Here is a 72,089-nt window from a genome sequence, read left to right on the forward strand (position 1 = left end):
CAAGTAATGCACCATCCCCAACGAGAACAAACACACCGCGCTCTCCTTCCAACCCATGTGCGCCGCCGCCTGTGCCCCCACCAGGTTCCCTATCACCGACATCTGGCTTGTCGGATTTGCCACCGTCGACAAGAACCTCTTCCCTTTTGTGAACCACTGCCCGTAGATCTTCACGTCAAGCATCACCACAGGGACGGCAAACAACCACCACAGCACCAGGTAAGGGACGGTTTTGGGTGCCATGAAGGGTGAGGATTCAAGAAGCAAGAGCCACGAGATCCATGGTGCGAAGAGATAATTAACCCCTACATGGTGCAAGAACTCGGCCTTTACCATCTTAAAGAAAAACAAGCACCTTAAGATGTAAAGAAGAGAGAGTAATATGAGAATAAAGAGAGCCAGAGACCAGAGTATGGGGAAAACGGTGGGGTGCAGCGCATGAAAGACGCGCCGCAGAGCATTGCTCTTGTCGTCGGTGGTTGGCACGGAGCTGAGTGTCTTCCATAGCAAGGCTTGGCCGCCAAGTGAGAGGCTTATCCTGAAATAACCTGCATGAAATTTTGTTAGCAAGGAATTCAGGGACATTAATAATGAGCTCTTTGCGATTGTTCTCATATTGGTACTTGGGTTTTGTTGGGTTGTGCTAGTTCTCTCTATCACAAGCTCAATCTCACATCTAGAACCTTGTTGTGCTGCCATGGCTTATTTTTAATTTTCAGCTGTACATATGGCTAGGGTTTTATAAGGGGAATGGTGCACAAGTGGAACTTTAAAAAATTACGAACAAGCGTCAAGATTTCAAAGAAATATAAAACAAATTCAACATCTAAGTACCAAGTCATTTTTGGTTGCTTTTGCATGTTGTATACTCTCCGCGCTACGTATTCAGTTTCCTCTATCATTTTATTGTGATTTTCTTCTCATATATCGTTTTCCGCCATTATACAATATCTACACCCCATTTCCTAGCTGTGCATCAAGTTGTAGTTATTGCTAGTTATTAATGTACGGTATATTTGCACCAATAATATTTAGAAAATAATAAAAAATAGTCTAAATAATTAAAAATTATTTTATTTAATATTTATTAATTATTATTAAAATAATTACGTCATTTTAGATGCAATAAATATATAATTACAGATAATAAAATTATATATATTATATTATATAAGATAATTTAGATATCATTTTTCTATTTATCATACTTGCACTTACTCCATATGTTATATACCGGTAAGTATGTTTGGAAAAAAATTAAGATTTAGATAAAGATTTGTCTAATAGTGAAAGCATTAAAATAATTTTTTTATAATCTGTATAATTAAATATCAACTCTAAAAATACTCTAAGTATTAAATATAATGACAAAATTAAATAATCAAGAATCAAAATTTTTATCACAAAAAAATTCTCTAAAAAAAGGGACAAAAATTTCACAGAACTTAGTCCGGTAAAATTTTTTACTATCAAAATAATGATTACACAATCAATCTTTTTAGTAACACTAAGACATCTCAATAATCAACAAAATATATCATTAAAGCTGATAGAATTAACATAAACTTTTCATAAAGTGAGTATCTCAAATTAGACAAAAAAAAAGATAATACAACTAGTAAGTTATATCCTAATGTTCATCTCTACACCAAAAATAACATACTATAATTTTATAAGAAATGGAATAAATTTACTAATTTAATATGATTAAAATGGCACTGTCCTTTTTTTCCCCAATTTTTTCTTCTCGTCGATCACACTGAAGCTCTCTCTCACTCTTTGTTTTTTTTTTTTTTCTTTTTCCTTTTGTGTGAGTTAATTCTCTCTCTCTCTGGTGTGGCTAACGCCAATTCTTCTCTTTTCTTTTATTTTATTTTTTTTTTGTTTTAAAGTGTGGGTCTCATTTGAGCTGGAACCCACCAACAAATCTTTTTCTTACAGACACAAGTAGGGATAGGCTGCTCCACCAAGTCTGCTTTCTCTTTGTAATAATCAAACTTCACTGCAAGTAAACTCTTAGTCATCATATCTAAATCATTATCATCAGTATGGATCTTTTCAAAACTTCATCTCAAGCGCTTGACGTATTTAATGATACCTCACCTCTATGAAGGTTGTAGAAGGCTTAGAGAAGGGGGGGTTGAATCTATAGTCTTCTTTTGCTTTAACGAAATAACCCTTTAAAACAAACTTTTAGTCTGAATCTGCTTGAACTCAGCAGCGAAAAATTTATGAGACAATTTCTTTTTGTCTCATGAATATCAAAAATTACAGAACAGAGAAGGAAAGAGAGAAGCTGACACCATCATGTATCCTGGTTCGGTTGCCTTGTGCAATGCAACCTACATCCAATCTTCACCACAACAGTGGTGGAATTTCCACTATAGTTAAAGTATTACATACACCAATTCCATAGGATTGACACAATCCTTTCCCTCTCAAGTTCTAACCTAACTTGACTTGGCTATGCTAATACCTAACTCTTCACTCTTAGTGCTAACCCAACTAAGAAAGGGGTACCTCTCAGGTACAAGATACAAGACAATGTAAACAACATAAAGAAATCTGAAATCACTCTAGGATTTTTTCTGAAGTGTATCACTCAGTCTTTTATCACTCATAGGCTTTTCTTGATTTCTCACGTTAAGCCTTTTACCACTCAAGAAATTACAGAACGATATACATTAAAAATAAAATTACAATCTGTAAAACATGAAAGAGATTGATGCTTCAACAACCTCTGTTGCTATAGGTTGAACCGGATTCACTTGACTCTAATTGAGATCTTCATCTTGGCGGAATACTTTTTTAACTTAGAAAGCACTGTTCAAAGTTCATGAACTTTTTACAAAGAAACTCTTCAAAACAAAACTCAAAAACCTGGTTCTCTCTCCTTGCTTTCAGAAGCATGAACAATTTTCTTTTGTATCTCCTTGCATGTTGCTGAGATGCTCTCTTCCAAGTCAACTCCTAGAGCTGTGTGCTTCATCAACTTACCCTTTCATATTCTTCCATTAATCCCTAAATTGTGAAACAGATCCCTTTTTCTTGACCGAATGCCTCAGAACAGCAAAGAAAAAATATTTTCAATGGTAAACCCAGATCTGAGCCCTTGATCTACTACTTTGTCCCTAAGAAACAATCTTGGCCTTTGATTCACAGCAGTGTTTACCAGAGATCACCTTTTCCATGTTTTCCAAATTGGATTGGCAGAGAGTCGGGGAAGAAGAGAAGAAAGTAAAATGCACGCAGAAGGAAATGAATTACCTTCAGCTTCTGACTTAGCTTGATATTGTTTGATGTGGGAGATTAGACCTCAACCTTTTTGCTTAACTCTTCTCTTTCTTTCTTCTTTAGTGAATGACTTAGGAACGAAGCTCTCTCTCACTCTTCTCTGAGTTCTGACCGAAATGAAAAAAGGGACGTTGGCTTTGGAAGTAGCAACTTGGAGGGATTAGCTTGAGAGAAATATCTTGGACTTGTATTTTGTTCACTTACCATTCAGCCCATTTGATTTCTTTGTTATTTTTTTTTGGGCTTTATTTGTAAGTGTTGCATACTATGGAAGCTTCTTATTTTTATTCCATTTATTTGGACTGCAACAACATTGAATTTTGGCCTGCAACACTTAAACAAAATGATCAAACTAATTGGATAATTAGCTCAATAAAATAATGTTTGTCATCATCAATTGAAATTAGTTAATTTCTTAACTTAACAATCTTCCCTTGATGACAAACATAACTGTAGCATTGTTTAGAAGGAATTGAATTTGGATCAAGTTAAGAAACTTCCCTTTGAGTGATGTCACTTACTTTTGTGTTGCTCCCCTTTTCCCTTTCAAGAGTTGCTCACCCTAGATTTATGCTCTTTTCTTCTTTCTTGTTTGCATATTCTCATAGGAAACACAATAATGGACTATATGCATTATGTTATCCTTGGATGAATCAATCAGCAAGGTGAACAAAAGTAAATAACAACAGTTTTCATGTGACAAAAGTGAACAAAAGGCAGCAGCAACATGAGACAAACACTACAAGATTTTTACTTATTTGAGAGAGTATTTTAGTGTAGGTTTCTAAAAACCTCCACAATACATTATATTTATGGCAATTTAGAAAACCTCCACTAATAATTAATTAAAATTAAATTTTGGAACAAGAGACACTGAGTTAGCTAAAACGCGATTCTTCTTTTTTTTTTTTTCTCTTTTTTTTCAAAACGAGAGATTGAGCTCAGAGAGAACCCTAAGTTTTCTACGCAATCTTCGCCATTGTTCCCGCTGCCATTTTCGCCGCCGGCACCATCACCACTGTCGTGTCCGTTGCGGTAGAGAGCTTCTAAATTTGAGAGCTTCTGGATCAGGGAGGTTGATGTTGGCCCAGATGGTAAGATCCGTTACGAGGATTTCATCGCCATAATGGTTGCTAAGTAAACTCCTCACATATCAGATCCTTGCAAATTCCATTCGCTCTGCTTTTGGATTTTTTTAAATGTGTTCTTTCTTTTTTCTCAGATATTTCCGTATTGCTGTTTTTTCTTCTTTTTTTATTTATTTATTTTTGGTCATGTTTGGTTTTTGTTTTGTGCCGTTTCCTTTAGTGGACGAACGAGTTAACCATGTTCTGCACATTTTGGTTTTTTGCCATATTAATGTCATTATGTAGCTAATAATGGATGGTTTTAGGGATTCAAAAGTTGCTTGGATTGAATATATGTGTATGGTGAGATCCGAAGCGGTCTTTATCTGCTTCTGCTATAATTATTTATTGGATAAATAGACTAAGGCCATGGTTGGGCAAATGTGTGTGTGTGTCAAACTTTTGTTCTAATATCGAGTGAAGTGGAATGAAGTATAAAGAATGGAAGAAAGGTGGTCCAATCTTACTAAGTAATAAATCCTGTATTTAATGTCTAAATTACTAAGTTTGGTGTAAGAAGGCACAAATCATTCTGTCCTGTGGCAAGCTTTATGGAGATGGTCTATAACTATAAGTAGCTTACACAATTCTTGTGATGTATAGTAAAAGGAAAGAGTCAAAGATATTCTTTGGACGCTGATAGGTCTGTGAGAAATTAATGTGAAGTTTTGAGCTTGTTTCATATGTCAGTGAGCCTATGATAGTTATTATTATTATTCCATCAAATGGTTGTGTCAGACTTAGACTGGAGTATTAAAATAAAATTTTTATGTGGAATTGTTAATGTGTAATCTCAATATTAGATTGTCTGTTACTTTCAAGGGAATGAAATGTTAGGGGCTGCTGAAGGGAGATTTCCTTTTAGCCAGGTGAATGAGGGGTAAAAACTCTACAACTATGCTGAAATGGGAGTTACGTCTCTCACTAAATGATGTTGGGTCATTGCTGCTTCGACATTATTAATCAAGTTAATGATAGTCCAATTTCATGTCATGCTTTGTGAATTATGGATGTTGCAAATCTATACGTTTTGTAGTTAAAAATTTCATTAAGTGTCTATGCATAGCCGAATTTTCTAGGTAGTAGTCTGTACTCTTATTACTGTCTTTGTCGTGATGAATTTCTATATCATACATTTCCCTAGCATTGGTTCGAGACTTTAGTATTCATTTACTAGAAACGAATGAACTTTGAATTATTGATGTCTTTCCTGTGCGCTGTTTATTTTCCTATAAATATCTCACTAGTGTTTATCAAGTATTTTGACCTTGCATTCCTTGTGTTTCTGTGTCTTCTTGTGGGCCTTTCTCTTATTACTGCTGTAAACACTGCCCTTTTCCCATCTACCAATTTGATTATTTGCTATGATCATGATTCTCTATCTTTCTTTCTAATTGTGAATTATAATTACTTGATTTTAACTATTTCCTTTGCTACCTGCTCTTATCAGCTGTCTCTTAACTAGAGTTTTGAGTTACTTCTATTTACTTATGGTTATTTGTTGTTAAGGCTGAGATTTACTCTAGATTTTGAAATGCTCTGTATATAGTTTATTCTTCAATAGCTGAAGTGGGGTTTGGATATTTTTTTAGTAACATGATGATGCGAAGCAGTGATATTAGCTACCATCTATGTACTTGAATTTATTGACAAAAGATAAAACTATCAGTGCTAAGTGTTGGAAGTTTTTGCAGATTAGAGGTTGAATGAGTAAAACAATTGAGATGTCCTGAAGGAAGATCCAGGTTTTGATAAAGCTCCTTGGCTTTCTTTAATGATTGTTGCAACAGATTTTGCAAAAAGGTTGTTGAACAAGGATTATCAAAAAATAATCAGCTATAATTGCTAAGGAGCTCTTAGAGGCTATCAGCCTATCAGGTATTCAACCTTTCATGCATTTTTTCCTAATATATGGTTTTTCCCCTGATTTGATAATCTTATTCTATTTGATATCTTGTCAAAAGGAAACAATAAACTTTTGAAAAGAACTGAAGAATAAGATGCCTGATATGCGTGATTTACTATATTCATGTGTGATTTGACTATTTTACTTAGCCTCACATACACTTAATTATTTGACCTTAATAATCTTTTCCAATAGTTAAACATTGATCATAAGGAACCAGGCTTTGGTTACTAACAATAATTTGATTTGGCACTTAGATTTTAAACCAGTTCAAACTGAAAGACCAGGAGAGTTAATTGCTTACTTGAATCTCAATTATTTGCTTATTATTACTTTCTTTCTTTATTTTTTCGTAATTAAAAAAAACATATAAAAAACTATATCGTATTAAAGCAAAAAACTTTAATAATTTTTTATTTTATTGATCCTCCACTTGTTTATTTTCATGTGTATAAAATCAGTATTTTTTTTAAATTTGTCAATATTATTAATATTTATATTTAAAAATACCAATACACCAAATTTATTTTTTATCAGGTTCTTTACTAATCAGAGAACTATCATTTCGTTTATTAAATAAAAATACCAATACACCAAATTATTAATTATTTGAGTTTAATTTGCAATGAAGGCTCGGTACTGCTATTTTCTCTTTATTAATTATTCTTTTTAATTTTTTTATTTTTATTTTACAAATTAAACTCACTCATGGATTTAATTTCTGGTTTTATTCGGCATTTGCTTGGGTTTCTTCTGTTTCTGGAATTAAAGTGGATACTGATTTTTCTCTCACCAGTTTCTTGTTATTGCTTTTGAACAAGCGCTTGTTGAGGTAAGATAATAATTATATCCTGTTTTGTTTTAACTATGTTAGAAGTCTATTATAACTTTGTAGTTTATTATGTTAGAAGTCCCATATATATTTAGTAGTACACATGTCTAGTAATTATTTTTCCCTACTTGAAGTTTAACTAGCAACAATGGATAAATCTTGGATTGCTAAGCCACGAAATGCAGATGAATATATAGTTGGTCTAGAAAACTTCTTGGATTTTGCATTTCAACATGGAGCAATTGAGAATAATAAGATAATATGTCCGTGTCCAAGTTGTGGGTTTCGCATATGGCATACTCGAAAAGATGTTAGAGATCATTTACTTTACAAACCATTCCCTAAGAATTATGTTGTATGGAACTTTCATGGCGAGAAAGAAGTAACCAAATTCTCAACAAGTGCACATGTCATGCGCGAGACATTGGCAACTGAACATCCCCTAGATAACATGGTAAATGATGCTTTCGGGATACATATGGATCAGGAGAGCGGTGAAGATTTAGGCACGGAAGATTTTGTAAACGATGAGCCAAGAGAAAATCATAGAGACTTTGATGAGTTTCTCAAGGAAGGCAATCAAAAGCTACAGGAAGGAAGCGACTTCACAAAGCTAGAATTCATAGTGAAATTGTATCATATTAAAGTCTTGCGTGGACTAAGTGACAAGGCCATTACCATGGTACTTGAGTTGGTGAGGGATGCTTTTAGTTGTGTGAATTTGCCTACGACTTTTAGTCAGGCAAAGAAACTAATTCAAAAACTAAGTCTTGACTATGTTAAGATAGATGCTTGCCCCAATGATTGTATGTTGTTCGAGGATGAAGACCCAAACAACATCCAACAAACATGCAGTCTTTGTGGTGCTTCTAGGTGGAATTCTAAGAAGAAGAAGAAGAAAAAGCAAGCTGCCAAGGTTTTGAGATACTTTCCGTTGAAACCAAGGTTGCAAAGATTGTTCATGTGTCGTAAAACTACAGAGCATATGTTATGGCATGCAATAGCGAAGGGAGAAAATGAAAAAATGGTGCATCCAAGGGATGGTGAGGCGTGGAAGACTTTTGATTTGACACACAGAGAGTTTGGATTGCAACCTAGAAATGTTCGCTTAGGACTTGCTAGTGATGATTTCAATCCTTATAGATCAATGAGTTCTACTCATAGCATTTGTCCTGTGTTTCTGATTCCATATAATCTTCCTCCTTGGATGTGTATGAAACACACTTCCTTTATCCTGTCAATGGTTATACCTGGCAAGCATAGCCCCGAAAATAATATAGACATATATCTTAAACCACTTGTCAGAGAGTTAAAAGAATTATGGGATGAGGGTATGGAAATTTATGATGCATCAGAACATAAAATGTTTAAGATTCATGCAGCTCTTATATGGACAGTTAGTGATTTTCCTAGCCTAAGCATGCTTTTCGGATGAAACACATATACTGGTTTGGCTTGCCCAACTTGTAATTTTGATGTAAAACCTTGTTATCTTAATCATAGCAGAAAATGGTGTTATATAGGTCATCGACGTTTTCTTGGTAGACAACATCGATTTAGATTAAGTAGAGTTCGTTTTGATGGACACATAGAAGAACGTGATCCCCCGACTATATTATCAGGATCCGAAATTCTGGCACAAGTAGAAAATATTGATGTTACATTCAGGAAGAAAGAAAAGTTTAACCAGAAAGGAAAAAGAGGTAGGTAAGCAACTATGTAGTGGAGAAAGAGAAGCATCTTTTTTGAACTTCCATATTGGAAAACCAACTTGTTGCGTCATAACCTTGACTTTATGCACATTGAGAAAAATGTATGCGATAATATTTTGTATACTTTGCTCAATGAGAAATCTAAAGCAAAAGATAATCTCAATGCCCGAAAAGATCTACAAGATATGGGAATAAGGCATGATCTTTGGCCAGATGATAATGGAAAATATCACCTTACTTTGTATTCACTAACATGAGATGCTAAAAAGGTATTTCTTGTAACTTTGAAGAATGTTAGAGTGCCCGATGGTTACTCAAGTAATATATCTCGATGTATTGATAAGGCACAACAAAAAATCATTGGACTTAAAAGTCATGACTGTCATATTTTGATTGAGCAGTTGCTTCCACTAGCAATCCGTAATGTGCTACCAAACCAAGTTACCTCAGTTTTGATAGAGTTCTGCTCATTTTTTAGAATTCTCTGTGGTAAGAGTCTAAGTCGTACAGAACTTGATAAGCTCTAAGATCGCATTGTGATTACTCTTTGCCATTTGGAAATGTTATTTCCTCCTTGCATTTATTTACTTTTCTTTCTTCTCAATTTTTCTTTTAGCTTAGTTATTTATGGTTTCTTTTTCATTCTTTTATCATGCATTTTTATGTTAGTGTTGGAGTTTTATTTGGGTATTACTTTATTATCATTGAGCTTGTGGAATATTATGAAGAGTGATTTGACAATTGAAATTTAATCTTGGCTCTCCTATACACTTGGATTCATTATTCTACTTCCTATTTTAACTTGCACACTAAGTGTTTGTGAAAAAGCTTTTATGGCATTTTGAATTCTATTTTGTTTTACTCTCATACTTTAATGCCTCTCTTTTTCACAACACTTGTAATCCACATATATTGAGATTATCATTCACAATTGTCATCATACACGTGCTCTTTAATTTGGTACATTTAATAATTGATGCTTGATTTTATACTTCTCATGCCTATTACTTGCATACTTTTTACCCTCTTGTATCTAATTATTATGAATTGCCTTTTTACTCTTAATTGATGTCTTAATACCTACATGTTGTAGCTACCATGTATTTAAGCTATTATATTTTCTTTGGCATCCACTATCACTTGGAATTTCTCCCTTCCGGCTTTTAATTATCTATATTTAACATTCTTCCTCTTTCTTTCTTCCTTAGGAATGGGTACCAAGAAAGGAAAAGAGAAGGCTATTGACAAGACACCAGCAAGGCAAGGAACCAAGAGAACTCCGGCTAAGGCACTTCCATCTACGAGCGTCAAGCCACCAACAAAGCGGGTGAAAAGGATCATTAAAGTTGATGAAGCAGAGAAAGCCTCTCCCGCATGGGACTCCACACAGTTCACTAACCGTTATTGCAAGCAGATGTTCCCCATCCTAACTGAGAGGAACTACAATAATGAATATCTACTCATTGTCCCAAACCATTTTGTTGATTTTGTGGAGCCCCGCATCGAGAAGAGACAGTGGGCATTTTTGAGGAGGCAGCCGCAAGGGCCAACCTATCTTGGGTAGTTGAATTCTACTCCAACTTCTACTCGCCTACTTTGCAGATTGTCTATGTTCATTAGCAGGAAGTCCCTGTCTCTGAGAGTGCCATACAGAGAGCACTGGATCTTCTACCTAGACCAGAGGGATTGGATGCATATCAAGAGGCCTCCCTTAAGCGCCAGATGTATCAGTTTGACTGGGATAGCGTCCTTGGGGTTATAACCCAACCCAGCAGCACCTGGATCTATGGGCAGCACCAGTCAAAACCTAAGAGCATCTCAACCCAATCACTTACCTTGGAGGCTCACGTGTGGGCACAGATTATGTCCCACTATATCTTTCTGAGCACTCACGAGTCTACCTTCACAACGGACATGGCTGTTCTCATCTGGTGCATCCTGACAGAGCAACCTCTTAACCTGCCCCGACACATCCGGCAGGCCATGGGAGACGTGCAGATAGCGGGTAACCTGCCTTTCCCCGTATTGGTTTCAGATTTAGTCTCTGCAGTAGGTGTTTCCTATAGGGCTGGAGACACAAAGGTCATGATCCCTAGGGCCGATCAGTATGTCCCGAATGGGAAGTACATCAAACCCCCTGTTCCCTCTGCGAGTCGGCTTCCAGGCCCATCTTTAGACACTCCTCCTTCTTCTACTCCACCATCATCCACACCGCAAGCACCATCCACCCATCACATGTTCCTTCAGATCCTTGAGAGGTTCGACCGGCAAGACCGGTGGATAGAACAATTGGAGCGCCGATACAACTATCTGAAGGAGCTCATTGTTGGTACTCACCCACCTCCGGAACCAAAGGACACCCCGAACTCCCCTTCACCTAGTAGCACAGGGAGCCATGGCGAGCCAGACAGCGGAGGCGATGCTTCTAGCCCTACCTTATTCCTTACTGATGGCATGGAGGACCGTGCCAAGCCTTAAGTGTAGGGAGGTCAGTCCCTGACTTTCGGAGGTAATTTCTCTCTCTTAACACCAACATTTAACTTTTTCTTTTGTTAGATAGGATAGATTGCATGGTAATAATTGCTTGGTTAAAATAATGAGTTTCTTTTCAAGACCCTATTTATAATATTTCACTAATTCAAATTAAAAAAATTGTGTTAAACTTGTTTGAAGATTGTAATTCGAAACATGAATTATAGCTAAGAACACACAACCTGTGAGATTTTGAGCTTAATTATATGGTTACATTATTTAACCACGACTTTTATTCGTGTGTGTTTTCTTCTCTATGATTACAATCTATAGTTTGTTCCATTCTATATGTCCATTATTAAGTGTATTTGCATGCATACATATGATTGAGGTCATCATTTGTTATTAGCTCACTTGTCCCAAATAGCCTACCACTTCAATTACCTTTGTTGCCACTTTGAGCCTTTTAATCCCCATTTGTTCTATATTTTACCACATCACTAGCCTTAAGCGGAAAAATAATTAATTACCCCATTTGAATATTTGATTAGCTTAAGATAGAGATTGTGTGTCAACTAAGTGTGGGGAATTGTGGGAACTCGGGATAATAAGAATGTGTTGTGTTTTATTGACAAAATTATTGGAAATTTGGGTGCATACTCATGTGAGACCAGAAAAATCATATGCATTGATATATTATGTTTGCTTTCTTGTTAAAAAAAATAATATGAATAAATAAATAAATAAATAGGGGACAAAATTACCCCCAACGTTAAGTTTAATAAAAGATCAATGCATATGTGGTGAAATTAAAGAAAATTTTGATACATGAGTATGTGAAATATACAAAAGTGAGATTATGGGTAGCTAGGAATAATTTCATATATATAGAGTGTGTGTATGTTAGGTGGGAACTTAGGTTAGTCAAAGATTCATATTATAGCTCACTTGACCTTACATATATCCTCACTCTTACCTTAGCCCCATTACAACCTTGACAAGACCTCATGATGTTTGCATGTGTACACTAAATATTTGTTCATTGGTTAGATGAAGAACAAAGTTTTAGAAAGCATGACTAAAGAAGAGTAGAGTGGATTAACCCTAGACACTTGAGCGATTAGAGTGCACATACACTTCCAGTGAGGGTTCAATGCTTGATTCTATATTCCCTGCTTTCATGAGCTATCTTCCTACAAGTTTACTTGTCTTTTATTGTATGATTTGAATTAGTAGAATCTGATTTATGTTTGTCTTGAAGAACTTGTTTACTTTTAACCAAGTAGATAGAAACATCTTGGCATATAGTTGCATTCACATACATAGGTTGCATTACATGAGTCTTACTTTCCCCCATTCATTCCTTTGTCTCCTTGAGCTTAGCATGAGGATATGCCAATGTTTAAGTGTGGGGAGATTGATAAACCACTATTTTATGGTTTATCTTGTGCTAAATTGAGTAGTTTTTATCAAGTCTTTGCATACTTATTCATACAAATTGCATGGTTTTACAAATCCTTCCCAATTTTGTTCTATAATTGAAAACTTGCTTCCTAAGCCTTTAAATTGTATATTTTTAATTTCCCTTTATACCATTCGATGCCGTGATCCGTGCATTAAGTGTTTTCAGGCTGTATAGGGCAGGAATGGCTTAAAGAATGGAGAGGAAGCTTGCAAAAATGGAAGGAACACAATAAATAAAGGAGATGACCAGCGAGGATTGACACGCATGCATGGCTCACGCGTGCGCGTGTTTCAGAGATTTTCACAGCGACGCGTGCGCGTACCTGACGCGTGCGTGTACCCGACATGTACGCGTGACATGCGAAGAAAACCATTGACGCGTACGCGTGACTGACACGTACGCGTGACGTGCGCCACGTGCAGAAAGTGTAGAAGATGCTGGGGTGATTTTGGGCTGATTTTGGACCCAGTTTTCGGCCCAGAAACACAGACTAGAGCCAGGGGACAAGCAGAGACTCAACAGACATTCACTTTAACACAGTTTTTAGATTTAGTTTTGAATCTTAGAGAGAAAATACGACTTCCTCTAGGGTTCTTCATATTCATAGATTTCTAGTTTGATGCTTTTGATTTGGATATTGAGAAGAGTTACTACCTCCGTTGAAGTTTCCATTATTCTAGTTTGTTTCCTTATTTCCTTACTCTTTTATCACCAATTTACCCTGTTCAGAATTACATATAGATATCTTTGATTTTGGAATTTATTAATACAAGAATTATTTTCACATTTAATTTCATTATTGGCTTGAGTATCATCTTTTCTTAATTTATTATTTCAAAATTAGCTTTTATTAATTTAATTTTAGTTACCATGTCTCTTCTCTTTTCCCTTTACATGTCTGCGAAATTGGCATCCATGTCAATGGAGTAGGCTTTTAACTTGACCTTGGAGTTGATTAATAGGAGATCCTTGAGTTGGAATACTCAAGTGTTAATTTGCAATTGGAAGTTGTTGGCTAACTCTCTAGTCACTAACGCTAATCCCTCCATAGGAGAGGATTAGGACTTGTGAATTAGAGTTGGCTCAATTACTTGACTTTTCTTTATTCGGTAAAGGTTAACTAAGCAAAAACAACAACCTCTTACTATTACACTTGGGAAAATTCAACAATGATAGAACTTCCGATTAATCTTCTCCTGGTCAAGGCTTCTTTATTTCAATTACACAAAATCTCTCGTTAATTTTCATTGCTTTAATTTATAATCATTTATTTTTCTGTTCTCCAACTCTAAAATTTCTTGAAAAATTCCTGACCAATAAAATAGCACTCTTTTGTCAACTCATTGGGAGACGACCTGGGAATTCTACTCCCAGTAATTTATTCTCAATTTGTGACAATTTTTTCTAAATTGATAAGCGGAGTTTTCGTCAGTTAAGAACTGTACTTGCAACGCTGTTCTTATTATAAATTCTTAATCGCAATTTTCCGCCCGTAAAAAAGATTCAAAAACTAGTTAAAAATCAAGTAAAATCTGATAAATTTTTTTATGAGTTTGCTTTGGTTTCTTAAAGAACACGAAATCCTCATGTTTTAATTATTTCATGGCCAAATTATAACTAAGAAAAGGTTTTGTGACTGAAAGTTAATTAAAAGAAAGTTTGAGGGTTAAAACGAAATTTTTAAAAGTTAAGTGGTTAAAGTAGAATTTTTGAAAAGTTTGGAGGTTAAAATAAATTTTTAAAAATTTTGAGAAACTAAATATTATTAACTGAATTTTAACTCTAAAATATTATAATATCTTAATATTTTATTTTTATTTAAATAATTAGCTTAATAATAAAAGATATAATATAACTAAAAGCGGTAAACAGACAAGTTTTTCTAAAAGCTTTAGAAAGACAATTTAAGCTTAGAATTGTATGACTGTCCCTTTCATAAAATATTTAGGAAAAGGCGAGAGAATAGTGCAAAGATAATATGAGATGTTGGAAGAAAGATATTAAAAAAATAGTTAAAAAGAGGAAAGCAAAACAATAAGAACTTTTTGAATATCTGTCTGCTGCCAGAGGTACAGTAGAGATATGGTGGTAAGCCCATCAAGAAAAGCTTCCAAAAGTAAAATTTTACATACTTCAGTTGGAGAACCAACTCTTGTAAGTACTTATAGAGATTATGTTTGGCATATTTTAGCGGAGAAGCAGTGCCTGTAAGACAGAGGTTCTTACAAAGGATATGCCACTGGAAGCCATATGTAAACCCCGAGTAATTAGTGAATGATTAGCTAATAAATTAATTATTAATTAAGAAAATTAGAAAGTAGAATTTTATAATTTAATGAGGTAGAACTAATTAAAATAAGAATTTTCACACTAATTTTAAAGGATTTGGCCCAAGATTGGGCCGAATCAAGCGAACCGGGCCCAAAATGGGGCCAAGGACCAGTCCACTTATATATATATATGAAGGGCATCAGCCCTTGTTTCCTCAATTGAGGATGGAAGCACGCTGAGCACGTTGAAGGAGAAGAGAAGCATGGAGAACCCTAACCCCCTTCTCCCTTCAATGTTCAAATTTTTCTAATTTTTATTTCGGAGCTCTGATTGATGAGCTGTTAGCGGCCACACGTTCGTCTCAGAGTCCTCTTCAATTCTAATCCAACAAAGTGGTAAGAGTCTTTAGTTTTTGTGCCCAGTTCTCTACCTCCATCTTTTCCACGTTTTTAGTTTGGGAATTGAGTAATTTTGATGATTTTGATAGTTTAGGGTTGAATTAGCATCGAGTAATTGTGGGTTCCATCAATTTGCTCGTGGGTAAAGGTATAGAATCATTATTTCTTCTAAATTTTCCAATTTTATGATATTATGGTATTGAGAATTTGTATGTATATGGAATTATGTGGTATTAGGTTGTATGTATGTGAAATTGAAGTCAAATTTACGAAGTGTTATACTTGAATCGGAGCTTTTGGTGGCCGAAACCTATAACACTTGATTTGGAACCTTGGAGGCTTGAATTGAGATGTTTGAGCTTGGGGAGAAATCGGCCAAGGTATGGTTTTGGTTTCTCGTATATAATATATACGGTGTCGTGAAAACTTAGGCTAGACGACCCAAGATAAGTTAAATCTTATGTTTGATACATATTATGTTAATTGATGTTATGTTTGATTGATGATTGTTGGTCATGAGGGAAGTTGATGATGGTAGAAAGATGATATTCGAACTGTATGATGATGTAGGTATTGATGAGTATGTACATTGTTATATTGAACTTGAATTGTTGGTTATGATCATGATGATGTATATTAAAGATGTTGTGTTGAACTTGGGTTGTTGGATTGAAAACTTGATAGAGATGGTAAATTAGTGTATAGAGGACTGATGTGATGTAGTTGGGTCTAGTTTTGATTTACTATGGTGGGTCTTGGTATGTTTTAAAGGGGTTGGGATTTTTGAAGGTTTTGGAGTTGAGGTTTGAATTTTAATGAAAATTGAGGTTTGAGGTGTTTGTGAAAAACTAATTTTTGGCCAAATTTCATCGAGCCATAACTCAGCTTCCGAACCCCCAAATTATTGCAAACTTATTTCATATGAAAATTGAGTCTGTGAAGTTTACACTGTTCGAAGAACAGATGAAAAATATTTTAAAATGAAAAAGTTATGCACGTCGGAAGTTTGGTGGGCGAAACTAAAATTCTGCAGCACTTAGCATTTTTACCCACTCTATAGAACTTGCGTACGCGACCAGGGTGCTTGTGTACACGTGGCCCATAAAATCAGCAAAGTGATTTTTGTATTTTAAAATATAATTTTGAACCTCTAAACCTCTATTTTCACTCTTTTGACCCCTAAACCTCAGTTGTATGTTAAATGGTGAGTAGAAGGTAGGAAGAAGTAGTAACTTAGAGATGAAGAAAGTTTGAGAAGTGTGTAAATGTGATATGTATACGATGAATCTGGCCTTAGTGGATGATTTTGAATGATTATGAATGGATATGAGTGAATGATGTATAATGAATTTGAAAACAAAATTGTTTGCGCTTGACCTAGCAAGGTTCTTGGTGGTTTACCGCTTGCCCAATGTCAAGAAGTTTGTGGGGTTCGTGGTGGTGTACCGCCCACATGTTTTTAAAAGAGACTGGTGTGGGGTTCGTGGTAGTATACCGTTCACATGTTTTTAAAAGTGAATACTTTGTGGGGTTCGTGGTGGTTTCCCACCCACATGTGTGTGTTGTTTTCCAATTGAAGATCTTGCGAAGTTCGTGGTGGTGTACCGCTCGTAATGGTGGGGTTCGTGGTGGTTTCCCGCCCACATGTGTGTGTTGTTTTCCAATTGAAGATCTTGCGAAGTTCGTGGTGGTGTACCGCTCGTAATGGTGGGGTTCGTGGTGGTGTACCGCCCGCCAGGTGGGGTTCGTGGTGGTGTACCACCCACCAATTTTCAAGAGGACGATATCCAGATTAGCTATCGGATGTGTCGGGTTCTGGAAAAGTAACCGACATGTGAGCTCACGGTCAGTAGGAAAGGCATTCATCATATGCATTTGTCTGTTTTGCTTGAGTTTGCATTTCTTGGGATTGCCTAATTGATAATCTATGCTTACCTGCTATATTTACTACCTGTTGTAATTGTATCCTAATTATGTTTGTCTTTGCTTGTATTGTTTATCTGTGCATTGGTGAATCTGGAGGGTTGGAGGAGGTAGGAGGTGAATGGTAGAGTTAGAGTTGTACGAGACAGTGAGTGGATTGTAATTTGAGAGATTTAGTTAGCATTGAGTTAGAACCTTAAAAACCTTAGATATCTACCCCTGCTTATGCTTTCTATTTTAGTTCCTTTAAGAATTATAATCTAAGTGTCAGTGTTCTAGGAATGCCTCTGGCTTTCCCGGGACCTTATTTATTATATATGTGGGAACCTTAACTATACTGAGAATTCCCGATTCTCATCCCATACAATATTATTATTTTTCAGATGCAAGTTGAGAAGCACCACTCTGTATTATGGAGACTTAGAGGAAGTGAAGAACTCTGGGGTCTCAGGGATGTATTTTGTTTATATTTACATATGTATGTAGATTCTCCACCTTGTATTTTTTATGTTTGTCCCTCTTAGAGGTTGATTCAGAGAAATAGGCTGTCTTTTTTCTGCTTTGGGTCATTTTGGGATTTTCTTATATATATGTATATATACTTATATGCTCTGGCCGGTTTATCTTCGCGAATCGAGTTGGAAGCTTTGTTAATTGTATCTTTGACACTCCCTTTTTACTATTTATGTATATATATCTTATGTTTCTTCATACGCAAGTTTTCCATTTACGTGAGCGTTACGACCTTTGTTTTAAACTCTTCTTCAAAGGATCCTCGGTATAAATTCCTTTCAACTATATATATATTTGCTTTTAGAGGTCGTAATACCTTGCCACCTCAGCTTTATGACTTAAGCATAAGACTCTGTGTGGTAAGGTGTTACACCATATCCAGACAAAGGTTGCTAAGTTACGTTGGGAGTGGATAGAAACTGACAGATGAGCTCATTACCTGCACTAGGAATAGACATGCATCATGCTTGTTTGTGCATATTTCTTTTTTATATGCTTCTGTGATTCGTGCGTGTGTACTTCTTGATTATTTATTCTCTGTGCCCTTGGTTGTTATAGTTTGTATTATCTTATGGTTGTTGTTGTTGGCTAAGTATAATATAAAATGAACCTAACTATCTACCCCGACCCTACTAAGGACTCCCTAGTTCTTACCATTTCCTTTTTCCCCTTCAGACGGAGACATAAATTATGTTCTATGAGCTTCCACATCCTTATATATACGAGGATCCAGTATTCCAAAGTTTCTATATAGTAGCTGCGGAGCCTCGAGTACGCTTATACGTGTTACACGACCATCCTTATCAGCACCCTATAGATAGCTCGTACTTTGACACGGACGCACCGTATGAGTATCCGCTATTGTGACTTCATCCAAACGCACCCTACCATCCTTTTCCAGACGGACCTAGACATCCTATTCTAGCACAGTCAGTGGACCAGGTTAGTTCCTGAGCTTAACCTAGTTAGGGAGTTCGTCCATGCACCTTATCCTGATTAGGACCTTCTCTTCGAGCCGATTGTATCATCTTCATTAGGCACACATTCAGGGGATCAATCAGGACCTCCAGCAAAGGGATTGGATCACATACCGGAGGATGGAACTGTGTTCGCAGGCAACCCTGTAGATATAGACATTAGTGGTGACAGTAGTCTTAGGAGTTTCCCTAAGGTCATAGTGATTTCTGTTGATGATGAGGACCCGGAGGATGATCCGAAGATTGTGGAGATCTTGTCTTCTAATAGTGAGAGTTAGAGTATGGTAGCATATTTTGACGGCACTACAGCTTAGCACTGGTATTTTGGGTTTAGACCCTTGATAAACCACTATTTTATGGTATATTTTGGATGAAATTGAGTTGGATTTTGTCACATATTCTCACAGTTATCCATATAAATTGCATGTTTTTAAGTTTCCTTCCTAATTTTGTGCTATGATTGAAAACATGCTTCTTTCGCCTTGAAATTTCTAATTTTTAATCCTCTTTTATTACCATCGATGTCGTGATATGTGCGTTAAGTGATTCCAGGTTTTATAGGGCGAGAATGGCTTAGAGGATGGAAAAAAAGCATGCAAAAGTGGAAGGAAAACAAGAATTGAAGATTTGAGAAGCTGGTGCCGACGTGTACGCGTGGCTGACACGTACGCGTGACCAGGAGTGTCGTCTACCGACGCGTACGCATGGCTGATGCGTACGCATGAGCTTGTGCATAGTTCAATGATGCGTACGCGTGGCTGACGTGTACGCGTGACGAGTGTCACTTGCTTCTCTCTCTTCTCTCTAGAATTAGGTTAGAGGTAGATTAGGATTTCTTAGATCTAGGTTTAGTTCATGCTTTAATTTACTTTTCCTTTGTAATTTCTTGCTCTTCTACCTTTCCTTTCTCCAGTTTAGTGTTTCATTCTTGTAATTGTGTACTTTGTTGTTGATGTACTTTTTTTCTTCTACTTCTCTTTAATGCAATTTATGTTTGATTTTTTTTTGTTGAATTGCTCTGTTGTTATTAATTTCTTGCAATTAGTAGTTGTAGATTTACTTTTCTTGCAATTTTATCTTCCTTTTCTTTTATGCCTTCAAAGTGTTTGATTAAATGCTTGGAAGGATGTTAGAGTAGATTTTTCTCCTCTTGGCTTTGGTTGAGTAATTGGAGACTCTTGAGTTATCAAACTCTTTTGTTGATTGATAATTAGAAATTGCTAATTAATTTGAATAACACTAACTCTAGTCTCTCCTTAGGATTTGAATAGGACTTGTGGACTCAAATTGATTATCTCCACTTGACTTTTCTTCATAGTTAGAGGTTGACTAAGTAGAGCAAGGGACAATTCTCATCACAATTGATGATGATAATGAGGATAGGACTTCTAATTCGCATTCCTTGCCAAAAGCTTTCTTAGTTATTAGTTTACTTCTTTTGCTATTTACATTTCTTGCCTCTTATTCAAAACCCCAAAATATACGATCCATAACCAATAACAAGAACACTTTCCTGTAATTCCTTCGAGAGACGACCCGAGATTTGAATACTTCGGTTATTTTATTGGGGTTTGTTACTTGTGACAACCAAATTTTTGCATAAAAGGATTGTTTTTTGGTTTAGAAACTATACTTGCAACGAGATTTCATTTGTGAAATTCTAAACCATAAAAAATCAGTTCATCAGAGAGCAAAAGGCAATTGCCATCAAAATTGACGAAGATAATGAGGATAGGAATTCCGATTCTCAACCCTTGCTAGGACTTTTCTTAGTTGTTAGTTTATTTTCTTGTTATTTACATTCCTTGTTTATCATTCAAAAACCCCAAAAATTACTTTCCCAAAACCAATAATAAGTACACTTCCTTGCAATTTCTTTCAGAGACGACCCGAGGTTTAAATACTTCGGTTATTTTTATTGGTTTGCATTGTGACATACAAATTAAACGTTGACCGAGGATTGTATGTCAGTTTAGAACTATACTTGCAACGCGATTTTATTGAAAAATTCTTTACTGACATTTATCCCACATCAAATCTCACTTTTGGTTAGAACCACAAAGAGACTAGGAGTTTGTTAGACTTGCTAGGCTAGTTTGGGCGTCAGACTAGGGGATTCTTCTATGGACCAGGCCCCAGAGTGTTAAGTGTATATATATGTACATAGTTATGAGTAAAGGATGTATCAAAGGATGCAATACTAACTTCTTTTGGATAACATTTTTGTTCTGTATATAATGTGTATGATGTATATTATGAATTTAGTTTTCCTGTGTTTTCTTTATTCTTCTATTTTAATGTTCATGTAAGTTTTTGCACTATAAGAAAAACACTGAATACCATCAGATTTAGCGTCCGATGTTAGCGGTGAGTTTTCCATCGGATTGATCGTCGGATTTGGTAAAAAATTTGTCACCTTAAAATATTACTGTCGGAACAACATTTTCGATGGTAACGTCCACGGTAATATTTGGAGGGAAAAAAAAGAAATTTTTACATGCCACCACCATTGGATTTACCGGCAGGATGATCCAACAGTAACAATATTAAGTGAAAAGCTGCATTTTGGGCACACGAAAAATGTTGTCCGACGGTAATAATGGCCTAAATGAAAGCATGAATGCCGTCTGATGGAGGGCCAAATGTCGGTTTGGAAGTTCTCAAAAAGAATTGTTTTGTTGCAAGCATAGTCCAAATCGACAAATGACTCCCAATCAAAGTTTAATAAAGATTGTCACAAAACAAATCAATAAAAATTGGGAGTTTTAAGTCCCGAGTTGTTCTCCCATGGAATTGCAATAATGTGTGCACATCATTGGCTATGAGAAATCGGGGATGAGATAGCAGTTGACACAAAAATTAAAAAGCAAAAAAGTAAATGACAATTAACTAATAAAGTAAAGGAAATTTAAATGCTAAAAAGGTTTCTTATCCTAGTCATTGACCACAAACATGGCAATTATAAAGAGTTAATCCCACTTAGTTAACCCTAATATCGAGGATAAGTCAAATAGGCATAATTGATCTCAATCCACAAATCCTAGCCAACTCACTAATTAACTTAGTGAAAGACTAGCGTTAGTAGAAACCAAATTAACTAACAATCCTAAATCACCAAACAATATTGGACATCAATGACTCCAGGTCACCTAAGTCCTCAATCCCAAGCCAGGAATGTGAAAAACTACACTAAAACTAAAAGATGCATTTTATCAAACACTTGGCATACATAAAAGTAAAAGCATGGTAAATTGTAATCATAATAAAATCTAAACTACCAATTGCAAGAAAATAATAACAATAACTCAAACAAACATCAAGAAAACATAAAACATCAAATTGCATTAAATGGAATCAAAATTAACAAGAGTTTATCAACATAAAAGCAACAATATAGAGGAAATTAACAAGTAAACTAAGAGAATTAAGATACTACAACAAAAAATCGTAAATGAAACTAAATCAAAGCAAGATCAAAACCTAAATCTATGTAGAGAACTAAATCTAAAACCCTAAATTCTGGAGAGAAGAAAGAGCTTCTTTCTCTAGAAATCTAACTTAAAACATAATAAAAATCTAGCCTAATTGCTCTACCCTTCATCCTCCTTGACTTTAGCTTGAAATACTTTAGAAATGAGTTGGATTGGGCCCAAGAAAGCTCTAAAATCGCGACCCATGTGTTCACTTAAGTGAACTCACGTGCTGCCAGTCATGCGTACGCATGATGCATGCGTACGCATGACTTCGCGAATTTTCAAAACATGCATACGCATAAGGCATGCGTACACACAACTTTATATTCATGTGTATGCATGAAGCGTGCATATGCATGATCCTGAAATACTCCAAACTCCATTTCTTCATGATTTTTCTACTTTGCATGTTTTTTTCTCACTTCTTCAATCCATACTTGCCTTCTAAGCCTGAAATCACCTTAACTGTTGAGTTTGGAAAACTAAAACTTGAAGTGATGATGACCAAATGTTATTGGGTTTTTATTAATTGGTTGTGTGATGTTTTTATTTAAGTGTGCAGAAACTTGATTTAATCAACATGGCCCAAGAAGCAAATGCTCAAACCCACACATACACACTCTGACGCATTATCATATTACCGACAACCAAAATTGGCTTCATCACAAACCACCGAACTAAAAATTCTCTCTTCTCTCTCTTCCCTCTCTTTTCCATCACATCACACTCTACCCCAAGAAGAAAGAAAGAAACAAAAAAGGAGGTTGGCCTAAACCAAGCCCATACGGTGACTTCATCTAGGTCACTAACTGGGTAAACAAAGTTTAATTCAATCAAATCTTTTTTTTCTCTACCACCGAACATAAACTCTCTCTTCTCTCACTTCTTTTTCTTTCTTTTCACATTAAAGTTTAGAACCAAGAAAGAAGAAAAAGGAAAGAGCTGAAGGTAGGGCACGATTAAGGACAAAAAGCTTCTTACTAATTTCAAGCAAGAAGAAGGACTACAACAAAGGGATAAATCTCATCCGGACAGAGCATCTCTAAAGTTAGTTTCCCCATTTATGCTTCAACAAGAAACCGTAAAGAAATCTGCTGAGCTTCAAGCATAAATCAAGCAACCATGGGAAAGTGAAGTCAATGGTGTCCAGAGGCTCATCAACAACCGAAAATCAAACTTGGGACCAAAGCAAATATCAATAGCCCAGATTCAAGATCCTTGAACAAAAAGGTTGAGAAAGAAAGGTAAGGTTGGATGTCATTGCTTCTGCTCTCTCTCACCTTTGACTACGCCATTGCTGGTTCTGCTACTGGAGAAGAAGACAACCCAAGTGTTGTACTTGGTCCAAACCTTGGAAGCTTCACTCTTCTATAATAAGGGTGAATGGCCAAGATTAACCAAGAGAGAAAGAGCACTTGTTTAGATTTTCATAGCTCCCTAAGCTGTTCTTGTTCTTCTCCTTCATGGTTTTCATTTTGTAATTTTTCTTAGTTTAGTCTGTCTGAGTTTCATTGGAAAAAAGAAAACATGGTGAGATTTGTAAGAAAAAGCCAATGAGTGAAAAAAGACAGTGAGCTAGACGTGGAGAAAAAGTCATAGTTATCTCATAAATTCTTTGTAAGTTTTTCTGTTTTGTGTCATGATCCTGAAAGAATTTTCTTACAAGTTGGGTTAGCATTTGGCTGTTGAAAGCTAGGATTGAGTCCTAGTCAAGTTCAGGTCGGGTTAGAATCTGGACTTGTCCCAGATAGGATTGCGTAGATCCTAGGGAGAATTGGTGACTGTAATCTTTTGAAAAGATAGTGAAATTTTGTCACTGTTGTGATGGAGACTGGATGTAGGCTACATTGCACTAAGTAGCTAAACCAGGATACATTTGTGAATCAATATCTATTCTCTTCTCTGTTTTTGGTTTGTAATATAGGAGATAAAACAAAAATATCTCCTACCGTATTAAGGGACAAAATCAAAATATCTCTTGTATTTTCTCAACAGAAAGCAAGTTTACACAAAAAAGAAAAAGGGGCCAACATTCAACCCATTCCCTTCTCTTAGCCACTGATAACCATCATTAACAAACACATCAAGGCATCGAATGGGATTAAAGTGAATTAAATTAAGCAAATTAAGATCCTAAAAAGTGTGTTTTCAATCTTAAGTACAATTTAGGAGGAATTCACAAAACCATGCTATTTCTGAATAAATGCAGGATATGATAAAATATACTCATTTTAATACAAAATAAACCATCAAATTGTGGTTTATCAAATTCTCCACACTTAAACAATGGCATGTCCTCATGCTAAAAATCAAGGAAGATAAGAAATGGATATCAATAATTATTCAATGCAAACAATCTAAATGTAATCTATCTATATATATGTAACTATTCTACCTAACACTATCTAATTATCTACATGCATTTACTTAGTCAAACTGAATCAATTTCTAAGAATACATAGATAAATAAAAGGGCCAAGTCAAATTCACAATTGAATTAAGTCATATAAAAGAATTTACAAACTCGCAAGATAAGAAATAACCATAGGTGGAAACATAGAATTGAGCAATCGAACCCATTACCGGTTGTGTCTACACTCTAATTGCTTAAGTGTATAGGGTTGATTCATTCAATTCTTCTCTAATCATGATTTTTAAGGTTTGTTCTTCATCCAACAATCAACAAATATTCAATGTATGCATACAAGCATCATGAGGACTTTTTCAAGGTTGTAATGGTACCAAGGGTAAAGGTAAGGATATATATGGCTAAGTGAACTAGAATTTGAATCTTTGATTAACTTAAGCTCTCACCAAACACATATAACAACCCATACAATTCTAATATCAAGCTTAGCTACCCGTAATCTCACTTTTCAAACACACTCAGCATGCATTTAATTCAATTTACATCCCCTATGCATTGTTATTATTACTTTTCTTTGGACCTTTGTCCCCTTTTATTGCTTTCTCTTTTTTTCTTTTTTTTTTCAAGGTGAAATATATATACACAATCAATTCATATGGTCTACACAATTAATATATAAGTATGTGCCCAATTCTCAATTTTCCAAACTTTTCCACACTTAGATATTACACAATCTCACTAACCTAAGCTAATCAAAAATTCAAATTAAGGATGTTTATTATTTTTCACTTGAGGTTAGTAATGTGATAAAATTAAGAACAAAAGAAAAATTAATAAGGCTCAAAGTGGGATAACAAATGTCGATGATATGGTAAGGCTATTTGGGTAAGTGAGTTTCGATGAAATAAAGGCCTCAATCATGTAAATGCATATATACACCAAATATTGGACATAAAGAATTAAACAAATCAAAGATCACAATCATAGAGAGAGAATAACACACAATAATGAAAATAGTAGTTAATGCAATACAACCACGCATTAAAGCTTAAATCTCCCTTGGTTGTGTATTCTAGCTCTAATCTATATTTCACATTAGTTTTCAAGCAAGTTCAACAAAAAAGCTTCAACTCAAATCAAAGGGATGCCCTTTAAAGAAAATTCCTTGGAAATTTCATTAAATTGACTACTTTTTCTATATATATATAAAAGGGAAAAGAATCAGCCCTTCGGGCTTCATCTCTTCTCTTCTACCTCATTCCACAATTTACAGTTTTTCAGAATCCTTATTTTCTCTCTGAACCATGAGCAACTAAACCTCCACTGTTAAGGTTAGGAGTTCTGTTTATTTTATAGATTAATACTATTACTGTTCTATTTTAATTCATGTATTGATTTTAATTTCAAAAATTGTTTTCATTTTCTATCTTATGAATCTGGGTGAAATGGAAGTATGACCCTTGTTCTAATTGAGTTCTTGTAAAACTTGGAAAAGCTCTTTGCTTGAACAACAACTTGAAAACAATTTCTCCTTAATTTCTAATTAATTGGACTTAATGGGATACCTGACATATAACCCTCTTATATTTGGATAATTAGAATTTCTGTGGCATATAAACTAGAATTGAACTTAACCCTCTAATTGGAATCAAGTGACTAAGGAATTGGCGGTTGATGAAGGTTAGAGGAGACTAAAAAGGTCTAAGAAATTAGGGTTTAGTCACATATAGTTTTCCATGAATTGAATCTTGCATGATTAAAATAGTTTGTAAGAAAAGTTATTCCAGAAGATAAATATCTCTAAAGCCTTAACTATTCTCCCATATTATTCACACCAATTTATTGCTTGCTTTTTGATATCCTGAATTTACTATTTGATGCAACTGAACTCTCAAAACACCATTTTCTGTTTGTCTAACTAAGTGAATCACTCAATCATTGTTTCTTAGTCCATCAATTCTCGTGGGATCGACCCTCATTCACTTGAGGTACTACTTGGTACGACCCAGTGCACTTGCCGGTTAGTTTGTGGGTTATAAATTTTGCACCAAGTTTTTGGCGCCGTTGCCGGAGATTGACTGTGATTGACAACTATTTGTTGTTTGATTACTTAGATTAGACATTTTAGCTTTAATTTTATTTAGTTTTACTCCTTAATTTTCGAAAATTTATGCAACTATTTTTCCTTAATTTCTGAAATTAAGTTTGGTGTTATCTAGTTGATTTTATTTTAATTTTTTTCTTCATTTTTTCTGTAAAATTCGAAATTTCTAGTTTAATTCTTAGTACAATTATTGAAAATTAATTGTTTTAATTGTTTAGTGTTTTATTTTATTTCTTCACAAGGTTACCTCACTGGAAATCTCTACATTCTAACGTAAGGAATCCCACTTTTCTTGTTTTTTGTTTGTTTATGAGCAGGAACAGAGACAATGAACCTCTTATAGATTTTGATCCTGAACCTGAAAGGATTTTGAGGCGGTGCTTGCAACAAGCTACACTTTACAAGGCTAGTGAAAATCTTGAGACCTTTGAAAAGGAAGTTGCAGAGTCCACTATGGATCATAATCGTGTTGTTAATGCCAATATGGCAAATCTGAATGAGAATGAACAACCTAGAAGAGTTCTTGGCTCATACATTACCCCCAATCTAGATCTCTATGGGAACAGTATTGTGGTGCCTCCTATAGCTGCAAATAACTTTGAGTTGAAGCATCAGTTAGTCACTCTGGTGTAGCAGAATTGTCAGTATCATGGACTCCCGCAGGAAGATCCAAACCAATTTATTTCTAATTTCCTACAGATTTGTGATACTGTGAAAATGAATGGAGTGAATCTTGAGCTTTACATGCTCATGCTCTTTCCATTTGCTGTAAGGGATAGAGCAAAGCTATGGCTAGATTCTCAACCCAAGGAGAGCCTGAATACTTGGGATAAAGTAGTCACTAGATTTTTGTCCAAATTCTTGCCACCACAAAAGCTAACTAAACTAAGGGTGGAAGTTTATACCTTTAGGCAGAGAGATGGTGAGACCCTCTATGAAGCTTGGGAGAGGTACAAGCTGCTGACCAGGCAATGCCCCCTGACATATTTTCTAAATGGACTCAGCTGGAGATCTTTTATGAAGGCCTCTGTGAAATGTCCAAAATGTGTTTAGATAATTCTGTAGGTGATTTATTGCACATGAAAAAGACGCCTGAAGAGACTACTGAGCTTATTAAATTGGTTGCTAACAACCAATATCTTTACTCCTCTAACAGGAATCTTGTGAACTCTGGGACTCCTCAGAAGAAAATTTTTTTAGAAGCAGAGACCTTGGATGCTATTCTTGCTCAGAACAAAGCCATATCTCAACAGATTGATATGCTTACTCAACACTTGAGTGGGATGCAAGTTTTAGCTGTTAATGCTCAGAATGCCCTTCAAGAAGCTCCTTATGACATGACTGGTAGCTTCATGCAAGGTGAGAATTATGATTATGCTCAATTTCCTTATGAACATGTCAACTATATGGGGAATACTCCTAGAAATCCCAATAATGATCCATATGCCAAGACCTATAATCAAGGGTGGAGAAATCACCCAAATTTAGGGGAGGAGAGAGTAACCTCAGAGGCCACAGAATTTTAATAATCATCCTTCGGGTGGTTTTCAACAAAATAATTTCAATAACCACCAGCAAATTTGATGCAGAATTTATAACCCACAAACTAACCGGCAAGTGCACCAGGTCGTACCAAGTAATACCTCAAGTGAATGAGGGTCGATCCCACGAGGATAGATGGACTAAGCAACAATGATTGCATGATTTACTTAGTTAGACAAATAGAGAATGGTGTTTTGAGAGTTCAAAAGCATCAACAGTAAATTCAGAATCTCAGAAAGCAAGCAGTAAATTGGTGTGAATATATATGGAGAAAATAGTTAAAGTTTCAGAGATATTTATTTTTCGGATTAACTTTTCTTACCAACTATTTTAATCATGCAAGATTCGATTCATGGAAAACTATATGTGACCAAACCCTAATTCTTTGGACCTTTTTAGTCTCCTCTAACCTTCATCAACCGCCAATTCCATGGTCACTTGATTCCAATTAGAGGGTTCAGCTCAATTCTAGTTTATATGCCACAGAAATCCTAATTATCTAAATATAGGAGGATTATATGTCACGTATCCCATTAAGTCTAGATAATTAGTGATTTAGGAAAAATTGTTTTCAATATGTTGTTCAAGCAAAGAGCTTTTCCAAGTTTTACAAGAACTCAATTAGAACAAGGGTCATATTTCTGTTCCACCCAGATTCATAAGATAGAAAACAAAAACAATTCTTGAAATTGAAATCAATATATGAATTAAAATAGAATAGTAATAGTATTAATTCATAGAATAAACAGAGCTCCTAACCTTAACATTGGAGGTTTAGTTGCTCATGGTTCAGAGAGAAAACAAGGATTCTGAAAAATTGTAAATTGCGGAATGAGGTAGGAGAGAAGAGATGGAGCCTGAAAGGCTAATTCTTTTCCCTTTTGTATCTAATCCCAATTAATGTAAAATATATTTTCTAAAACTAAATAATATCTTTTTATTTTAAAATAAAATAAATTTTTAATCAAAATTAATTAAAATCTTTGTGCAGCTTCTTATTCTGCGTGGGGACCATGACTATCTTGAGAAGTAGCACCTAACTTGGGGAAATAGGCTCCTAACTTAGTGCAATAATCCATCCTGGTGCCTAACTGGATGAGCATGGCGCCTAACTTCGCAGTGCCCGAAGTGAACTTTTCCTCTTGCGCCTAACTTTTAAATCATGGAGCCTAACTTGGGAAATTCCAAGTTAGGCGCCACCTTGGCCATATAGAATAAAGAAAAAGGGCATACTATTATATATCGTTGGAAAGCTTCGGAAGTTAGATTTCCAATGTCATTGAAATCACATCAATTGGATCTTTGTAGCTCAAGTTATGTCCGTTAGAGTGCACGGAGGTCAGGGTTGACAGTATCATCTACTTTCTGCCTCTTCTTCTATAAAACTCCGTCAAATCCATTCGAATGCTACCTGAAATAAACAGAACTGCACACAACTTAAAGTATCATTCATAGTGGGTAAGAAGTATTTAAATCTTGATTAAACTCACAAATTTGAATGCAAATTTACTAGGAAAAGATAGGAAAGATGCTCACGCATCACAACACCAAACTTGAATTATTGTTTGTCCTCAAGCAACCAAAACTAATATAGGCTTTGGATGTAAATTTGCATGAGAAGTGAGTGTTCAATTAAGCTCCTGTCTCTTCTTAAAGTGGGGTTTATACACTACAATCCTGAATAGTTTTGGCATCTCACTATCCTTTGAATCAGAGAAATGTCACTGTCATTTAGAATTAGAGTCCAGATAATATTATGAATTCCCTGGCCTTTATACTTTAGTTTAATCCTTGAACACAGCAAAATTTCTTTCATTCTCTTTTCCTTGGTGTTTTGCACCTTGAGCCTAGCCTTGACTTTAAATGCTTTGTGTCAAGCTTTACTTGTCACAAAAACACCACAAGCACTTAACTGAGGAACTCTCTTTAGGTTCTAATTTTTCTTTCAGTTACTCCCAGACAGTGGTGCTCAATGCCTTTGGCATACTCTGTTAAATACACTTGATCTCGACTTTTAATGCTCTATCTTAAGGATTACTTGACACATTTACACCACAAGCATATGACTAGGGAAACAACTCTTTGAGCTTTTAATCATGTCTAACCTCCCTAGTCATTGATGCTCATAGCCTTGGACCTTGCTTTTATTTTTCTTCTGCTGTTTCTTTTGCTTCAAGAATTAAGCTTTTGTTTACTTCAGGGAATTCATAATAGTTCTCTAAATTCTTATTCCTCATACATCCACATCCTTTGATTCAAATTCAAATATGCACTGTTCATATCATGCATTCATAATCACAGATAATACCACCACAGTTAAGTAAATAAGACTACTCTTTAACATAAACTCAATTTCTCATGCAATATATCACTTCTTTTCTTTTTTTTTTTAGATTCAAGCTCAGTGAGTGGTACATGAGACATCTCTTCAATTAAAAGATAAATAACTGAAATTTCAAAATAACAAAATTAAACTAGAACCTAGGACTTAGAATTACTAAAGATCATGCACACATTCAAGTAAACTAGCAGAAAACAGGAATATAACATAATAAGAACGGAAGGAATATAGAATGAAAGGAACTCAATCACCTCAGTTATCCTAATGGCCGTCTCATTCTTCAGGCTATGCTCCTCCGTGAAGATGATTTGCCTCCCTTTGCTTCCACTAAAATAAAAAGAGTAAATATCCAATCCGGTCCTTGTCCATTTTCACGAAGGACAAAGCGATCCCTGTCCAAAAAAAAAAGGGACACTTTGACCCTCAACCTTTTTATTTTGGGACAATACGATCAATCTGTTAAAAAATCCATTAAATAATAATAAAAATTAGTTTGGTGGGGATTTTATTTGTATTTTGTGGGGGGTTTTAAACCCCTACAAAATTCTTTTCAAGAATATAATCAATTACTACTACTACTACTACTACTACTACCTTCTTCATTCTCATTATTATCACTCCTACCTCTATTACTTTTATTGTGTAACCATACTTTATCATCATTATTATCTCCTCTATCGTTATCATCACCAATACTAATATTATTAACATTAAAGTTCTCCTCTTTCATTTTTTATTCGATGTTATTTTTTTTTCTTTTAAAAAGATGGAATCATAATGTGATTAATCTAGTCACATTAATTAAAGAATAAATCTTTTATTTGGTCTCACAAATTTTAATGTTGAATAATCTTGTCTTTCACTATTTTCTTTTTCCATTATAATTGAAAAATAAAAAATGAAAGAAGAGGACCTTAATGTTGATAATATTGGTATTGGTGATGATAACAGTAGAGAAGATAATGATGATGATAAAGTTTGGTTACTGGTGCACGAAATTACAATCACACTTTTGTAACTCCGCATAACTAACCAGCAAGTGCACTGGGTCGTCCAAGTAATACCTTACGTGAGTAAGGGTCGATCCCACGGAGATTGTCAGCTTGAAGCAAGCTATGGTTATCTTGTAACTCTTAGTCAGGATATCAATAATTCTCAGATTTAATTGTAAAAAGTAAAAGAACATGAAATAAATACTTGTTATGCAGTAATGAAGAATAGGATGAGGCTTTGGAGGTGCTTTGTCTTCTAAATCTCTGCTTTCCTACAATCTTCTTCTTCATGCACGCAAGGCTCCTTCCATGGCAAGCTTTAAGTTGGGCATCACCGTTGTCAATGGCTACTTTCCGTCCTCTCAGTGAAAATGTTCCAAATGCGCTATCACCGCATAGCTAATCATCTGTCGGTTCTCGATCATGTCGGAATAGGATCCATTGATCCTTTTGCGTCTATCACTACGCCCAATACTCGCGAGTTTGAAGCTCGTCACAGTCATCCCTTCCCAGATCCTACTCAAAATACCACAGATAAGGTTTAGATGTTCTGAATCTCAAGAATGACCGCCAATAATTCTAGCCTATACCACGAAGGTTCCAATCTTAGATTAGAAACCCAAGAGATACACATTCAAGCTTGATTGCATGTAGAACGGAGGTGGTTGTTAGGCACGCGTTCATAGGTGAGAATGATGATGATTGTCACGGATCATCACATTCATCAGGTTGAAGTGCGAATGAATATCTTAGAATAGAAGCAAGCGTGATAGAATGGAAAACAGTAGTAATTGCATTAATTCATGAAGAACAGCAGAGCTCCTCACCTCCAACAATGGGTTTAGAGACTCATGCCGTAGAAGGTACAATATGAAATGTGTAAAGTGTCATGAGGTACAAGATGAATCACTAAAAGTAGTTTTTATAGTAAACTGGTGACCTAGGGTTACAGAAAATGAGTAAGCTAGGGTGTTTAGTGTAAAAATCCACTTCCGGGGCCCACTTGGTGTGTGCTTGGGCTGAGCATTGAAGCTTTCATGTGTAGAGACTTTTCTTGGAGTTAAACGCCAGCTTTTGTGCCAGTTTGGGCGTTTAACTCTAGTTTTTATGCCAGTTCTGGCGTTAAACGCCAGAATTCTTGAGCTAACTTGGAATGCCTGTTTGGGCCATCAAATCCCGGGCAAAGTATGGACTATTATATATTACTGGAAAGCCCTGGATGTCTACTTTGCAACGCAATTGAGAGTGCGCCAATTGGGCTTTTGTAGCTCCAGAAAATCCACTTTGAGTGCAGGGAGGTCAGAATCCAACAGCATCTGTAGTCCTTTTTCAGCCTCTGAATAAGATTTTTGCTCAGGTCCCTCAATTTCAGCCAGAAAATACCTGAAATTATAGAAAAACACAGAAACTCATAGTAAAGTCCAGAAAAGTGAATTTTAAATAAAAACTAATAAAAATATAATAAAAACTAACTAAAATATACTAAAAACAATGCCAAAAAGCGTATAAATTATCTGCTCATCACAACACCAAACTTAAATTGTTGCTTGTCCCCAAGCAACTAAAAATCAAATAGGATAAAAAGAAGAGAATATACAATGAATTCCAAAAACATCTATGAAGATCAGTATTAATTAGATGAGCGGGGCTTTTAGCTTTTTGCCTCTGAACAGTTTTGGCATCTCACTTTATCCTTTGAAGTTTAGAATGATTGGCTTCTATAGGAACTCAGAATCCAGATAGTGTTATTGATTCTCCTAGTTAAGTATGTTAATTCTTGAACACAGCTACTTTATGAGTCTTGGCTGTGACCCAAAGCATTTTGTTTTCCAGTATTACCACCGGATACATAAATGCCACAGACACATAATTGGGTGAACCCTTTCAGATTGTGACTCAGCTTTGCTAGAGCCCCCAATTAGAGGTGTCCAGAGCTCTTAAGCACACTCTTTTTGCTTTGGACCACGACTTTAACCGCTCAGTCTCAAGTTTTCACTTGACACCTTCACGCCACAAGCACATGGTTAGGGACAACTTGGTTTAGCCGCTTAGGCCAGGATTTTATTTCTATGGGCCCTCCTATCCACTGATGCTCAAAGCCTTGGATCCTTTTTTTATTTTACCCTTGCCTTTTGGTTTAAAGGGCTATTGGCTTTTTCTGCTTGCTTTTTCTTTTTCTTTCTTTTTCTTTTCTCTTTTTTTTTCGCAAAATTTTTTTTGCAAGCTTTCTATTCACTGCTTTTTCTTGCTTCAAGAATCAATTTTTTGATTTTTCAAATCATCAGATAACATTTCTCCTTTTCCCATCATTCTTTCAAGAGCCAACAATTTTAACATTCATAAACAATCAAATTCAAAAATATGCACTGTTCAAGCATTCGTTCAGAAAACAATAGTATTGCCACCACATCAAAATAATTAATCTGTTTTAAAATTTGAAATTCATGCACTTCTTTTTCTTTTTCAATTAAAAATATTTTTCATTTAAGAGAGGTGATGAATTCATGGGATATTCATAACTTTAAGACATAAACTTTAAATTTTATTAATCATGGAATGACAATAAGACTCAAAAATAAATACAGGAGCAAACCAATAATAATAGAAGGCAGAAAATAAAAACAGAAAAATAAATAACTCTTAAAATAGACTCTTAATAATAAAGGTTATCACAGAGTTAGGACTCAACAACCTTGATTTTGAGAAGTGGATGCTCCCTCAATCTGTGGGGTGCTTGGTCCTTCAAGGGAGAGCTTCTGGCGCTTCAGCTCCTTTAGCTCACGCCCTTGCTTCTCCTGTTCCTTCAGCAGTTTGTAGAGCATGCAGTTTTGATTCTGCTGTTCTTCCTTAAGTTGTTCCATAGTTTCTTGCATCTTGGTAACAGATGCCTCTAGGCGGGTCCAGTAGTCAATTTCAGGAATTTCTTGGAGGAACTCTTGTGCCCTCCTTTTGATGGAGTTGTCTTGCACTTGTCCTTCCATTGACTTCTTGGTGATTGGGTGTTCGATTGGGATGAATTCATCTACTCCCATCCTCACCCCAGCATCTTTACATAGCAGAGAAATTAAGCTTGGGTAGGCCAGTTTGGCTTCAGTGGAGTTCTTGTTTGCAATTGTGTAAATCTCACAAGAAATCAAATGATGAATCTCCACTTCTTTTCCAAGCATAATACAATGGATCATCACTGCTCTTTTGACAGTGACCTCAGAGCGGTTGCTAGTGGGCAATATAGAACGCCCAATGAAGTCCAACAGCCTCTTGCAACTGGTTTGAGATCTCCCCTCTTGAGTTGGTTTGGGACACCTTTTGAATTGGTTATCCACTTAGTTTCAGGGAGGCATATGTCCTCTAGAACTTGATCCAACCCCTTATCTACTCACACAATTCTCCTATTAAAGGATTCTGGATCATCTTGTAGTTGAAGCAGTTTGAAGACCTCTCTTATTTTATCCAGATGGAAGTAAATAAGCCTCCCTCTGACCATAGTTCGGTAGGTGTGAAAGGCGGTTCCAGTTATTCTCTGCTTATCTGTCAGCCACAGATTTGAGTAGAATTCCTAAACCATGTTTCTTCCAACCTTTGTTTCAGGATTGGCCAGAATTTCCCATCCTCTGTTTCGAATTTGCTCTTGGATCTCCGGATATTCATCTTCTTTCAGATTGAATTTAACTTCCGGGATCACTGACCTCAGACCCATTATTTTGTGGTAATGGTCTGCATGTTCTTTGGTTAAGAACCTCTCTTGATTCCAAAGACTCTTTGGAGTATTCTCTTTCTTGCCTCTTGATTTGGTTTGTTTTCCCTTAGGTGCCATGATCTTGATGAGTCTTAGCTCAGTGATCGCGGAAAAACACACCAAACTTAGAGGTTTGCTTGCCCTCAAGCAAAAGAAAGGAAAGGGGAGAGAGGGGAGAAGAGGCAAATTTGAATGGTGGAGAGGAGAGGATAGCCGAATGTATATTTATAGGAGGAGGGGAGGGATTTCGAAAAATTTGAAGGAGATATGACATAGAGATATGATTGATGGAAGAAAATAAAATCATGATATGAAAAAGATGAGATTTGTAATTGAAAAAGGTATAAAGATGTTAAATCTGAAAATTTGGTCATGCATCTAAGAATTAAGAGATGATATGATGAGTTAAAAAAGATTTGGAAAGAAATTAAGAAGATAATTGAGTTTTTGAAAAGATTTGGAAATGATTTGAAAGAAAATTGAAAAGAGATTTAGAAAATGTTTGAATTTTTGAAAATTGAGGGTGAATGATGAAAGTTTGAAACATGTTTATGCAAAAAAGTATGAGTCAAAATATGAAAATTTGAAAAAATTTGAAGTTGGAAACAAAATCTCCTCCCCCTGCCTTTCTGGCGTTAAACGCCCAGAATGGTATCCATTCTGGCGTTTAACGCCCAATTGTTGGCCATTATGGGCGTTTAACGCCCAGCCAGGTACCCTGGCTGGCATTAAACGCCGGAAACCCCTTTATCACGGGGCGTTTTTCTGAACGCCCAGGATGCTACAATTATGGCGTTAAACGCCCAGAATGGTACCCATTCTGGCGTTTAACGCCCAAAAACTCCTTTACTGGTGTTTTCTTGCCAGCAAGCTCCTTTTCTCTGCTTTTTGCACTGAATCCTTCTGTAACTCTGTGAATTCCTTCAATTTTGATGATTAACCTTTGAAGAAAAATGTATATCAAACTTCTACAAGTATTAATTAAAACAAATAACTTGCTAATGGCTGGGTTGCCTCCCAGCAAGCGCTTCTTTATTGTCTTTAGCTGGACCTTTACTGAACTTCATTCAAGCCTCAGTTTTGAGCATTCTTGCTCAAAATTGCTTTCAAGATAATGTTTGATTCTTTGTCCATTAACAATGAACTTTTTGTCAGAATCAATATCTTGAAGCTCAACATATCCATATGGTGACACTCCTGTAATCACATATGGTCCCCTCTACCAGGATTTTAATTTCCCGGAGAATAATCTGAGCCTAGAGTTGAACAGCAGAACTTTTGTCCTGGCTTAAAGACTCTGAATGACAATTTCTTGTCATGCCACTTTTTTGCTTTTTCCTTATAAATTTTTGCATTTTCAAAAGCATTGAGTCTGAACTTCTCTAGCTCATTTAGCTGGAGCAATCTTTTCTCACCAGCTAACTTAGCATCCATGTTTAGGAATCTGGTTGCCCAGTAGGCTTTATGTTCCAATTCCACGGGCAGATGACAGGCCTTGCCATACACAAGCTGGTATGGAGAGGTTCCTATAGGAGTCTTGAATGCTGTTCTGTATGCCCACAGAGCATCATCCAAGCTCTTTGCCCAATCCTTTCTACGGGCAATTACAGTCTGTTCCAGGATTCTCTTTAATTCTCTATTAGAGACTTCGGCCTGCCCATTTGTCTGTGGATGATACGGAGTTGCTACTTTGTGGCTAATTCCATATCGAACCATAGCAGAGTAAAGCTGTTTATTGCAGAAATGGGTGCCCCCATCACTGATTAGTACTCTGGGAACACCAAATCTGCTGAAAATATATTTCTGGAGGAACTTCAGCACAGTCTTGGTATCATTAGTGGGTGTGGCAATTGCTTCCACACATTTAGATACGTAGTCTACTACCACCAGAATGTAAGTGTTTGAGTATGATGGTGGGAAAGGACCCATGAAGTCAATACCCCATACATCAAATAACTCAATCTTTAAGATCCCTTGTTGAGGCATGGCATAACCATGAGGCAAGTTACCAGCTCTTTGGCAACTGTCACAGTTACGCACAAACTCTCAGGCATCTCTATAGAGAGTAGGCCAATAGAAGCCACATTGGAGGACTTTAGTGGCTGTTCGCTCACTTCCGAAATGTCCTCCATACTGTGATCCATGGCAATGCCACAGGATCTTCTGTGCCTCCTCTCTAGGGACACATCTTCGGATCACTCCGTCTGCGCATCTCTTAAAGAGATATGGTTCATCCCATAAGTAGTACTTTGCATCAGAAATTAGTTTTTTCTTTTGTAACCTGTTGTACTCCTGTGGTATGAACCTCACAGCTTTATAATTTGCAATGTCTGCAAACCATGGTTCTTCCTGAATGGCAAAAAGTTGCTCATCCGGAAAGGTCTCAGAGATCTCAGTAGGAGGGAGGGATGCCCCTGCTACTGGTTCTATCCGGGACAGGTGATTAGCTACCTGGTTCTTTGTCCCTTTTCTGTCTTTTATTTCTTTATCAAACTCTTGCAGAAGCAACACCCATCTTATGAGCCTGGGTTTTGAATCCTGCTTAGTGAGTAGATATTTAAGAGCAGCATGGTCAGTATACACAATCACTTTTGAACCTACTAAATAGGATCTAAACTTGTCAATGGCATAAACCACTACAAGTAACTCCTTTTCTGTGGTTGTGTAATTCTTCTATGCGTCATTTAGAACACGACTGGCATAGTAAATGATGTGCAGAAGCTTGTTATGCCTTTGTCCCAACACTGCACCAATGGCATGGTCACTGGCATCACACATTAATTCGAATGGTAATGTCCAGTCAGGTGCAAAGATGACTGGTGCTGTGACCAGCTTGGCTTTCAGGGTCTCAAACGCCTGCAGACACTCTGTGTCAAACACAAATGGCGTGTCAGCAACTAGCAGGCTGCTTAGAGGTTTTGCAATTTTTGAAAAATCCTTTATGAACCTCCTATAGAATCCTGCATGCCCCAGAAAGCTTCTGATTGCCTTAACATTGGCAGGTGGTGGTAATTTCTCAATTACCTCTACCTTGGCTTGATCCACCTCTATTCCCTTGCTTGAAATTTTGTGCCCAAGGACAATTTCTTCAATCACCATAAAGTGACATTTTTCCCAGTTTAAGACCAGGTTAGTCTCTTGGCACCTTTTCAAGACAAGTGTTAGATGATCAAGACAGGAGCTGAATGAGTCTCCAAATACTGAGAAGTCATCTATGAAGACTTCCAGAAACTTCTCTACCATATCAGAGAAGATAGAGAGCATGCACCTCTGAAAGGTTGCAGGTGCATTGCATAGACCAAAAGGCATTCTTCTGTAAGCAAATACTCCAGATGGACATGTGAATGTTGTTTTCTCTTGGTCTTGAGGATCCACTGCAATTTGGTTGTAGCCTGAATAGCCATCCAAAAAGCAGTAGTATTCATGGCCTGCTAGTCTCTCTAGTATCTGGTCTATGAATGGTAAAGGAAAATGATCCTTTCTGGTGGCTGTATTGAGCCTTCTGTAGTCAATACACATACGCCACCCTGTAACTGTTCTTGTGGAAACCAGTTCATTCTTTTCATTATGAACCACTGTCATGTCTCCCTTCTTGGGGACAACTTGGACAGGGCTCACCCAGGGGCTATCAGAAATAGGATAAATAATCCCAGCCTCTAGTAACTTAGTGACCTCTTTCTGCACCACTTCCTTCATGGCTGGATTTAGCCGCCTCTGTGGTTGAACCACTGGCTTGGCATCATCCTCCAATAAGATTTTGTGCATGCATCTTGTTGGGCTAATGCCCTTAAGGTCACTTATGGACCGCCCAAGAGATGTCTTGTGTGTCCTTAGCACTTGAATTAGTGCTTTCTCTTCCTGTTGATTTAAAGCAGCACTTATGATCACTGGAAAAGTGTCACCCTCTCCCAAAAATGCATATTTCAGGGATGGTGGTAGTGGTTTGAGCTCTGGTTTAGGAGGTTTCTCCTCTTCCTGAGGGATTTTTAGAGGTTCTTTTATTTCCTCTGGTTCCTCCAAATCAGGCTGAACATCTTTAAAGATGTCCTCTAGCTCTGATTCAAGACTCTCAGTCATATTGATCTCTTCCACCAAAGAGTCAATAATATCAGTGCTCATGCAGTCATTTGCTATGTCTGGATGCTGCATAGCTTTGACAGCATTTAACTTGAACTCATTGATAAACCTCTATTTCATGGTTTATCTTGTGCTTAATTGAGTGGTTTTTACCAACCCTTTACCCACTTACTCATACTATTCGCATGTTTTACATTTTCCTTCCTGATTTTGTGCTATGACTGAAAACATGCTTCTTTGATCTTATATTTGCTTATTATTTCCTCTCTTATTTCCATTAAATGCCTTGATATGTGTGTTAAGTGTTTTCAGAGATTATAGGGCAGGAATGGCTCAGAGGATGGAAAGGAAGCATGCAAAAGTGGAAGGAATACAAGAAGTTGGAGAAACTGCTAAGCTGTCCAGCCTGACCTCTTCGCACTCAAACGGCTATAACTTTAGCTATAGAGGTTCAAACGACGCGGTTCTAGTTGTGTTGGAAAGCTAACGTCCGGGGCTTCGATTTGATATATAATTTACCATAGCTTCTCTGAACTTAGGCGACGAGAACGCGTGAATAATGCGTCTGCGTCGCATCTGCGAACCTCAACCCGCGCGGCCGCATGGACGATGCCTCCGCGTCACTTGCCTGCGACCTAAACGTAACAGAAATTGCAGAGGGCAATTTCTGGGCTGCTTTTGACCCAGTTTTCAGCCCAGAACACATAGATTAGAGGCTATAAAGTGGGAGAATGCATCCATTCAGAGGGAGCTTGCCAATTTAGTTACTTCTCCATGATTTAGATCTAGTTTTGAGAGAGGTTCTCTCCTCTCTCTCTCTCTTAAGATTTAGGACTTCTCTTAGTTTTAGGAGTGACTCTCAATCCCAAGTTCTTTATTTTTATTTTTATTCTTCCAATTTAGTTCATGAACTCTTCATGTTAGATTATAATTTCCCTTATTAATGTTATTTGAGGTATTTCAATTCATGATTGCTTTCTTTAATTTATGTTATTGTTGCTTTACATCTGAAGGCATTTTTATTCCAGCAAATTTACTTTTTCTTCTTTTGGTCTTGGTTAAGAAAGCAGTAACTCAGGAGTTATCTTATCTCAACATAATTGATAACTGTTATCTTTGCTAATTGAACTGAGCTTCAATAATCCCAACCTTTTCTTAAGAAATAAATAGGATTCGAAGATCAAACTAATTAGTCCCTTGACTTTCCTTTACTTTAGTAAAAGTTAACCAAGTGGAATTAAGATTCAACTTTCATTGTTATTGATAGGGATAACTAACTCTGGACTTCCAATTTCTCATACCTTGCCAAAAGTTTGCTTTGCAGTTATTTATTTATTTTAATTGCCATTTAATTTACCCGCCATTAAGTTACTTGTTCCTCATTCTTGAAACCCCAATTTACAATCTCCATAACCAATAATAAGAACATACTTCCCTGCAGTTCCTTGAGAAGACGACCCGAGGTTTGAATACTCGGTTATCAATTTAAAAGGGGTTTGTTACTTGTGACAACCAAAACGTTTGTACGAAGGGATTTTTGTTGGTTTAGAGACTATATCTACAACGCGACTATTTTTATGAAATTCTTTACTAGCAAAAATCCTAACGTCAAAATGGCGCCGTTGCCGGGGAACTGCTAACGTGTGCCTTATTATTGGTTATTGTAAATATTTTTCTTTTGCTTGTTTATTTATTTTTGTTTTTCCTTTTTATTTTTATTTGCTACCATGAATTCTCACCCCCCTCGCTTTGAGTTTAGTTCTAATTTTGTTGAAGGAAATATAAGTTAGAGCAGGAATATGGGATCGCATCAAGGTCAGACCAATCAAGGATGGATGGAGCCAAGAGGATCTAATCACCCCTTTAGGCAACAACACCCTCCAAGATATCATGGACAAAGACCATTCTACAATGCATATCCAGCTGATAGATATGGTGGACAACCTTGTAACTACCGACAAGCCCCACCCCGTGCCTGTAAACCATCCTCTCAACATAACTCCGAACCACCACACTCACAAGCTTCTCCTCACCATTCGCCACCACATGATCCCTATTTACCCTAGCTCCAATCCAGTCACTCCCAAGTACCACCACTTTCCTATGTCTCATGTCCAAATCCATCACCCCGAGAATCAGAGGTTCACCTAAAGGAAACAGTAAATAAGCTTCAAGCAACCATTCGACAACTGGAGCAAGCAGTAATTCAATTAGCTTCTAGATGCTCGAACATTCAAGGACCAACCACAGCCCCATATGGACAATCTAATGAAGAGCGTAGCATGAAGGAGATATTAGAAACTCCAGTGGACAAGACAGAGCATGAATTCGTACTCGAACAAGTAGAAGAAGCTGTCATTGTACAAGAAGAAGAGTTGGTTGAAGATCTAGGAGACGCAGAACCTCCATGGGAATCCAGAGCTGAGGAGAAATCCGTCAAGGACATTATAGTTAATGCTAAGGAGGATAGCGCACAATCCCCAAGGCAAGTCGTTTATGAAGAATCAGACGGAATAATCCAAGAAGCAAATTCTCTTGATGATGATAGTCACAAGTCAAGTTCTCTTAGTAATGAACTTGCATCTGCAAGTGAGTTCTCTGAGATCGATGAATCTTCCCAAAATGAATACGAGGATGATGCAGAGGTAGATTTCTCTCAACCTCCAATCTATGACTCAAGTGATGAGGAAGACATAGAAGACTTTGACCAGGGTGATGATGCATTTGAAGATCCTTGCAAAGAAGTGGAGGAATTCACAGAAGATTACCTGGGAGTAGAACTTACAGAACCACTGGAAACACCTATCCCAAGGCCATTACCACCTAATACAAGCTTCAAGTGGGTACAATCCTTAACCTTTAACTTTACTTTTTCACTTGAATACAGTTTGCTTGAAACAGATGGCCAGCTTAGAGCTTTCTGTGGCTTTAAGAGTAAGAAGGAAATGGCTCGTGCTCAGAGCTGGTGCATAAGGTTCAATAAGGTTCCACGCTTCAACTCGAAGTGCACGGATTGGCATCAAAATCAATCAAATGGATCTCAGAAAACGTTTGATTACCATGGTGAGAATTTACTTTCTTAACCGCCCAGATGGAAACATGGAGATCAAGACGGAGGCGGATTTAAAAACAAGGCTTGGGATCCTGGAATCTATTCTGACATTCGTCACCCCGGGAGCCTGAAAATCTGTTTGAAGCTGCTCAGAAGCTTTACATACCTAGTTTGGGACCCTGGAGGCTATTGGCATTCCAAGCATTGGTGGAGATTTCTGGATGAATTTAAACACAAGCCACCATAACAGGAAGCCCCTCCAATGTCCAACTTAAGGACTTTAACTAAAAGTGCTAGGTGGGAGACAACCCACCATGGTATGATCGTTCCTTTTGCAATTTTAATTTTATTTAGTTTTGTTTGTTTTTGAGTTTTATTTTATTTTATTAAACCTGGGATCATGCATAGCATTCACATTAATCATTGCATTCTGCATTTTTCATGCATTAAAAAAAATAATAACACGCACGCGTCGCGGCAGCTTCGCTGACGCGTCCGCGTCACCAGTGCCATGGGAAGAAAAGAATTGAACAGAGAGTTACGCAGGACCAGGGCTGAAGGCATGCCAATGGCACAAATTGTCCCACGCGACCGTGTCGTTAACGCGACCGCGCCATATGGGAATAATGGCCTCCCACGCGACCGCGTGCCCCACGCGGCCGCATGACCAGGATTTTGACGTAATAATGGTGCACAACCAAAAGTTGTGCTAGAGTGGTGCTGGACTGGCGCTGGACGCGCAGTCCATCTCACGCGACCGCGTGCCCCACGCGGCCGCGTCACATCCTACTAAGTGGCCACTCGCGCAATCGCATGCCCCATGCGATCGCGTCACCCAATATTTGGCAATTAATGATTTTTGAACAGAGAGTTGTGCGAGAGCGAGGCTGCCCTCGCGCCAGTAGCATAAAACGGGTCATGCGACCGCGTGACCGACGCGACCGCGTCAATCAGTTTAAGCGCAAGCCGCGCGACCGCGTGCCCCACGCGACCGCGTCGCTTGCGCCGCACAGCTTATCCTAATTTGCCAAATATCTTATCTTTTCTCCCCCAATCGTAATTTTTCCTCCATCCTTTCTCACTTACTTCTTCTTCCCTTCTTTCCCTTCTCATTCTTCTTATCTTTTATTTTATTTTACTTAATTTATTTGCATATTTCATTCATTGCATCTTAATCATATGCATTGAAAAAAAAGTGAGAAAAAGAAAAAAAAAGAGTAAATAATAAAAAGGGGACAAAATGCCCCAAAGTAAGTAGTGAAAGCAATGCATATGTATTGTATTTGAAATTAGAATGCATGAATATGTGGAAAACATGGTTAATGGACAGTTAGGTTTCGTATTTTGATTACATGGATTGTCTAAAGTTAGGTGGAAAGTTTAAGTTAATTAAGAATTCAGATTTTAGTCCACTTGGCCAAATACAATCCTACCTTGACCCTAACCCCATTACAACCCTTAAAAGACCTCTTGATATGTGTATCTGTGCATTAAATTTTTGTTGATTTTTAGATGAAGAGCAAGCCTTAGAAAGCAAGGATAGTAGAGAATTGAGAGAATCGAACCTTAAAGACTTGAGTGATTAGAGTGTATACACTACCAGTGAGGGTTCGATGTTCAATTCCTTGTTCCCTGCTTTTCATGAGCTATTTTCTTCTTGCAAGTCTATTTGTACTTCATTCTCATGATTTGAATTAGTGAAATCCAGTTCATATTTCTTCTTGAAGGATTTCTTTACTTTTAACTAAGTAGGTAGAAACATTTTGCATGTAGTTGCATTCATAGGTTGCATTTCATACATTCTTACTTTCCTCTTCATCTTTATAGCTTCTCTTTAGCTTACCATGAGGACATGCTAATATTTAAGTGTGGGGAGGTTGATAAACCTCTATTTCATGGTTTATCTTATGCTTAATTGAGTGGTTTTTACCAACCCTTTACCCACTTATTCATACTATTCGCATGTTTTACATTTTCCTTCCTGATTTTGTGCTATGACAGAAAACATGCTTCTTTGATCTTATATTTGCTTATTATTTCCTCTCTTATTACCATTAGATGCCTTGATATGTGTGTTAAGTATTTTCAGAGATTATAGGGCAGGAATGGCTCAAAGGATGGAAAGGAAGCATGCAAAAGTGGAAGAAATACAAGAAGTTGGAGAAACTGCTAAGCTGTCCAACCTGACCTCTTCGCACTCAAACGGCTATAACTTTAGCTACAGAGGTCCAAACGACGCGGTTCCAAATGCGTTGGAAAGCTAACGTCCGGGGCTTCGATTTGATATATAATTTGCCATAGCTGCCCCGAAGTTAGGTGACGCGAATGACGCATCCGCGTCGCATCTGCGAACCTCAACCCGCGCGGCCGCATGGACGACGCCTCCGCGTCACTTGCCCGCGACCTGAACGTAACAGAAATTACAGGGGGCAATTTCTGGGCTACTTTTGACCCAGTTTTCAGCCCAGAACACACAGATTAGAGGCTATAAAGTGGGGGAATGCATCCATTCAGAGGGAGCTCGCCAATTTAGTTACTTCTCCATGATTTAGATCTAGTTTTGAGAGAGGTTCTCTCCTCTCTCTCTCTCTCTCTTAGGATTTAGGACTTCTCTTAGTTTTAGGAGTGACTCTCAATCCCAGGTTCTTTATTTTTATTTTTATTCTTCCAATTTAATTCATGAACTCTTCATGTTAGATTATAATTTCCCTTATTAATGTTATTTGAGGTATTTCAATTCATGATTGCTTTCTTTAATTTATGTTATTGTTGCTTTACATCTGAAGGCATTTTTATTCCAGCAAATTTACTTTTTCTTCTTTTGGTCTTGGTTAAGAAAGCAGTAACTCAGGAGTTATCTTATCTCAACATAATTGATAACTGTTATCTTTGCTAATTGAACTGAGCTTCAATAATCCCAACCTTTTCTTAGGAAATAAATAGGATTCGAAGATCAAACTAATTAGTCCCTTGACTTTCCTTTACTTTAGTAAAAGTTAACCAAGTGGAATTAAGATTCAACTTTCATTGTTATTGATAGGGATAACTAAGTCTGGACTTCCAATTTCTCATACCTTGCCAAAAGTTTGCTTTGCAGTTATTTATTTATTTTAATTGCCATTTAATTTACCCGCCATTAAGTTACTTGTTCTTCATTCTTGAAACCCCAATTTACAATCTCCATAACCAATAATAAGAACATACTTCCCTGCAGTTCCTTGAGAAGACGACCCGAGGTTTGAATACTCGGTTATCAATTTAAAAGGGGTTTATTACTTGTGACAACTAAAACGTTTGTACGAAGGGATTTTTGTTGGTTTAGAGACTATATCTACAACGCGACTATTTTTATGAAATTCTTTACTGGCAAAAATTCTAACGTCACTCATCCTCATTGACTCTCAGGGTCACTTCCCCTTTTTGTACATTAATAAGAGTTCGTCCAGTTGCTAGGAAAGGTCTTCCTAGAATGAGAGTTGCACTCTTGTGCTCCTCCATTTCCAGCACTACAAAGTCAGTGGGAAAGGCGAATGGCCCAACCTTGACAATCATGTCCTCAATGATGCTTGATGGATATTTAATGGAGCCATCAGCAAGTTGAAGACATATCCGGGTTGGTTTGACTTCTTCAGTCAACCCAAGCTTTCTGATAGTGGATACAGGTATTAGGTTGATACTTGCTCCAAGGTCACATAGAGCTGTCTTGGTGCAAGCAACCTCTAATGTGCATGGTATCATAAAGCTTCCTGGATCTTGAAGCTTTTCTGGTATGCTTTTTAGAATGACTGCACTGCATTCTTCAGTGAGAAACACTCTTTCAGTTTCTCTCCAATCCTTCTTATGACTTAAGATCTCTTTTATGAACTTAGCATAAGAGGGTATTTGCTCAAGTGCCTCTGCAAACGGGATCTTTATTTCAAGAGTCCTGAGATAGTCTGCAAAGCGAGCAAATTGTTTATCCTGTTCTGCTTGGCGGAGCTTCTGAGGATAAGGCATCTTGGCTTTATATTCTTCAACCTTAGTTGCTGCAGGTTTATTCCCTACAGAAGTGGTTGGAGAAGCCTTCTTAGAGGGGTTACTATCAGCACTTGCAGGTGTCTGATTCCTCATTGGCATTTGAACGCCAGGATTGGGTGCTGGATAGACGTTTAACGCCAGCTTCCCACCCTTTTCTGGCGTTTGAACGCCAGAGTTATTCCTCTCTGGGCTCTTGATGTCCTCAGAGGGATTTTGGGCAGTGGTTTGGTCATCCTCTGTCATTTGTTCCTTTCTTGACTTTTTGCTTTTTTGAGCTGAGTTATTCAATGTCTTCCCGCTCCTTAGTTGGACAGCTTGGCATTCTTCTGTTATCTGTTTAGATAGCTGCTGTCTTGTCTGATTCAATTGTGCTTCTATATTCTTGTTAGCATTTTTAGTGTCTTGGAGCATCTCTTTGAATTCTGCTGATTGTTTTGTCATAAGGAGTAATTGTTGATTAAGTTCAACAATCTATTCTTGAGGATTGGGATCAGTAGTTACTGCCATAGCCTCTTCTTTTATGGAGGACTCACTGTTTGAGTACAGATGTTGATTTCTAGCAACTGTATCTATGAGCTCTTGAGCTTCTTCAATTATTTTTCTCATGTGTATAGATCCACCAGCTGAGTGGTCTAGGGACATCTGAGCTTTTTCTGTAAGCCCAGAGTAGAAGATGTCTAACTGTACCCACTCTGAAAACATTTCAGAGGGGCATTTTCTTAGCATCCCTCTGTACCTCTCCCAGGCATTATAAAGGGATTCATGATCCTCTTGTTTAAAGCCTTGGATGTCCAGCCTTAGCTGTGTCATGCTTTTTGGAGGGTAAAATTGATTCAAGAATTTGTCTGATAACTGTCTCCATATTTTTATGCTTGCTGTGGTTTGGTTATTTAACCACCTCTTAGCTTGATCTTTTACAGCAAATGGAAACAGTAATAATCTGTAGACATCCTGATCCACTTCTTTATCACGTACTGTGTCAGTAATTTGTATGAACTGTGCCAGAAACTCAGTAGGTTCTTCTTGTGGAAGACCAGAATACTGACAATTTTGCTGCACCATGATAATGAGCTGAGGATTTAGCTCAAAGATGCTTGCTTTGATGGAAGGTATACATATGCTACTCCCATATGCAGCTGTAATGGGGTTAGCATATGACCCCAGAGTCCTTCTGGACTGTTCACTTTCACTTATGTCCATGATGGAGAAAAGGGAATTGATATGAATTATATTTTTTTATTTTTTTATTTTTTTATTTTATTTAATTAAAAGTGACCGAAAATAATAAAATAAAATAATTGGAAAATAAAATAAAATTTCAAAAACTAAAAGAAAATAAAATCAAAGCAAATTGAAAACTAAATTAATTAATTAATTAAAAAGATTTTGAAAAAAAAATGCTTAGTTAATTTCGAAATGTGAAAGAGGAAAGTAGTTAAGTGATTTTTTTTAAAAAAGATTTTGAAATTAGCAATCAAAAAGATATGATTGAAAATTATTTTGAAAAAGATTTGATTGAGAAGATATGATTGCAATTTATAAAAAAAAGATATGATTGAAAATTATTTTGAAAAAGATATGATTGAGAAGATATGATTGCAATTAAAAAAAATGTGATTGAAAATATATGATTGAAGAAATTAAAAAGATTTGATTTTTGAAAAAGATTTGAAAAGATCAATTTTTGAAATTAGAATTTTGACTTGACTAAAAAGAAAAGATATGATTTTGAAAATCTTTGACTACTTTAATGCCAAATTTCGAAAATTATGAGTAAAATAAGGAAAAGATATTTTTTTTATTTTTGAATTTTAATGCGGAAAGAGAAAAACAACAAAATGACACTAAACTTAGAAATTTTAGATTAAAACACAGAGAACAAACAAGAAAACTTTGAATGTCAAGATGAACACCAAGAACACTTTGAAGATCAAGATGCATACCAAGAACAAATTTTTGAAAAATTTTTAAGTAAATAAAAGCACAAAAACACCAAACTTAAAATTTTTAGAAAATCAAACACAAATTTTCGAAAAATTAAAGGAAAACACAGAGAAGACACCAAACTTAAAATTTTAAGAAAATCAAACATAAATTTTCGAAAATTTAAAGGAAAACACAAAGAAGACACCAAACTTAAAATATAAAACTAACTCAAATAAAAGACTCTAAACCAACAAAAACAAAATATTCCTAATCTAAGCAACAAGAATAACCGTCAGTTGTCCAAACTCGAACGATCCCCGGCAACGGCCCCAAAAACTTGGTGCACAAAATTACAATCACACTTTTGCAACTCTGCACAACTAACCAGCAAGTGCACTGGGTCGTCCAAGTAATACCTTACGTGAGTAAGGGTCGATCCCACGGAGATTGTCGGCTTGAAGCAAGCTATGGATATCTTGTAACTCTTAGTCAGGATATCAATAATTCTCATATTTAATTGTAAAAACTAAAAGAACATGAAATAAATACTTGTTATGCAGTAATGAAGAACAGGTTGAGGCTTTGGAGATGCTTTGTCTTCTGAATCTCTGCTTTCCTACTATCTTCTTCTTCATGCACGCAAGGCTCCTTCTATGTCGGTTCTCGATCATGTCGGAATAGGATCCATTGATCCTTTTGCGTCTGTCACTACGCCCAACACTCGTGAGTTTGAAGCTCGTCACAGTCATCCCTTCCCAGATCCTACTCAGAATACCACAGACAAGGTTTAGATGTTCCGGATCTCAGGAATGACCGCCAATAATTCTAGCCTATACCACGAAGGTTCCAATCTTAGATTAGAAACCCAAGAGATACACATTCAAGCTTGATTGCATGTAGAACGGAGGTGGTTGTCAGGCACGCATTCATAGGTGAGAATGATGATGATTGTCATGGATCATCACATTCATCAGGTTGAAGTGCGAATGAATATCTTAGAATAGAAGCAAGCGTAATAGAATGGAAAACAGTAGTAATTGCATTAATTCATGAAGAACAGCAGAGCTCCTCACCCCCAACAATGGGGTTTAGAGACTCATGCCGTAGAAGGTACAATATGAAACGTGTAAAGTGTCATGAGGTACAAGATGAATCACTAAAAGTAGTTTTTATAGTAAACTGGTGACCTAGGGTTACAGAAAATGAGTAAGCTAGGGTGCTTAGTGTAAAAATCCACTTCCTGAGCCCACTTGGTGTGTGCTTGGGCTGAGCATTGAAGCTTTCATGTGTAGAGACTTTTCTTGGAGTTAAACGCCAGCTTTTGTGCCAGTTTGGGCGTTTAACTGGCATAGCGTTAAACGCCAGAATTCTTGAGCTGACTTGGAACGCCTGTTTGGGCCATCAAATCTCGGGCAAAGTATGAACTATTATATATTTCTGGCAAGCCCAGGATGTCTACTTTCTAATGCAATTGAGAGCGTGTCAATTGGGCTTCTGTAGCTCCAGAAAATCCACTTTGAGTGCAGGGAGGTCAGAATCCAACAGCATCTGCAGTCCTTTTTCAGCCTCTGAATCAGATTTTTGCTCAGGTCCCTCAATTTCAGCCAGAAAATATCTAAAATTATAGAAAAACACACAAACTCATAGTAAAGTCCAGAAAAGTGAATTTTAAATAAAAATTAATAAAAATATAATAAAAACTAACTAAAATATACTAAAAATATACTAAAAATAATGCCAAAAAGCGTATAAATTATCCGCTCATCAGTTACACAATAAAAATAATAGAGGTAGGAGTGATAATAATGAGAATGAAGAAGGTAGTAGTAGTAGTGGTGGTAGTAATTGGTTATATTGTTGAAAAGAATTTTGTGGGGGTTTAAAACCCCCACAAAATACAAATAAAACCCCCACTAAACTAATTTTTATTATTATTTAATAGATTTTTTAATAGAGAGATCGTATTGTCCCAAAATAAAAAGGTTGAGGGTCGAAGTGTCCCTTTTTTGGACAGAGATCGCTTTGTCCATTGTAAAATGGGCAAGGACCGGATTGAGTGTTTACTCAAATAAAAAAAATCACAAGCGAAGCGACAACACCAAACTTAAAAGTTTTCTTGTCCTCAAGCAAAGAAAAATTGAAAAAACGGGGGACATAAAAAAATATGGAGGAGTAAAAACAAATATTATTGTAAAAGAAGAAAATGATAAAAAGACAAGAGAGGTTAAAATTAATTAATATATATACTTTTTTAATTTTTTTTATATTTATATATATATATAGTTATTTATTTATTGATTTATTTATTTATATATATAAGAGGGGGGGCAGCTGGGGATTTATTTGGAATGTGGGTTAAGAGGAGGGGGTGGGGGTGTCACGGGTTGGAAGGGAGGGGGTTAATGTGTACTGGGGACAAAGCTAGCGCCTAACTTTAGGGAAGGGGAGTTAGGCGTGGACCTCCCTGAATGCATAAGCCTCCCTCGCGCCTAACTTGATCCTTCCATGAGAGATTGGGGTGATTCCTCCATGAGGGATTATAGGTGTTTCCATACGGTTCTCCCATGTAATTCACCTCCTCCATCACAGGTTGATTTGGATCATAAGCATCTCCTTTATAGGAGGTGTCTTGAGTGCTGCCAGCGGTAGCTTGCATTCTGGTTAAATACTGAGAGATCATATTGACCTGTTGCGTCAAGATATTGTTCTGAGCCAATATGGAATTTAGAGTGTCAACCTCCAAGACTCCTCTCTTCTGAGCTACCCCATTGTTCACAGGGTTTCTCTTAGAAGTGTACATGAACTAGTTGTTTGCAACCATTTCAATGAGTTCCTGTGCCTCTTCAGGCGTTTTCTTCAAGTGGAGTGATCCACCAGCAGAATAGTCCTAGGACATCTTAGACATCTCAGATGTACCATCATAGAAGATACCTAGGATAGTCCATTCTGAGAGCATGTTAGGAGGACATCTCCTGATCAGTTGCTTGTATCTTTCCCAAGTTTCGTAGAGGGATTCACCCTCTTTTTGTCTGAATATTTGAACTTCCACCATATGCTTGCTCATCTTCTGAGGTGGAAAGAACTTGGCCAAGAATTTATTGACCAACTTTTCCCAAGAGTCTAGGCTTTCTTTGGGTTAGGAATCCAACCATATTCTAGCTCTGTCTCTAACAGCAAAAGGGAAAAACATAAGTCTGTAGACCTCAGGATCCACTCAATTGGTCTTAAAAGTATCACAGATTTGCAAGAATTCAGATAGGAATTGATGTGGATATTCCTGTGGAAGTCCATGAAAACTGCAATTCTGTTGCATTAGAGAGACTAACTGAGGCTTAAGCTCAAAATTAATTGCTCTAATGGCAGGTATGGAGATGCTTTTTCCATAGAAGTCAGAAGTAGGTGCAGTAAAGTCACCAAGAACCTTCCTTGCATCTCCTGTATCATTCGGATTGGCAACCATGTTTGTACTTTCAGCTTCTTGTTCAAAAATTTCTGTGAGGTTTCTTCTGGAGTGTTGTGCTTTAACTTGTTGTAAACGCCTCCTTATGGTCCTCTCAGATTCAGGATCAGGATCAAAGAGATGTTCTTTATCTCTGTTCCTTCTCATAAACAAGAAAAAGAAAAATAAGAAGAAAGAGCATGGGAGTTTCTATGTCAAATTATAGAGAACTCCCAGTGAGATGTGAAGAAGAAAGAAGAATGAGGGTAGAGGAATGAGAAGAAGAATTCGAATAGAGGGGATAGAAGAATTCGAATTTTAATAGATAAAAAGAGAAATTAGAATTAAAATATTTTTATTTTTATTTTATTTATTATTTAATTCGAAAACAAGAAGGAAATTAAAAGTAAATTAACTAAAGGGAGTAGAAAATTGAAAGGTGATTTTCGAAAAAAAAAAAGAAGGAAAGATTTGAAATTGAAAATTTTGAAATTAAAACTAAGATAAGTTAGGTAAGTTTTAAAATTAAAAGGAGAAAGATAAGATGAAGATTTAAAAAGAAGTTAAGAAAGATAAGATTTAAAATTAAAAAAATTTTAAAAATTAAATTGAAAAAGATAGTAAAGATATAAAAAGATTTGAATTTTAAAAATTAAAAGAAAGATAAGATAGGAGAGAATCAAATTAAAAGAAAAGATTTGAAAAGATAAGATTTGAAATTTGAAATTTGACTTTACTAACAAGAAAACATTAAACTTAAAAATTTTTAAATCAAGATAAAAAAAGAAGCAAGATTTTCGAAATTTTGAATAACAATAAAAGAAATATTTTTTATTTTTTTGAATTAATGAAGAAAGAGAAAAACAACTAGAAGACACCAAACTTAAAATTTTTAGATCAAAGACACTAGTTTTTCGAAAATTAGAAAGAAAAACACTAAAAGACACCAAACTTAAAAATTTTAAGATCAAACAAAGAAAAGAAGCAAGAACAACTTGAATACCAAGAAGAACACTCAAGAACAATTTTCGAAAATTTTAAAGAAAAAGATGAAAACAGACGACACACCAAACTTAAGAACTGACACTAGACTCAAACAAAAGACAAAGAAAATATAGAATTTGAAAAAGTTTTTGAAAAAGAAAACAAAAGACACAATTAAAAGTACATAATCTAAGCAACAAGATAATCTGGTAGTTTGTCAAACTCGAACAATCCCCGGCAACGGCACCAAAAACTTGGTGCACGAAATTGACTCCGCAATATTCGCATAGATAGACAGGCAAGTGCACCAGGTCGTCCAAGTAATACCTCAGGTGAGTGAGGGTCGATCCCACGGAGATTATTGGCTTGAACAAGCAATGGCTATCTTGTAGATCTTAGTCAGGCGGATAGAAAATATAGTTGTTGTGGAAAATGCATAAAAATAGAATAAAGATAAAATTACTTAAGTGGTGTGAAATCAATGATAGGAGAATGGTTGAGGCTTCAGAGATGCTTCCTCCTTCTGGATCAACTTTTCTCACTGTCTACTTCAACTTCTGATGATTCATTCCATGGCAGGCTGTAAGTGACTGATGAGATGCAGAAGCTAGTAAATTAAAAATTATTAAAATGGTTACGTTGCAAGTATAGTTCTTAACTCACCGAAAATCTGCCTATCAATTTAGAAATATGTCACAGAGAGTTTAAATTAAAAATTACTGGGAGTTTTAAGTCCCAGGTCGTCTCCCAACGAGTTGCAGGAAGTGTGCTATTTTATTAATCAGATGTTCCAAGAAGTTGAGTTAAGTAAATTGAAAATTAAATTGAGGAAATTTAAACAATATGAATAAAAAGCCTTGACTGGGAGTTGATTAGTTGGAACTTCTATTGTTGATGGAGTGATTTTAAGATTAATTTGTAATTAATGGTTGTTCTGTTTGGTTATCCTTTACTAGGTAAAGGAAAGTCAAACAAGTTGGAATGCTAGATCTGTTCACAAGTTGCAACCCACTTAGTTCAAAGGGATTGGCGTTAGCGATTAGATACAATTCAATAGTTAACCCAATTATAATTTTTCTTTCAATCCTTCCAACTCAAGAGTTCCTTTTAATCAACTCCCCATCAAGTGAAGAAACTACTCACTCATTGTAAATAATAAATCCATAACACATGAAAGGGAATTGAAAGAAAACATGATTATTGGAATGGAGAAATAGATTAAAAGGAAGAAATAATTCTTGTATTAAATAGTCATAAAAGTATTCAAATAACAAAATTGAGCAAAGCAAAGAACATGGAAGAATGAAACCAAGTTAAGAGAACGAACTAGAATGACGAAGTCTTGATGAGGAAATAACTCTTCTCAATGTTCCAATGCTAAGACCAATTGAAAATTAAAAATTCTAAAACCTAGAGAGAAAAACCTAAGGGAGTAAAACTAGATCTAAAACTGTAAATTGTATAGAATGAATGTTCTCTTTTTGTTTCTGCATATTCTCTGGCTCTAATCTGCTGTTCCGGGCCGAAAACTGGGTCGAAATAAGGTCCAAAATCGCCCCCAACGAATTCTGCAGATTATGCAGATCGCACATGTCACGCGATCGCGTCATCCATGCAGACGCGTCATCCGTGTTTTTCCTTGCCACGCGTTCGCGTCCTCCCCGCTACCGCGTCGCCGGAACTTTTCCAATCCGTGCGGCCGCGTGAGCCATGCGGCCGCGTCACTGCGATTCGCTCTCCTTCGCGCGGTCACGTGAGCCATGCGACCGCGTCACTTTTCGCTGGTTATCTCCTCAAATTCTTGTGTTCCTTCCATTTTTGCTAGCTTCCTTTCCAATCTCCAACTCGTTTATGCCCTGTAAAGTCTGAAACACTCGACACACAGATCACGGCATCGAATGGAATAAAGGAGAATTAAAAATAAATAATTAAAGTCTCTAGGAAGCAGTTTTCAAACATGTAATAAATTCAAGAAGGAAATCTAAATGCATGCTAATTTAATGAATAAGTGGGTAAGGATCATGATAAAACCACACAATTGAACACAATATAAACCATAAAATAGTGGTTTATCAGTGACTAATGCCAGGTCACTGGTTATTAATCTCCTCTGCTTCAGATCAAATGCCAGGTCAGTGGTCATCCAATCTGAACGGGGGTGAAGCTCCTGCAGTCCATTCCCTTGGTGATCCTACTCAAAGCGCCACATCCAAGGTCAGATCTTTCGGATCAGATAATGCTGCTCCATTGATTCTAGCCTATACCACAAAGGCCCTAATCACCCCGTACCTCGGTTGAACTGATGTCTCCAAGTCCCCAACGAAGTCGTGGATTAGCCGTCTAAGAGATGTATAATCAAGCTTGTGGTTCAGTACTATCTCGTCAAGGACTCGCAAGAACCAATGTAGAATAGGGATGACGGTCAAGTTACACTCCCAATTCATTAGGATGAAGAACGAAGATACATCATAGAATAGAATCAAGCATAGATTGAAATAGAACAATGATATTATTAATCCATAAGAATCAGCAGAGCTCCTAACCTTAACCTAGGAGGTTAGTGACTCATAGCTTACAAAAAAAGTAATGAAAGGTTCGAATGGGCAAAGATCTTTAACAAGGGTGATCTTTGTTCTATATATACTAGTCTAGCAACTAAGGATTACAGAAATAGGATAAACTAGGTTGATAGTGCAAAAATCCACTTCTGGAGCCCACTTGGTGAGTGTTTGGGCTGAGCTAAGTGTGACTCCACGAGCTAGTATCTTCTTGGGTGTTGAACGCCAACTTTGGACTCCTTTTTGGGCGTTGGACGCCAGCTACTCCCTTTTGGGCATCCAACGCCAGGAAGAGGGTGAAGTGCTGGTGTTGAACGCCAGTTTTGGACCTTCATTTTCAGAGCAAAGTATGAACTATTATATATTGCTGGAAAGCCCTGGATGTTAGCTTTTCAATATCGTTGAGATCGCGCTATTTGAGCTTCTGTAGCGCTAAAAATACTCCTTCGAGTGTATGGAGGTCAGAATCCAACAGCATCTGCAGTCCTTTCTCTGTCTCTAACTCAGACTTTTCCAAAGCTCCTCAATTTCAGCCAGAAATTACATGAAATCATCATAAAATGTAACAACTCAAAGTAGAATCCAAAAATGTGAAATTTGCACTAAAACATATGAAAAAATAATAAAACTTAAACAAAATATAACAAAAACTATATGAAAATGATGCCAAAAGACGTATAAAATATCTGCTCATCAATCAGACGGTAGAGTAACTGATGGTGATGATCTTGGTGTTGAGGGTGCTGATGGGGCTGCTGAAGCTGAGGGCCCTGCCTCTAAAGTGGACGTTGTCTGATGTCTGCCCTGGCATCTAGAAGTCAGCTGAGGCCCGAATCAGTCGCCATGAGGAATTACCTTCTTGCTGTCAATGATGGTCGGTCTCTCATCTGTGGTTATCCAGACAACCTCGGCCTCCGTAGCTAGCTCAGTGATCATACACGAAAAGGCCAGGTTGCCAATATGGTGAGCCCGCCACCATGTTCTTTCTTATGAAGCTCGGAAAGTACAGCTATTTACCTTCTAAAACACACCAGACCAAGACCGCCATGTCAACAATGATGTGGGTCTCGTGGGTACTCACATAATTGGCCAAGATCTGCTGCTAAATCCGAGCCTCATTGGTCAGAGCGTGAACTGAGATAGCTCTGGAAGTCATCTTGTCAGCTCCAAAAATCCATGAACTCCCAGGCTTGGCAATTACAGCCATTACCTTATACCAATCAAAAGTCATCATCTTCTTTTCACTTTCTGCCTCTTCAAAAGCATCTTTTCCACTAGGCCTAGGCATAAAGTGAAAGGTAGCTCTCTGACCTCTTCAGTAACCAGAATTTGCTTGCCTCGTCGGAAAATGTTGTCCGGCGGTAATAATGCCCTAAATGAAAGCGTGAACGCCGTGTGATGGAGGGCCAAACGTTGGTTCGGAATTTCTCAAAAAGAATTATTTCGTTGCAAGCATAGTCCAAACCGATGAATGATAACAACTCAATTTAAACCTCGGGTCGTCTCTCAAAGAAATTGCAGGAAAGTGTGCATATTATTGGTTATGAGATATTTTTAGGGTTTTGGAATGATGAACAAGAAATGTAAATTGAATTAAGACAATTAAAGACACCAACTAAGATAGGTCTTGGCAAGGGTTGAGAATTAGAATTCCTATCCTCATTATCATCCTCAATTGTGATGGTGAGTGTATTTTGCTCTCACTTAGTTATCCTCTAACAATTGAAGGAAAGTCAAGTGAGCAAAATTGACTCTAATCCACAAGTCCTAATGAAAGATTAGCTTTAGTGGAATTCAAGCTAACTAGCAATCCTCAATCACCAATCAACATTAGAATGTGATAATTCAAGAGTCTCCAAGTTATCAACCCAAGCCATGAGTACAAAATTCTAATCTAAAATTCGAAGAGGCGTTTTATCAAACATTTGGAAGGCATAAAAGAAAAGCATGGTAAAAGTGCAATAATAATAAAATCTACAACTACCAAATGCAAAAAAAAACAATAATAACAACTCAATCAAACATCAATAAGCATGAAAACATCGAATTACAATAAATAGAAATCAAAATCAACAAGAGTTCATAAGCATAAGAGCAACAAAATAAAGCAAATAACAAGTGAAACTAAGAGAACAAAGATGTAATAACAAGAAATTGCAAGGAAAACTAAATCAAGACAAGATCAAAACCTAAATCTAAGATGTAATTAAGCTAAATCTACCCTAATTCTAGAGAGAAGATAGAGCTTCTCTTTCTAGAATATAACCTAAAACATGTTCTAAACTAAACATAATTGCTCCCCCTTGTTCCTTCTTGAAATTGGCTTCAAATACTTCAGAAATGAGCTGGATTAGGCTTTGGAAGGCCAGAAATCGCGACCCACTTATTGCATTTAACGAAGTCACGTGATTGCATTCGTGTGTACGCATGCCCGACCATGCGTACGCATGGTTGTAAAAATACAATCGTGCATACGCATCAATTCTTACGCGTACGCATGGCTGTAAAAATTGCAATTGTGCGTACGCATGAATGCTTATGCAGATGCATGGTCGTAAAATACTCCAAACTCTATTTCTTCATGAATTCTTCATTTTTACATGCTTTTTCCTCACTCCTTCAATCACTTGACTTGTAAATGTGAAATCACTTCATCAAATACATCAAGGCATTGAATGGAATTAAAGTAAATTAAATATTGTAATTTAAAAGCCTAAAAAGCATATTTTCACTCTTAAACATAATTTAGAGAGAATTCACAAAACTATGCTATTTTAGTGAATAAGTTTAGGAAAAGTTGATGAAATCTACCAAATTCAATACAAAATAAACCATAAAATTGTGGTTTATCAATCTCCCCACACTTAAACAATAACATGTTCTTATGCTAAATTCAAGAAGGATAAGACTAAGGGGTATGAATTTTATTCAATGGAAACTGTCTAAATGCACTCTATCTAAATGCATGCACTACTTGGTCAAAATAAATCAATTTCCAAGAATACATATATGAACATAAGAGCTAAAGGAATTCACAATCAAGTCAAATCCACAATTAAATTGAGTCCTAGAAAAGAATTTATACACTTGCAAGGTAATAAGTAATCACAGGTGAAAACATAGAATTAAGCAATCGTACCCCTCACTATATGTGTATATGCTCTAATCGCTCAAGTGTATAGAGTTGATTCACTCATTTCTCCTCTAATCATGGTTTTTAAGATTTTTCTTTCATCTAACAATCAACAATTATTCAATGCATGCATGCAATTATTATGAGGACTTTTTCAAGGTTGTAATGGGGCTAGGGTAAAGGTAAGGATGCATATGGTCGAGTGAGCTTGAAATTTGAATCTTTGATTAACTTAAACTCTCACTTAACACATACAACAAGCTATGCAATTCAAATGCAAACCTAACTACCCATTCTTCACTTTTTTTCACACACTCATGCATTTTTTTCAATTCACATCCTATATGTATTATTCTTATTACTTTCCTTTGGGGAATTTTGTCCCCTTCTTATTGCTTTCTTTTTCTCTTTTTCTTTTTTTTTCTTTTCTTTATTTTTATTTTTTTTCAAAATAAAATATATACAAGAGTATCAATGCATATGGTTTAAACATTGAATGCATGAATATGTACCCAATTCCCAAGATTTTCAATGAAAATATAAAATATACTTTTATCTCTACTAATATTCCCAAACTTTTCCACACTTGAATGACACACACTCTCACTAGCCTAAGCTAATCAAAGATCCAAATAAAGGACATTTATTATTTTTCACTTAGAGATAGTAATGTGCTAAAATAAAGAACGAAAGGGATTAAATAGGCTCAAAATTGTTTAACAAAGGTGGATAAAAAGGTAAGGCCATTTGGGTAAGTGAGCTCAAATCAAATAAAGGCCTCAATCACATAAATGCATTCATACACAAAATAATGGACATAAAGAATCAAACAAATCAAAGATTACAATCATAGAAAGAGAATAACACACACAAGAATGAAAATAGTGGTTAATAAGATATAACCACACAATTAGGCTCAAAACTCACATGGTTGTGTGTTCTTAGCTCAGAAACCATGTTCCACAATATATTTCAAGCAAATTTCAATGAAAAATTATTTTAACTCAAATCAATTGGGGTGCCCTATAGATAAATTTCTTGAAAAATTTTATTATTTTGACTAAGCTTATTATATATATATGCATATATGAAAAGAAATACAATCAACTAAGAAAAATGCAAATAGAGCTCTAAAATATATACAAGCCAAGAAAAATGCAACTAAGAATTCAAAAAAATGTTAAAGAGTTTGGGATTAGAACTTTTCACCCAAGATTGGCCGATTGGTCATACGACCTCCCCACACTTAAAAGTCTGCACCATCTTCGGTGCACATGAAGTAAAGTGGAGTGGAAGAAGTCGTCATCACCCCACCTTCAGCTGGTAGTGCATCCGGCTACTGCATGTTCTTTCTTTTGCTTTCCTTTTTGCTTATGGTGAATCATCCTGAAAGATAGAAAATAGGATAGTATGATGAGTAACTGTAAAAGCAAGGAAGCATAGATTGTTGGAATGAGGTACGAATCACTAAAATAAGGTGAGTTAATCAGTTTGTGACATTAAGGAAAATAGTGTGTGAGTTCTAAGTTGCGCGTAGTTTAGAACACAGACACTAGCATTGAAAGCTATGTCACAGTTATACAAAAGAAGTATGCACTTCACTTACTCTAGTGTGCTTGAGATACTTTAAAGAAAACTTGTAGGTTAAGACAACCAAACAAGTAATAAAGAAGCATGAAAACATTCAAGCAAGAATCAAGCAATTATGAAATGGATAATGGATAAAAATTGGTTGATTTGCAAGAGAATTCAATGAACCAAATGAAATATGGAACTCACACATCAATCAATGACACACATTGAAGTTTGTTTGCATCACCTAATCGATATAAAGCGGGAAACATGGTTGCTACACAACTTAGAAAAAGAGAGATAGAAGTTAAAATGAATCACATAGCAAGCATGGTCCATATAGCTTGAGAATTTCAAAAAGATCTCCCTAGGTGATCTTAGAATCCAATTTCACAAAGGAAGCATATGCCAAACTGAATAGTTTCAAGTATGTGTAGAGCACATAGTTAAAAAATTAACGGTCAACATGTCATGAAGGCATAAGCATAACCTAGTAATCAAAACTATAATCAATAGGGATGCATATAATCAAGCAACACATTAAGGATTTTAAGGATTTTAAATGAATTTAAGGATTTTAAATGAATTTAAGAAAATTATGCTTCAAAGTAATTAATTTAAGAGTAAATGATTTTTGAGTCTTTTGAAAAAGGTTTGATATTGATCTTGTTTTGAATGTTTTGGAAAATTGTTACAAAGATTGGTATTTGTTTTAAGGAAAATTTCGGATTCTTAATGACGATAATCAGAGTGACGCAGCGGAAGGCAAGAGGGGACATCGACACAGTAAGGCGCTTTGAGAAGGATATATCGCGTGATTCGATTTTCGAGGGCAAAAATCTTTTTAAGGAGGGGAAGATGTAAGAACCGGAATTTTCCATGCAAAACCGTCTTAATAAAAATAATAATCTTAAGTGCCCGAGATGGATTCAAAATTTAGAAGTTTTAATTTGAAAATATAAATGTGAAATTTGATTTCAGTAAATTATTCTGAGTTGGAAAATGTTTTTCTTTCGAAAAGTTTTTGTAAAAAAAAAATGCATACTGGCGCTTAAGCTGGCAGTACCGACTTTAGTCTATCTAGTGCCGCATATTTTGGAAAATAATATTTTGAAGATTGATTTATTGTTTTGAAAGGACAAAAATAATTTAGAATTTAAAACCGGGCACTAATCTTAAAGGTTTTGGCCCAAAGTGGGCCAAACGGGCTAAAAACGCTAATAGGTTAGACCGGATCCAAACCGGGCTCAAGGCCCAACATATATAAGCTCATTTAATGAGCTTTTCAGCTCATTTCTTCTTCCAAATGAGAGAGAGCCGCGGTTTTGAGATGAGAGGAGAGGAGGGGAGTGGTTACTATTCACCTCCACCTTCCGGGAGCCATAACTTTTGATCTGGAGCTCTGATTGACGAGCTGTTTGCGGCCACGCAAAGATCTCGACGAGCTCTTTATTTCTATCTAAGTTTTTTGGGTAAAAACTCGAAGCTCACTCCCCAGTTTTCTGCCCTAAGTTTCTACTTGATTTTGGTTATAGGTTTTGAGTATATTTTGTGATTTTGCTTGTTTAGGTGATCTCTAGTAGCGGGTAATTGTTGGATTTTATCCCTACTCACATTGGATAAGGTAAGATTCCACTAAACCCTTGTGTTTAGTTGTTTTATGTACCTTAGGTTTTGATTTTGGTGATATATGTGTTGTTAGTTTGAGCTTTGGTGTTTGTTGGAGTTGATTGAGGCTTTGGATCAAGTTTGGTGGCTTCGTTTTGGTGTTTGTAGCATTTGAGAATCGGCCAAGATATGGTTTCAGTTTTCTTTATGTAATATGTAATATTTCTGGATACTTAGGCTAATTGACCCTAAGATAGGATTGAATGTTGTTGTCGTATGAATAATTATATGTGAATTGTCGTTAATTGTTGGTTGTATTGGATTATTGTAGTTGATGATGATTTTGGGAATTATTTTTGTCAATGAGTATTGATGGTGGGTTGGATTATGTATGAGGTAGGTAAAGTGGGATAAAGATTTTATGAATTGTATGTATTGGTGTGTAATTATGATGTTGTTGAGAAAAATTGATGATTGGGTTGTTGATGAATTGAAATGTTGATGTTGATAGTATGGTATTGATGGTTGAGATCGAAATTGATTATGATGATTGTTGGAAATGGTGGAATGGAATTTGATTAATGTGTTTATTTGAAAAATGAATGTATTGTTATGTATTTGACAATGGAAATTGATGAATGTGGTTGGTGGAAGAATGATTATAGTGTTATATATTTGATATTTGAGGTTGAGGATATTGAAGGGTGAATGAAAACTTTAGTATGAATGGTAGTTTGTGACACAAAGGGTGAGTTATGAGGTAAATTGGAGTTGGTATGGTTTTGGTCTAATTTTGGTTGAAATATTTTCAAAGTTGAGGTTTGGCAAAATTCTGCATAATTATTTTCTGGCAGCAGCTACAGATGCTTTTGGAAACTATCTAACCATCACAATTGAATGGAACTAATTTTTCTCAAATCTTTGTGATGTATAGAAAAGTCCTGGAAATTTTGGTTAAAGTTTAACGGTTGAATTTGGAGATATAAATTTTTGAAGTTTGTTACTTTAAAACTGATTTTCTGCTGCTACATAATCAAACCAGCAACTTTCCGAGCCTATATCTCCCAATCCTGACCATAATTTTGAGTGGGACCAAAAGGACATTAAGACTTGGACTATTTTCTTGTTTGTATCAAAATTTCAGACTATTATAAATTTTTTGGAAGGAGTTGTGTTCGTTTTAAAAATAGAGCTCTTATCTATTTTGACAGCAAAACTAGTTTTTGAATGTAAACTTGTAATCAGTATAACTCTCTCCAGAAAAATGAATTTTCTATGAGACTTTGACTGATTTAAAGCTTTATGACCGTAATTTATTTCTGAAAAATTTCAAATTCATCAAATAAAAATATGATTTTTGGTGGATTTTCTAAGAACAGGGTAGCTTGCTGTCTGGGTGCAGAGATTTTAAACTTAAAATCAGTTTTTACAAGAGAAATGGTTTTTCTTTTTTATTGTATTCAACTAAACTATTTCAACTGGGTTTGAATCTATAGGATACTTCATATTTGAGTCTAGAGATGGAGAATTTGGCTTGTAAACTTCTCTGACACCTATTTAAGACTTTTGGTTCGTTTTTGAATATCAAAACGTAGAGAAGGTCCTAGGTGATTTTAACTTGGTAATTTGATAAAAAGTTAGCGAACAAAGGTTTAGGTTTCTGGTGTACTGATGATGAGTTTGGTTGAAGGAGAAGGAAGAGTAGCGAACTTGGTGAGTACTGACAACAAATTGAGAAATTGATGAACTAATGAGTTCGAAATGGAATTAAGAACTGATGATGGATATGGAAGGAAAGTGTGCATGGTCTATAACCCTGGCGTAGCAGGTTTCTCTGCTACATGAGTAGATGTTGTTGAAAGTGATTTGAAATGAGAAATGGTGATGTCTGGTGATGATTTGAGGATGAAGTTATTGGATTGTTGATAGTGTGCGGAGCCTATATCTCCGGCGTGGCAGATTGTTCTGCTGCATGACCAGTTGTTGTTGATAGTGTGTGGAGCCTATATCTCTGGCATGGCAGATGTTTCTGTCGCATGACTTGTTGAATGTTGAGAAGTGTGCAGGGCCTATATCCCCGGCGTGGCAGATTGTTCTACTGCATGATTTGTTATGGTTATTTCCTTTTCTGCTGCATGAAGTGTGCGGGGCCTATATCCCTGGCGTAGTAGACTCCCTACTACATGAGTGTGCAGGGCACTATATCCCTGGCGTAGCAGAAGAGCTGCTGTATGAGTGTGCAGGGCACTATATCCTTGGCGTGGCAGAAAAGGCTACATCCGGGAGGATGTGTCGGGTTAGCATTTACGGACCGACAAGTGATATCATGAGCCAATAGGATAGACATTCATCATATGCATCTTCTATATGCTTGTTTGCTTTGATTACTTGAGTTTGCCTAATTGTATAACATGCCTACTTGCTTCTTGAATTACTTCCTGTAAATGAATACTATCTGTGTTTTACTTGCTTGCATTATTCGTGACTGTCTGGTGCTGAGGAGGTTAAGTAGGCGGTGGCGATGGGATCACACTGAGGTTAGGTTGGCGGAGGCTATGGGATACAGCGGTGTGATTTGTATTAGTTAGAATTCCCCTAAGTTTAGATAACTTGGTTTATGGTTTAAGTTCTTTATATATTTATTTATTTTTGTTCTAAGCTTGAATATCCGTATGTGATGTGAAGTTCTAGGATTGCCTTTGGCATCCTGGAGCCTTACATCTTACATCATTGGGCACTGTTACCATACTGAGAAGCTCCGGTTCTCATTTCATACTTTGTTGTTATTTTTCAAATGCAGGTCGTAATCTACTTCGGTGAGATTGCGGATATGGAGACAAAGCGAAGTATGGTTCGTTCCTTGTTTATTTCTGTTTTACTTTCGTCATAGTATTCTCTCACCTTTTGTATATTTATCTTTATGGCCTTAGAGGCTTATTTGAGAGATAGGTTGTATAAGCTGTTTTAATTCTAAAACTCTGTATCTTTCTATTTGTAACTAGTCAACTTAAACTCCGCAAGCTACGGCTGGTCCTCTATGATTATTATATTCTTATATTTATATATAATTTATTCTCTTATACTTATACCTGGTATCTTATGTGTTAGCTTCGTGTGAACATTTCGCACTTGTGTAATCCTGTTTTTGAGCTTAATCCTTCATCAGGCTTCTAGAATATATTACTTTCTTCTATATATAAATATGTATAAGCCTTAGGACTGTCGTCACCTCTAATTAACCTTTGCCTTACGGCTAGAGGTAAGGCTTACGGTAATTGGGGTGTTACAGAATACACATCATCAAACATCAAGAAATTGCTTAGTCACAGTTAAAGAATTTAAATCACATGGTGGCCAAAATATGCAATTCAAAAGTTTTAGAATGCTTTGAAGGCAATTCACATGCACTTGGTATGCACAATTATTAAGTATAAAAATTCTATACCAAGCAAAAAAGTATAACCTCAATAAAGGAATCCAACAATGAGCATTCACAACAATGATGCTAAAATAGCATCATGTCGGTAATCAGCAACAATATCTCAGCACAATCAACAAATCAATCAATAATCCAACTCTTATCACCAAAATATAACCTAAACTAACAACATAATCTACTAAAACAGAAAATCAAACTAACTATCTAACTAATGGTGATGATGGTGGATGGTGAATGATGATGATGGATCGTGGTTGAATCAGGAAAAGAAGAGAAAAGAAGAGAGAAGAGAAAAAGAAAGAAGAAAAGGTTGTGTGTACGCATGAGTTGGAATGCGGAGAGTAAGGCTGCGTACGCGAGCAGCTGGTATGCGGGTGGTAGCTTTTGTTTCGCCCGGTCGCGTACGCGGCAAGTGGCTGCGCACGTGAGATGGTCCAATTTTGGGGTTATACGTACACACCATTGAGTATGTGTACGCATGGTTAGTTTTTTTTTAACATAGAATCAAACATAAAAAGATTTTTCACCTAACTATTTACATTTTAAAACCAAACAAATTTCAAAATTAACAAAATCCTTAACTTCTAAAAACTATTCAAACATTCAATTAAGAAATTCAAACAAAAATGCAATTCAAAACAAGATTTTCAACAAGATTGTCAATTATTCAAACATGTGACTTAAAACAAAAATTCTACCAAGTAAACTAACATCTAAAGAGTAATATATACAAGAATGATATAAAGAAGAAAAGCACCTAATAATGAAAACTTAATTTATTCATCAACTATATACAAAAGAGAGAATGGAAAGAGTTTACCATGGTGGGGTGTCTCTCACCTAGCACTTTTAGTTAAAGTCCTTAAGTTGGACATTTGGGAAGCTCCTTGTCATGGTGACTTGTGCTTAAACTCATCTTTGAACTTCCACGAATGCTTGGACTTCCAATAAGCTCCAAAGTTCAAAGTTAATAGCACCAAGCTTTGATGAAGTTCCACACAAGCTAATGGCTCTCAAAGTTGATCTTCCTTTTGTAATCCGGGATCCCATATGTTGTTTTACACCCGTCTTCAAGTTGATCATTACAATCCCAATCGGGTGGCAAACATTCTGAATTCTCATAAACACACATAAACATCTTCCTAGACCCATTTAATGTAGCACTACTCCAACCATGGAACCTAAGCCTTGAGGGTTCAACCTTTATGAGCCTAACATTATTTTGCCAACCACTACACAACTCTCTCTTACTCTTCAATCCACAAAGAGATCTAAGTTGACCATCCATCTCAAGCAAACCTATTCAAGTGGAATAAGAAATCTTAGGGATAAGAGATTTACCCACTTGAATGAAAGAATGGATGGTGATGGCTTGGGGAGAGGTGTTTCCAATGGTCTTGCAAGTTCCACTCCCTTGTGCTCTTCTTTGATTACCTCCACCTCTTGGCAGCTTTCTTCCAATTTAATCTCTTCCTTACTAAATTCTTCTAGCTCTTCCCCATCACTCTAATCATACGTTAGAGGTTTATTAAAATCTATCTTAACATGAACCTCAAATTCAATGGGAGAAGACTCCTCAAACTCAAAAGGATCATATGTTGGTGCAGAATCATCGTCACTAAGAGGACTTGTTGTTTGCTCCATTTCTTCCCATTCTTCATTCACAATATGCCTTGGAGCTTGTGCACTATCCTCCTCAACACTAATTTCAAACTTCTCAAAAGAAGGCTCTACAATTTTAGATTCCCATGGACATTCAACATCTCCTAAATCTTCAACCACTTCTTTCTCTTCAACAATTTTGGCCTCCTCCACTTGTTGCAAAACATATTCCATCTCGTTGTTCTTAAGTTGAGATTCTAAAATCTCCTTCATGCTCTGCTCTTTAGTTGATCCTCCACATTCATCCATAGAAACGCTTTGTTTGTGACATGAATCCCATGAGTCTAAGTTGGCTTTAATCTTGGCAAAGTTAGCCATGATAGCTTCGTGCCTCTTTTGGGCTTCCTCTTGCTCCTTCAGAATCATGGTTGCTCTAAGCCGATCCATCCTTCCATGAGGCGTTCCCTTGGCTCTTGTTTCACTTGGCTAACATAATTAGGATCATATTGCTCTTGGATCGATGGATATGGATATTCTTCCATGGAGGGTTGTGGTGGAAAGGAGAACTCATCATGTGGTTGAAAGTTCTCATATATGGGAGGTGGTTCATCTTGGTGAGAGTATAGATGTGGTGTATATAGAGGTGGTGGTTCTTGGGAGTATTGATGTTGGAATAGTGGTAGCTCTAAGTATGGTTCATATGGCTCATATGGTTATTGGTATGGTGGATATGAGTTAGGATCATATTGAGGTGTTTGGTGGTATGGGGCTTGTGAATAGGTTGAGAACAATGTTAAGGACGGGGTTCATAGGTATATGGTGGTTGTGGTTGATAATCACTAGGAGGTCTAGTATATCCATTAGATTGGTATACATCATGGATTTCATTATGCTCATAGTATGCTGGAAGAGGTTGTTGCCATGAAGATTGTCTATATGCTTGAGGCTCCTCCCACCTTTGATTTCTCCATCCTTGATGCATATCCTTGTTGAAATTCCTATTTTCTACAACATAGTTAGAACCAAACTCATAGTCAAAAGGGTGAGAATTCATAATAGAAAGAGAGAATAAGAACAAAAGCTAATAAGGAAAATAAACTCCTAAAACTAGAAAAAATAGCAAACAAACCAAAAATCAAGCTATTCACAATATCAACAAATTAACAATAACCAATAACAAGCGCACATTTGCAATTCCCCGGCAATGGCGTCAAAAACTTGACGGAGGAAAATCGTCGGTTCGGAATTTTCACAAAAATAGTCTCGTCGAAGTATAGATCCAAACCGATAAACAACCCTCAATCAAAGTTTAATTTGTTTGTCACTTAAGTCAAACCAACAAAAACTGATAGTATTTAAACCTCGTGTCGTCTCTCAAAGGAATTGCAGGGAAGTGTGCATATTATTGGTTATGAGAATTTTGGGAGTTTTTAATATGATGAACAAGAAATGTAAATTGCAAGAAAGTAAAGCTAACAACTAAGATAATATAAATGCTAAAAAAACACTTATAGCAAGGATTAAGAGTCAAGGTTTCCTATCATAGATCATTGACCACAACATGGTAATTACAAAGGGTTAATTCTACTTAGTTATCTTCTAACATCTGAGGGTTAAGTCAAGTGGGCATAATTGGTCCTAAAACCAATTAACAACCCTAAATTACCAGTCATACCGGACATCAATGATATCAAGGAACCTAAGTCCTCAATCACAAGTCAAGAGTATAGAAATCTACTCTAAAACCCAACCAAGCATTTTATCAAACACTTGGAAGGCATAGAAGAAAAGTATGGTATAATTGAAATAATAATAAAATCTAAAGCTACCAAATACAAGAAGGCAACAATAACTAATCAAATAAGCAACATTAAATATGAAATACCTCAAATTTCATTAATAGGAAATTAAAACCAACAAGAGTTCATAAGCATAAGAGCAACAAAATAAAGTAAATAACAAGTGAAACTAAAAGAACAAAAATGTAATAACAAAAAATTACAAGGAAAACTAAATTAAGACAAGATCAAAACCTAAATATAAGATGTAATTAAGCTAAATCTACCCTAATTCTAGACAGAAGAGAGAGCTTCTCTCTCTAGAATATAACCTAAAACATGTTCTAAACTAACCCTAATTGCTCCCCCTTGTTCCTTCTTAAAATTGGCTTCAAATACTTCAAAAATAAGCTAGATTGGGCTTTGGAAGGCCAGAAATCGCGACTCACGTGTTGCATTTAATGAAGTCACATGATTGCATTCGTGCGTACGCATGCCTGACCATGCGTACGCATGGTTGTAAAAATTCAATCGTGCGTACGCATCAATTCTTGTGCGTACGCATGGCTGTAAAAATTGCAATCGTGCGTACTAATGAACCACTATTTTATGACTTAATTTATATCGAATCGAGTGGATTTTGTCAACTATCCTCAAATTTATTCATGTAAATTGAATGTTTTTAAGTTTCCTTCCGAATTTTCCGCTATGATTGAAAACATGCTTCCTAGACCTTTAAATTACTAATTTCTAATCCTCTCATATTACCATTTGATGCCGTAATGCGTTTGTTGAGTAATTACAGGATTTATAGAGCAAGAATGGCATAGAGGATGAAAAGGAAGCATGCTAAAGTGGAAGGAACACAAGAATTTGAAGATTTGAGGAGCTGGAACTGACGCACGCATGCATGGTCATAAAATACTCCAAACTCCATTTCTTCATGAATTCTTCACTTTTACACGCTTTTTCCTCACTTCGTCAATCCATACTTGTCTTATAAACCTAAAATCACTTCATCAAACACATCAAGACATCGAATGGAATTAAAATGAATTAAATTTAGCAATTTAAAAGCCTAAAAAGCATGTTTTCACTCTTAAGCACAATTTAGGAAGAATTCACAAAACTATGCTATTTTAGTGAATAAGTATAGGAAAAGTTGATGAAATCTATCAAATTCAATACAAAATAAACCATAAAATTGTGTTTATCAATGACTCGCAATCAAAGTTTAATAAAGATTATCACAAAATAAATCAATAAAAATCGGAAGTTTTATGCCCTGAGTTGTTCTCCCAGGAATTGTAGTAAGGTGTGCACATCATTGGCTATGAGAAATCGGAGGTGAGATAGCAATTGACATAAAAATTAAATAGCAAGAAAGTAAATGACAATTAACTAATAAAGTAAAGGAAATTCAAATGCTAAAAAGGTCTTGGTAAGGGTTAAGAGTCAAGGTTTTCTATCCTAGTCATTGACCACAAACATAACAATTATGAAGAGTTAATCCCACTTAGTCAACCCTAACATCGAGGATAAGTCAAATAGGCATAATTGATCTCAATCCATAAATCCTAGCTAACTCACTAATTAACTTAGTGAAAGACTAGTGTTAGTGAAAACCAAATCAACTAATAACCCTAAATCACCAATCAATATTGGACATCAATGACTCCAGGTCACGTAAATCCTCAATCCCAAGCCAAGAGTGTGAAAAACTACACTAAAACTAAAAGAGGCATTTTATCAAACACTTGGCATGCATAAAAGAAAAAGCATGGTAAATTACAATAACAATAAAATCTAAAACTACCAATTGCAAGAAAATAATAACAATAACTCAAAAAAGTATCAAGGAAACATAAAAGATCAAATTGCATTAAATGGAATCAAAATTAACAAGAGTTTATGAACATAAAAGCAACAAAATAGAGGAAATTAACAAGTAAACTAAGAGAACTAAGATGCTAGAACAAGAAATTATAAATGAAACTAAATCAAGGCAAGATCAAAACCTAAATCTATAGAGAGAACTAAATCTAAAACTCTAAATTCTAGAGAGAAGCTCTCTCTAGAAATCTAACCTAAAAAATAACAAAAACCTATCCTAATTGCTCTACCCTTTATCCTCTTTGACTTTGGCTTGAAATACTTCAGAAATGAGTTGGATTGGGCCCAAGAAAGCCCTGAAATCGCGACCCACGTGTTCACTTAAGTGAACTCACGTGCTGCCAGTCGTGCATAGGCATGAGGCATGCGTATGCACAACTTGATATTCACCCTTAAATGCTCCAAACTCCATTTCTTCATGAATTTTCCACCTTTGCATGCCTTTTCCTCACTTCTTCAATGCATACTTGCCTTCTAAGCTTGAAATTCCTTCAACAAACACATCAAGACATCGAATGGGATTAAAGTGAATTAAATTAAACAAATTAAGAGTCTAAAGAGCATGCTTCTAATCTTAAGCACAATTTAGAAGGAATTCACAAAATCATGCTATTTCAATGAGTAAATGCAGGATAAATTAATAAAATCCACTCATTTCAATAGAAAATAAACCATCAAATTATGGTTTATCACCGTCTCCCCCATTTTGAATTTCACATACTCTCTCTTCATCTCCACCCTATCTCTCTCTCATCACCGCCACCACCTCAATTCTCTACCTCCTTCCGTTGCCGCCAAGGGAGCCACCGTCGCCACCCTTGTCCGTCGCCATCATCATCCCTTTACAGATACCCCTCTTTATTCTCCTTCTTTCCTTGCCTCTCTCTCTCGTTCGCCGTCACCACTATCTACCGTCCCCACCATCTGCCACCACAGCAACTTCGGTGACCACCACTGCAACATCCATGTGTTCCCTTATTTCTTGCTCTGTTCTTCATTCCAGGTTCTTGAACAACTCTTTTCCAATTTTTTTAATTGTAGTTTAATGTAGTTTAGGTTTGAGTAGAATTTCAATATTAATTATGAATCAGTTTCGAAGTTAGTTTAGTTTAGTTTTTTACTTTTAGTGGATTTAGGTTGATTAAGTTAGGTTAGATTTAATACATTAGATTTGAAATAGTTGAAGTGTTTGGAATTGTCTAATTGTGTTAATTGATTCGTTGATGACTATTTTACTGAGAAATTATTGTTGAGATTGTTAGATAATTTTTTAATTTTAGTTTAATTTAGTTTAGGATTGAGTAGAATTAGAATTTTAATTTTAAATCAGTTTTAAAATTAGTTCAGTTTAGTTTTCTAATATTAGTGTATTTAGGTTGATTAAGTTATGTTTGATTCAATACATTAGATTTTGAATGCTTGAAGTATTTGGAATTGTCTAATGGTGTTAATTGTTGCGTTGATGACCGTTTTGCTGAGAAATTGTTTATAAGATTGTTAGATAATTTTTTTATTTTAGTTTAATTTAGTTTAGGTTTGATTAATATTAGAATTTTACTTTTGAA

General features: G+C 36.2%; 1 protein-coding gene, 1 non-coding gene and 1 pseudogene across 4 annotated transcripts in view; 1 reads left to right on the plus strand and 2 right to left on the minus strand.

Moving 5' to 3' along the window:
• Positions 1 to 944, minus strand: part of LOC107610133 (S-type anion channel SLAH4) — a 3,076-nt gene extending 2,132 nt beyond the window's left edge. The window contains exons 1-3 of one of the 3 annotated variants that reach the window (XM_088492648.1): positions 835 to 944; positions 407 to 548; positions 1 to 305 (exon numbers count right to left, since the gene is read on the minus strand). The exon at positions 1 to 305 is cut by the window's left edge and continues 189 nt beyond it. In XM_088492648.1, coding sequence (XP_088348774.1) covers positions 1 to 305; positions 407 to 461 — 360 coding nt within the window. In that variant the 5' untranslated portion in view covers positions 462 to 548; positions 835 to 944. Of the gene's footprint in view, positions 775 to 834 lie in introns of those variants that run through there. The other 2 variants (XM_088492647.1, XM_016312214.3) reach the window with 2 other exon arrangements.
• Positions 945 to 7,307: 6,363 nt separating this feature from the next.
• LOC110265118 (uncharacterized) lies at positions 7,308 to 8,488 on the plus strand (annotated as a pseudogene).
• A 19,229-nt stretch (positions 8,489 to 27,717) lies between these two features.
• On the minus strand, positions 27,718 to 27,825 carry LOC148553921 (small nucleolar RNA R71). The gene has a single exon (XR_015893286.1). It is a non-coding gene; the product is annotated as a small nucleolar RNA R71 (small nucleolar RNA).
• Positions 27,826 to 72,089: the final 44,264 nt, after the last annotated feature.

Source organism: Arachis ipaensis, chromosome B7, assembly GCF_059453495.1.
Source record: "Arachis ipaensis isolate K30076 ecotype BB chromosome B7, ASM5945349v1, whole genome shotgun sequence".
In the NCBI taxonomy this organism is placed as follows: domain Eukaryota; kingdom Viridiplantae; phylum Streptophyta; class Magnoliopsida; order Fabales; family Fabaceae; genus Arachis; species Arachis ipaensis.